A 68,358-nucleotide genomic window follows, 5' to 3' on the forward strand; every position below is an offset into this window, starting at 1 on the left:
TGCTCACATGGATTCTGTGAGGGCACTTTGTGGCCCACCAGAGCTCTGGGGCTTAATTCCTGCTCCCCACCATATTGAACAGTCCCATTCCGGACACGGGCAGCCTCCTACCTCACACTGACGTGGCAGCCCACGTGGAATAGGATCCGGTGTGCCCCTCAGCAGCTGTGTAACCTTGGACAAACTACGTGACCTCTATGAGCCTCAGTTTCACAGTCTGTAAAATGGGATGATATTAGACTTTACTTCTCCAGGCTGACATGTAACAAATGGCCAGAAAACCCAGCGTTGTTGCCATTATCATCATGATGATCATCATTGGGGCCGTAACCAAAAGATTATGAGTTTAAGGCTTTAAAAAACAAAATTTCCAGGTCTGGAGGGCTTTTTAATGATTTGTTCCCCCTAATAACAACTGACGGCTCCTTCTTTCTACCAGGTCTAACTCCTGGTCGGGCACTGTGTGTTATTTATCCTCATGTCCCCAGCATCCGTGCATTGGGTAGGGTCTTCAGTAAGTGCCCGATGGACAAATGAGAAAAAGACAGACCACACAGGGGGCCCAGGCAAGGTGCATAAACAATTTTAAAAGAGATTCTCTGTGCTGCAAGAGGACTCACTAAGAATAATTTTAATAATGGGATTTCTTTAGGAAGCTAATAGAGGAGAAGTGTGGGCAGGGAGAGACGCTTGAAAAGGAAGGTTCCATTTACAGACATGATGACTTCGAACTCCCAAGGAAGCACCCTGGTTTACAAACAAGGCTGACCCTGTCCTGGGGTCAGATGCCCAGGAGGTCTTCTGAGGCTGGGCTGGAGCTCCTGTGGGAGGCGAAGCGGGGGCGTGGATGGGGGCTTAGAGGAGGGGGGAGGCGAGGCCTGGCCCACCACAGTCCTGCCCTGGCCCCTGGGAGCTTCACTCCCTGTGTCCGGCTGGGCGAGGGGTTAATGCTATGGCCAGTGGGGCGGCCTGGCGGGCACGGCGGGTCTGCGGGCCGGCTCAGTGGGGCGGGTGGCGCCGCTCGGCCAGGCCCCCGCGGCCCAGCACCTCCCCGCTGAACTGGTAGGTGAGCTTCTTCTTCACCTTCTTCACCTCGCCTGTCTTGCCGTAGTTGCGCAGGGCGCGGGCCATCTTCTGGTAGGTCATCTTCTTGCGGTTGCCCTTCTGGACGCCCCAGCGGTGTGCCAGCGCCTCCTTGTGCTTGGACGAGAACTGGAAGGTGCCCTTGTCCTTGTCCACCCACCAGATGCTGTCCTTCATGTCCCCGCTCCGGAGCAGGTCGAGCAGGAACTGGTACAGCCGGATCTTCTTCTTGCTGCCTGTGGGCGGGAGGCGGGGTGGTCAGCGCCCCAGCACGGGGGGGCCGATGCCCGCCTCCCCGTGGAGAGCCACCGGGGAGCCAGCGCCTCCATCCCTTGCCTGGGACACACGCTACACTCACACCCACTCACACCCAGCACAGAGCGGTACAGCACTCGTACACACGTGCTCACACACACGCCTAGGTGTACGCGGTCACGGACACCACCACAAAACACATGTGAACACACACATTGGCAAACGGTCTCACACACACACACACACACACACACACACACACCCCACTCAGCTCTGTGGTATAACTGTTGCATCTATTGGCCTTGTCTGGGGTGGGCGTGGGGCACACACGTGGCTGGGGTTGGGCCCCCCTACCTGTTTCTCCGTGCAGGAGGCCAGGCCCTGGCTCTAGGCCATCTGCCTCCCCGTCAGACACCTCCAGCGGGGGGCTCTGCCTCTCGCCCTCCTCCTCATCCGAGCTGGGCTGGGCCGGGGACAGGGACGGGTATGGAAGGCACATGCGGGGTATGTAGGGGACCTGGAAAGGTGAGGGAAAGAGAGTTGAGGTCAGTGAGGGATGTTTAAAGCTCAGGGCTGTGGGACAGGGGTCAGTGGAGTGAGAACATGGAGCGCTGAGGGCGGGGAGGTCAGCAGGGGCCAGAAGGATTTGAAAGAAGGTTGGGGAAATTGGAGTTCAGGCAGGGTCACCACACATAGGTGCAGGTCATGAGGATGGAGGACTGCTGAAATCCTGCCGAGCTGGGGCCCCTGGTTCAGGGCTGAGTGGCCCAGGGGAGGGGCCCCTTTTTCTCCTAAGCACAAAGTGCCGTATGGACTAGCAGTGGCCCTGGGGTGAGAAGTGGGGGTGAGGAGAAGCCTATGAATTAGGTACCAGAGTGAACAACTGGGCAATGAGTGAGTGGAGGGACAGTAGAGGTCAGTGAAGGATGACAGAGGTCAGTGGAAGTTCCCAATCAGGATTAGGGTGGGTGGGGCCGAGGAGGGTCAATAAAGGAGGTCAGTAGGGAGATGAAGGGGCCTGTAGAGGTCCGTGGAGGTCAGTGCTCAGTGTCTTGGAAACCAGCTCCATGGAAGGGCCAGTAAATGGGGGTTACAGCCAGTGCAGGTCAGGAGGGCCTACGACAAGGCCGTTGGAGCCAGGCAGGTCAGTGTGAGGGGGGTGGGAATTATCTGGGCTCTGTCCATTCTGGGGCGAGAGGAGATAAGGGGTGTGGGGTCACGAGGTCAGGCGGAGGGTCAGGAGGAGCCGTTGGGGCTCCGGCCGCCGTTGGCAGTGTGGGACAGGAAGTTGAGTAAGAGCCTGTGTCAGCTTCCTGTGAAGCCCGGGCCTCGCCACAGGCCCAGGGCTCCATCGGGCCGGGTTGGACACACAAACCTGGTGGCCGAGGCCGGCATGGGTGGGCGCCATGGGGGTGTCAAGCACGTGCATCTGCTCCAGTTCCATGTGACGATAGAGCTGCTGCAGCTGGGGGGGCTGCACGCTCTGCAGCTCCGTGAAGTGGTTCTCGGCAAAGCTCTCGAACTCGCTGTGCACATGGTGTGGGTGAAAGTCCCAGTAGTGGTCTGCAGGAGATGACCAGGCAGTAAGAGTTCAGTCCAGGGGCGAGCAGGGCAGGAAAAGGTTAAAGTAATTTAAAAAATAAGAATGCCAGGCCTATGGGGCTATTACCATGGGCCAGTCTGGGCTACAAGTTGACGTTAATCATCTCACCACCCAGCTTGTTATTTGATAACCCCGTTTTATAGATGAGGATCCTGAGGCTTGGAGGGGCTGCTATATAACATGCTCACAGTCAAAGGCCTTGTAAGTGGCAGAGCCGGGACCCAGGCCTGAAGCAAAGCCCGCATTCTCAACAACCTTTCCATTCTGCCTCTCATGTGGCCACAAGGCAGGCTTTTGAATCCTGGCACTGCTATTTACTTCCTATGCGACCTCAGGCACATGCATGGACCTCTCTGGCCTCAGTTGGCTCACCTGTAAAATGGGGATAATAATCAAAAGGATACCAATGAGTTCACATTTGTAAAACTCTTCGCCTCAGAATAGGCCCTCGGGGAAGGTTGGTTCTGCTCTCCTCCCCTTAAGACCTCCCTGTGGCTCCTGAGCTGACTGGCTGCCCACAGTCACATGCACATGGCCTTGTCACATGGCCGTGGTGTGTGACTACAAAGTCACAGGGCTGACATTCCTCACACACCAGAACTAGTCCAGGCTCATGCTGCTGGCCCTTCAAAGCCATGACCTTGGGCCAGCTGCATCTGTGTTCCAGTGAGGTTGCTAGGACCCAAAGCTTTCCTGGAAACTCCCCCATGGGTGTTTTCAGAGTCTGTGGTGGGGTGGATTCAGGTTTGGGGAACAGCCACATGCCACTGAGAGCCCTGTCTTGGGACTCGGGCAAGTCTTCAACATGGTTCCTCTGGGCACCTTTTCCAAGAAAACTGCCACATGTCTAAGGACTTCCTGGGTACAATTTTGGGTCCAAAAGAAGATATGGTGATAAAGTGACAAGAGGGATTTTCTCATGTGACCCAAACAGGGAGTGTATAGGGGGACCTGCAGGGGGACCACCAACAGCCTACATGCGTGTGTGTGTGTGTGTGTGTGTGTGTGTGTCTTCTTTCTTTTTCTCTCTCACACAAGCATATACGCACTCACACATTCCTAAGAAATGACGTGGGTGTTTTTGGCTGTGGACTGGTGATCAGAAGATGTGCTTTCTAATCCTGCCCTGTGGTGGCTTTGCCACGTGACCTTGAACAAGACATTTTATCTCCCTGAGCCTCTGATGCCCCATTCTAAAGGTTGGAGACCCAGCCGGGTAGTTACTGATGTCCTGTCCACATGTGAAATCATTTGAACCCTCAGTCCAGACTCCCACCTCTATGAGACTGCATGGCACAGAGGAGAGAAAGTACATCGTTTGGGAGTCAGGCAGACTGGGTTCAAATCCTGGCTCTGCCATTTACCACTGTGTGACATTGAGCAGATCATTCCACTTCTTTAAGCCTCAGTTTCCTCATCTATAAGGTAGGGCTAAAAATTACACCTATGTCACAGGCTTGTTGTGAGGATTAAATGAGCCTGCAAAGTGCTTGGAATAGAACCTAGCACAAAGCAAGATTCAATAAACACTATTATTATTAATTGTTATTATTAAGAGCCTGGATTAGCACTTGAGCAAACAGCAGACGCTTTAATATATGTGTGTTTCCTCTTCTTTCCCCTGCTCCCGCCACCTTCATCAGTGGTCCATAGAAATAGTTTTAAGGACCCTAGCTGTCACTTTCTCCCAGAGGCTGGAGTTGGGGCCCCAGCATCATACCACGATGGCAGTGTGTGCTTTTACTCACTTCCATATTCCCAGTGCCTAGCTAGACCCAGGAGGCACTCCACAAACATTCCTGAATGAATGAATGAATGAATGAACCCTATTCTCTTAAGAATTCTCACTGACTCTCCTGCATTAAATTACCTGAAACTGAAAGGGAGACAAAACAACACTTTATTTGCATTTTCATCTTCCAGTGAGTTAACAAGATCCAGAAACTCTCCACTTGCTGTGGGAGGGTTGGCCATCCTTTAGCGATGGGCCCTCTGGGATTTGGTGAGCAGACCCGGGTGCCTCTTTTGCTGTAGATCCACCCTGCGGACCCACTCCTAGCCCGTCCCATTTTTGCCTTCCTTTGCTCAGGCAGAAGTACCCAGATCTTCTTAGAATGCTTCGTGGATCCTGCCCACCACGTCCCCGTCCTCACACCCACTCTAGTTTGGGGCTAGGAGGACCCTGAGTGCATGCAGCTCTCCGGGTGTGGGGTGAGGGCCCCTGATTGCCCCTTTGCTCCTGCTCCTCACGACTGCTCTACCTCCACCTGAGACGCATGGGCTCACTCTGGTGGTCCCAGCCTGAGGCCAGCATTTCCCAAAGCAGGTTACAGTAGACTTTCATCAGAGTCACTTGCGGGGCTGGAAAAGCCTGCAAGTTTGGGGGCCCACCAGAGATTCATTGGATCAGAAGCACTGAGAGTGGAGCTGGGAATTGAGGTTCCTTTGCTCACTGAAATTCTGGGACCCTGCCCCAGAGTCCCCTGAAAGCTGCCACGGAGACACTTGAGCTACACAAAAGGCACAATGGAAACCTCACCTTTACCCTTGATTTGGGCACTCAAGCAATTGTGTAATAAACGCGATCTGGTAGGCAGAGATGGTCCACATATGGGGCCCACTGAAGAAACACAACACGTACAAGGAGTCCTTCCTAATGCAAAGGTCAGCACTCTTGGGCTCTCTGGATCTCATTTCTGGATGACTGGTCATGAATGCATTGCTTTACCCCTTTTTGTCCCTTCAATGGGCCACCCAGGCCATCCTGCAATATATGCCCCCTTAGCATGACTCTCTGCTCCTCAAAAGAATATAATGTCATTTGCATATCTGGAGATAGCTCTGGACCCTCCTTTCTATAACCTGTTAGGGACCCAGCACATAGTAGGTCTCAATCAATATTTGATTAAATGACCAGTAAAAGTCAACTTTTAATGTCTTTTTTCTTTTAATGTTACCAGGCACTAAGCTAAGTACTTAATCCACATTATCTCATTTAATCTTCACCTTAGCTTTGACCAGGTGGTCATTGGTAGAGTCAGGATCCAAACCTACCTGTGACTCCAGGGACTGAACTCTTACTGCTCTACCATGCCATCTCTGAGGAACAAGACTGTTAATGGAAGCTTTAAGTAAGCCCCATGGTGACAGAGAGACTTTACTAACTGCTCTTATTCATCTGTCATCCACCCCTCATCCATCATCCATCATCCATCCTTCATCCACTCATCATCTATTATCCATCCTTCATATTCACCCATCCATCCATCCATCATCCAGCCAGCAATGACCCATTCATCTAAATTTCTAATTTCCTCCCTCTAAACCAGCTCCCAGCCTGAGACCCAAGTCCTACCCACACATCCCTATTCTTACTCAGTTTTTTTTGGTGTCACTAATACCTTAATGTCACCAGGACAAAAATAAAATGATATTCAAAACAACCCCTTACACACAAAATTCAAGCCTTCAGTGTTATTCATTTGACCTTATCTCCTCAGAGCAGAAACCCCAACCTGAAGCCAGGGCTCCCCCAGGGGAACAGAAGTAAGATCAAGACAGAGAAGGAAGATGAGGAATTAAGAAAGTAAGAGCTGATAAAAAAAAAAAAAACTTTCTCAGGAAATCACAGACCATTGGATGAGGGCTGCTGAAGACCAGCCTCCTGCAAATTGTTCAGAGACAGAAAATGAGGGCCCAGAGCAGAGAGCTCCAGGTCTCATGGTTCTGATTATTCTCTACCTTATATCCTGGTTTTTAGGGCTTCGGGTATTTCCCTTGTTGCAAAGGTAAATCTGGCAGGACCTGAGTTTTATTCACTCCACAGCACCTAGCAATGTGCCTGGAATATAAAAGATGCCTATATATGTTTATTAGATGGACAAGTCAGTGGGAAATGGATGGAGGGCTTGGTAGGTGGTGGGAAGGATGATTGGAAAGGTGAACAAGTAGATGATTAGATTGATGTGTGAATAATTAGGAGATGGTTAGTGATATGAAAGGATGCAAGAGTGTGTGGAAAGATGGGTTGGGCAGAGAGGAGTCATACTTTGGAGCTATATTTCCTTTACTAATCCCATCATATTGGGTTGTCGGAAAAGTCATGACGCATTTTTGCAACCAAAAACATAGAAAAAATTCATCATGACTTTTCCGACAACCCAATAAATAGAAAATCCTATCAAACCCAGTAGGATGGTTATTATTAAAAAAAACAAAAAAAACAGAAAATGACAGGTGTTGGCGAGGATGTGGAGAAATTGGAACCCTTATGCACTGTTGGTGGGAATGGTAAAATGGTGCAGCCACTATGGGAAACAGTATGCTGGTTCCTCAAAATATTAAAAATAAAATTACTATATGATCCAGAAATTCCATTTCTGAGTATATTCCCAAAGGAACCAAAAGCAGGGACTCAAAAAGATATTTTGCCACCCATGTTCACAATAGTATTATTCACAATAGCCAAAAGCAACCCTGGTGTCCATCGACAGATGAACGGATAAACAAATAGTGCTCGATACATACACTGGAATATTATTCAGCCTTAAAAGGAAGGAAATTCTGCCACATGCCGCCACATGGATGAACCTTGAAGATATTATGCGAAGTGAAATATGCCAGTCACAAAAAGAAATACTGTGATGTATGATTGCACTCATGTGAGGCACCTAACGGAGTGAAATTCACAGAAACGGAAAGAATGGTGATTGCCAGGAGCTGCGGGGAGTGGTTAATGGGGAGTTATCGTTTAATGGGTACAGAGCTTCAGTCTTGCAAGATAGAAGAGCTGTGGAGATGGGCGATGGTGACGGTTCCACAACAGTGTGAGTGTGCTAATGTCACTGAACTGTACACTTAAAAATGGCTAAGATGGTAAATTTTATATTTTGTGTATTTTACCACAATTAAAAACATAATAATAATAAATAGCAAATTCTATGAGCCCTGCCTTCAGAATCTCTCCTGAATCTCTCCACTCCTTTCTGTCTCATTGCCACCACCCTTGTCCAAGCCACTGTCATCTCTTGCCTGGATTATTCCAATTGTTTCCTACTTGTGTTCTCTCTTTCTTCCCAATCTTGCCTCCTCTTCACCTATTCTCCACATAGCAGCCAAAGTAATCTTTTAAAAAGCTTATTAGTGCAACCACTAGATATTGGGAGAAGATACTAAGTGCTTCCAGAGAGTCAAAACAAAACTAAACAAACAGAAAAAAGTAAACAAACAAAAAATAGGTTAGATTAAAAAAAGTGGACATGGAAGGCTATCAGACTTCATAAGAAAAACTCCAGTAACCAGAAGACAATAGAGAAATGCTTTCAAATTTCTAAGGGAAAAAATGATTTTCAACCCAGATTTTTATATACAGCCCAGCTAAGAGCATAGCTTAAAGTAAGAGCACAGATTAAAGACTTGAGGTAAAACAACCACAAAACCTTACCCCCAACACAGCCTTTCTTAGGAGATTGTACTGATAAGAATACTGAATCCTTATATAACATTCACTGTTCTAAGCATTTGACATACTGTCACTCACTACACCAATCCTGTGAAGTAGGTATCATTATGAGAAAGTTGAGGAGGAGAGAGGTAAAATATCTTGCCCAGGGTCACTCCAGATAGTAATGGGGAGATGGGATATGAACCCCAATGGCCTGGTTCCAGAGTGAGGGTTCTTATCTCCTTGCTACACCGCTCCTCAGAAACACAGGGATGAGAAAACACAAGTACTGGAAGTACGCCATGTGGCTCATCGTGAATGATACTCACACGGTCATAATAAAGGAAATTCATATACTGATTTAGCAAAAGTTACTGCACAGAGAAAGATAAATATATGATCTCACTTATATATGCAACCTTTAAAAACAAAAAACCAAAGTCATAGAAAAAGGGATCAAATTTCTGGTTGCCAGAGGCTGGGGTTGGGGGGAGGAGGAATTGGATGAAGGAGGTCAAAAGATACAAACTTAAGTATAAAATAGATAATCAGTCCTGGGGATGTCATGTACAGCATGGTGACTATAAGTAACACTGCTGTATAGCACATTTCAAAGTTGCTAAGAGGGTAGATTCTAAAAGTTCTCATCACAAGGAAAAAAAATTTTTATAACTATATGAAGTGATGGATGTTAACTAAATTCGTGGTAATCATTTCACAATATATATGTGTGTGAGGTCATTATGCTGTTCACCTTAAACTTATACAGCATTGTATATCAATTATATCAATAAAGCTGGAGAACAAGAAAATTTTTACTATATCTTTATCTTGGTATGTGTGGGAAAGTGTGTGTGTGTGTGTGTGTGTGTGTGTGTGTGAATTGTGAATGACTATAGAGTCAAATTCTCATCTTCAATAGTACAAGTGAATAGATAATGTCTCAAATTTAAAAATCAAGCTAGATTCATCTCCATTTAGAATATGGAAGGTACTCAATAAATATTTGTAAATGAATAATGTTCTAGGTCTCTATTTCAAGACTGCATGCATACATTTACATAGCACTGTAATAGAAAGACTGGAAACATAATTTTTAATCTTTCTCTGATATGCTATGTATGTCATGAAAAAATGTTTATAAGTTTAAGTAAAAAATAGCAAATAGCAGAACAGTATGATACCACAATTCCAATTTTTTTTTTTTTAGCTGAGCCTTCCTGCCACATGTTGGCAGCTCAGTGGCAGCTCAGCTCAGGCCAGGAATCGAACCGCTGTTGCTCAGAGCTCAAACTCTTGAGTGAATTCTTAACGAAATGGACCACTCGGTGGGCCCACCATGATTCTGTTTTTGAATGGATAGATTATGCACGTGTGTATGCGTATGTTTGCAAACAAAGAGGATTATACGAGTATATGTAGAATAAAATGTCTGCGAGAATAGACTTAAGGTGCTCTTGGTGGGGCGTGAGATTGGGAAGAAGGAAATGTTTTACTTGATATACTATTGTATTCTTTTTTAATTTTTGCAATGAGTATCTTTTACTTTAGTAATTAAAAATTAAAGATTTAAAATGCATTTAGAGTTTAAACACACACACACACACACACACACACACACACACACACACACACACACACACACACACAGAGGAGGTTATCCAGACCATGCCATTTACCTGCTCAGAGCCCTCCAGTGGCTCCCACTGTGTGTAGGGTAAATCCAAACTCCCGCCATAGCCTTCAGGCCCTGTGTGGTCTGCGGCCCCTTCAGACTCCCAGCTTCGTTTTATCTTCACTCCCCACCCCCATGCTCATGGGCTGCTCTGGCCCTCTGCCCAGGTCACTCCTGCTGTTGTATTTGCTCTCTACCTACGACACCCTGCCCCCACCCGCCTTTGCATGCACATTCCTTCTCTTCACTCAGGTTTCCACTCAACTGCCATCACCTCAGAGGCCCTCCCTGACCAACCAAATTAAAGTAGCCCCACACACAGACATGCCACATTACATTACTCTGCTTTTCATAGGAGTTACGATTACATGTCTGCTTATTTGATTGTTTACTGTGTCTCTCCGTCACTGGACTGTAAGTTCCATGAGAGCAGTGGCTTTGTCTCTCTTGCTCGCCATGGAATCTCCTGTGCCTAGCACAGGGTCTGGTAGCCGGCATATAACCAACCAGAGGCTATGTGGTGGAGGAGCGGACAAGTGGAGTGGACAGTAAGTGTTGGATGGGTGAGTGGGTGGCTGGCTGGTTGACTGTCCGCTGAGTCAGTTGAAAATGACCCAGGTGATCTGTCACAGAGCCCTCTGTGCTTCACCTGGGGGGATGCAGTAAAGCTAACATACCATGTCCTGAAAGTCTACTGGCCCGGTACTCAGTACGTTACCTCAGACGTTATAGGCATTGCCTCATTTAGTTGTCTCACAACTCAATGTGGTATTTTCATGTTCGATGAGGAAACAGGGGCTCAGAAATGTTGTCACTTGCTCTGAGATTACACACCAGTGAGGGATGGAGCCAGGACTAGGCCCAGGCCCGGCCTCCGTGCCTTTTCACTAAGCCCCACTGCCTAAAAATATAGATGCAGGTCACAAGCAGGTGGAAGCATGCGGGGTGTCTCTACTCTTAAGCCTTCAGACAATACCTTCCAACAGGTATTAGGACTGAATGGATGATGCCCAGATCGACCATGATGGGGTGGGAGTGACTGGAAGAAACAGGGGTTGTGACACGTGGGGACACTGAAGGAACTGGGGCTTCCTGATCCAAATGACATCCAATCAGGAGTCATTCCTAGAGACCTAGATATAAGGGATCAGCCTGGGCATTGGGCCAGGAAAGCCTTTCACTAAAGTGCTCACTCCATCAGCCAGCCCCAGGCCTAGCTCATTTCTAGATATATGAACAGCACCCCAATATTACAGGAGGGAAAACTGAGTCTTCACTAGACCCAAAGGAAAAGCACCCAAACCTTTTGGCAATGAGAGAGGGTCAGGCTCAAAGCTATAGGATCCCTAATGCTGGAAGCAGTCCCAGGCAGCCCTGAGCTTGCGGGGACTCAAGCCGTCCTGCTGCCTGGAGCCACCAGGGGGCGCCAGCCCTCAAGCCCAGAGAGCTTGACAGCTCAGGTTCTAACTGCTAGGTGTCTGTGGCGATGGTCTCTGGCTGGTGGAGGCCTGCCTTTGGTCCTGGCTAGGAGAGCTGGGGATAGAGTTAGATGAGGGAGACTTTCTCTCTAAGTTGTCTGGATTTTTCCACAGAGAGGATGCATTTCTTGTAGAATTATATATAAGCTTAAAAGGATGAAAAAGAGGATATTTTGAAGCCTTTCTAGCCCTGGGGTTCTGAAAGAAGCTTGTGTGTTCCCTGATGTGGCCTCACGGTGCATCCACCACCTCCTCCCAAGACATGTCTTCCAGGTATGGTCTTAATAATAGTTGCCAGGTGTGAGTTCCAGGTGACACTGTTCACAAGGCTGGGCATCCAGATGTGAGAGCCCTGATTAAGGATTCGCAGTGTGTGGCACCCCTGGGTGTGGCCATCAGTTTGAGACTGCCATAGATATGCCTGCAGAATGGAGCTACAGGTGTGACTAGCCCCCAGGTGTGGTCTTCAAGTTTGAAACCTTCCCCAGCACACTTTCCCTTCTGAGGCTGCAGATGCCCCAGCGTCTGGCCTGCCCAAGTCTTGGAACCCCTGGAGAATGCCCCAGTGAGGCCCCATTAACTGGGTCACGTCACCTTTGGTTCAGGGCTGTCCCCATCAATAAGCCAAGATCCACTTTGGGCAACCTCTCACAGCCCCCTGCTCAGGTCCCTGGCGCCTAATGCCTCTCTCTCCACCTCTAATTGAGGCTGGGCCTTGGGGTGGGCAGTTAGACACAGACAGAAGGACCCCTCAGCCCAGGCCCCATTCTCACCCTCACTCCAGCAAACTGGGGGCTTCAGCCCCTGCTGAATGAGGGGACCCTTAGAGACTTTCCTTTAGCCCGGCAGTTCTCAAATTGGAGTTATCCTGCCCTCCAAGGGACATTCAGCAATGTGTGGAGACATCTTTGGTTGTCGTGACAGGCGGTTCCACTGGCATCTAGTGGATAGAAGCCAGGGACTCTGCTAAATACCCCAAAATGTACAGGACGAGCCTCCCAACATAGAATTATCTGGTCCCAAGTGTCAGTAGAAGTTGAGAAATGCTGCTAGCCACACACAGCAGAAAGCGGGGCTGCACCAACCGTGCAGGGTAAGGAGGTGACAAGAAGAGAGAGGAAGAAGGAGAAATTAGGTGGTGGGGAGGAGAAAGCATTGAACCTGGAGCAGATAGACCTGGGATCCCTTGACCAGATGTGCGACCTTGTCCAAATTACTTAGCTCCCTAAGCCTCAGTTTCCACATTTGTAAAAAGACCACAAGGATTGGACAAGAAGATAAACGTGGAAGAAACTGACCTTGGCACACCAAAGATGCTCAGTAAAAGGGAGGCTGGGGTGTGGGACGTGGGGGAGCAGGAGTGTGGGGTTTTAGGGTAGTGAATTCACTTCCCCTGGGAACGAGCTTGATCCAATTCTCAGAATTCCAAAGAAGCCCTGGGAGCCATTTCTTCTTTTTTTTCTCTCTCCAGACCTCAGGAGTCCCTCAGGCGCCCAGGCCAGGCCAGGGAAGGGGGGCGGGGGAGGGGGGCTTCTGCTCTGTACTCACCACTGTGGCTTTCTCCATCACTGCTGAGATAGGGGTAATATTCATGCGTTTGGCGTGGGTACAGATCTGCTGTGTCATAGGGAACCAGGTCTTCCGATGGCTGCTAAGAGAAGAGGGTGTCAGAACTTGGACTGTGGCGGGGAGATCCCAGCCAGGTTTGCAGTCCCCCAGAGTGTTGGATCTACACTGCCCTCCCAGACTGGTGACTGCATTGGGCCTACAGCCCTCTCTCTGGTTGGAACTGGGGGTGTCCACAGAGAGTGGGAGCAGGGACCCAGGAGAGCAAGAGCCTTGGCTCCTGCAGAAAGGGGATGACAGATGGGGCCGGCTGAGTGGCTCAGTTGGTTAAGAGCTCGCTCAAGAGTGTGAGCTCTGAGCAACAGCGGTTCGATTCCCGGCCCGAGCTGAGCAGCCACTGAGGTGCCAACATGTGGCAGGATGGCTCAGCTTAAAAAAAAAAAAAAGAAAGAAAGAAAGAAAGAAAGAAGGGGTGACAGAGACCCTGAGGGTCAGCGGTCAAAGGAGGACCAGGGCTGAAGGGAGAGCGCGGCCTCTCTCTACCCACCCCACCCCTCTTCACAGGCGCCGCACACTCACGCTCATACCTGTGTGCCTGAGTCCCAATCTCACGTATTTACCTTCTCACCTTCACACTGATGCCTCTCCAGCCCCCAAATGTACCCACACTCCCCATGACACACTCACACCCACACTCCTTCATGGGAACTCATGCCCACACGTCCACTACACTCGCTCTCACACTCACTCTAAAGGTCACTGACACTCACACAGGCTCGTGGTCACACACACCCATTATACACTCACCCTGTAGGCCCCCACAGAGACTCGCGGATGAACACACGCATCCACATTTGCCTTCGAGCACATTAACCATATTAACACTCACATTCGTACCTATATCCTTCCACGGTCACTCATATTCCACTTGCACACTCATCCTCCCAGCATACATGCTTGTCCTCCTGCCAGTCTCCGCAGCCCCCACCCCAGCCCCCCCATTCTCTCTCATGGCCTGTGCCCAGGCCCCACACACGTTCAAGGCCACCACAATGACCAATGGCCTTCATACTGACGGACTTTATAGCGTTCACCCAGGTAGGCTTTGGGAGCCATGGAATGGCCAGAGCCTTGATCCTTTCACTCTCCCTCATCCATCCTCCTTCTGACACCCTCACTGGGATCCTTCCTTCCTTCCTTCCTTCCTTCCTTCCTTCCTTCCTTCCTTCCTTCCTTCCTTCCTTCCTTCCTTCCTTCCTAACTTTCTTCCTTTCTTCTTCCTCCTTCCCTTCCTCCCCCTACTCCTCACTCCTCCCTGTTCTCCTCCTCCCCTCCTCCCCGTCACTCACTGCCTGGCACAGACCAGGGACATACACACCCCGAGTCTTCCCAGCAGTCATCAGGCCTCTCCCCACCCCACAGTGTGTGCTCAAGGATTGCACAACAGCTACTCTGGCTCTCAGGGCTTAGGTTGGGGGGCCAGGGTTGCCTTGGGAGCCCAACCTCCCAGGAGTACTCAGAGTAGCGCCTGGGCTGGGAGAGGGGCTGAAGGGTTTGGTATGAGAGCCCAAGATGTGCCTCCTGCCCTGCTCTCTCTGGCGTTCAGGGATTGAGAGGTCAAGGGTCAGAGACAGTATGGCCAAACCCTTGGGCCTGTGGCTTTCTTGAGGCAGAGCTGGCTCTTACTGGGACTACCTCTATCACCCCCTGCCTGCCCCCCAACTTCTTGGTCCCAGGCGGGGGAAGGGTGGGCCAGGGCCAGGTCGGGGGACCAGCTGGCTGGTGGTGTCTCTGGCCCAGTGAGGTGACCAGGAGCCCAAGACCGGGTTTCCAGGCAGGGCAGCCCAGCAGCAAGATGTCAGGCCTGGGATGCCTCCCTGGGGCTCGAAGGCCAGGCTGGGGTGGGCAGGGGAAGGGAGTTGACTCCAGGCCGGGGAAGCTGAGCTAGGTGGGCAGGCCCTGCCAAGCCCTTCCCGGCTCCCCCCAGGGCTCCCTGCCCTTGCTGAGTGGAGATGGGGTAAAAAAGAAGGAGAGGAGTCCTCTCAGAGGGGCCCAAGTCTGACACCTGCCTAAGGCTGCAACTGTCACCCAGAGCCAGCCCGCTGCCCTATCCTTCCTGGGACCCCCTAGGTCCCACTTCTTCACCTCTAGCCTCAGCCCCTGCCTTAACTCCAGCCCCACACTCAACCAAGTCTCACCCTACCCTCTTCTCCCTGAGCCCCAGCCCTAGCCCCAACCTTAACTGTAGCCCCAGTCTCTACTCCACTGCTTGCCCCTGCCCAGCCCCTGCCCCCACTTGCCCCAGCCTCTTGGGGACCTGCGAGCCCAAGGCCCAGACCCTTCCATCAACAACCATGTCCTCTGCGCCAGGTCCCAGGCCCATCACAGGGGACCCAGGCTTATAGCAGCCTCAGTCTCCAGGAGCACCCAGGCCATGGGCCGACACCTCGGTCCCATTGACTTTTGCTCTCAAGCCTTTACTGTCCGAAGGACTGGCTTCTCCCCGCGTCAATCTCCCCATCTCCCCCTCCACCATCTCTCAGCCGCCTCCCTCACCATCCTCAGCCCAGCACCCTGCCCCGGAGCTCCGGCTGCCACCCAAGCCCCATCTATAAATAACTGTTCAGGCCCCACCGATCACAGCCCCACCATGGGCCCGGCCCTCTGCCCGCCAGGGCATGCTCTGAGGATCCAGTGGCCCTCTTGCTGGGTCTTAGGCCAGGAGCTCCAGGGAGGAAACACCAACTTCCCACCGATAGCAAGCCAGGAGGGCAGCCAGTGGGCTAGTGGGCTGGTGGGCAGGCGGGCGGGTGTCCAAGGGCCCTGGGTTGGGCTAGTAGAGAAGTCCCAGTACTTACAGGGGGGACGAGGGGAAACCCTTCCATTTTGCACGCCTGTAACATCCAGCCGAGCTCCGAGCTGGTCGGGTCTCCTGCCTCGGTGGGGGCCAGTGCGGAGCCCCTTGAGATGGGGAGCCCCGTCTGGGGCTGGACGGACTCAGGCAGGCGCAGGGCTCAGGCCTGCCCCCTGAGCTACAGGAGCCCTGGGTGAGCCCCCTCCCTTGACATTGAAGGGCCAGCACAAGTTCCTGATTTTATCGAAGGGCCTGCCACTGGAAGATAGTCCGCTTGGGGTCACATCATTTGCATAAATCTCTTGCGTACAGGAAGTCTCTTGCCGGCTGGGGCGGGTGGTACTGCAGGGGCTGGCCTGGGAGGCATAGGGGCCAGGACCCCTGCCCAGAGGAAACTGGGACTGTGAGGGGCGGCCTTGGGGGCTGGGGCAGAGAGGAAGAGTGAGAGGGATGAAGGGTAGCTCCACCACAGGGAGGCCGGGGCTCTGCTGAGTCTCTAACCCCTAACCCCACAAATGCCTACTTCTCTTGAGACCCCCCCCCATGTGGCCAACAGCCACTTACTCGGGGTCACAACTGGTAGGGGAGGCCTCCTAGAGACTCCAGTTTCTGGAGTCAGCATGATCGGCTGAGGGCTCTGACTGCCAGGCCTGGTTCTTCCTGGGCCTGGTGCCCCCCACGCCTCAGTCCTACCCAGCCTGGGGCTGGGCTCCGGGGCAGGGTCTTCAGCACAGTGTGCTTTCCCCACCCCCCACCCCAGTCCCTTCACGTGGCCTTTCCTTCTACCAAAGGAGGGTCCTGGGGTTTTACATCATCCCTCTCAGCTTCCTGAGTGCCACTGCTTCTTCCAAATCCCTGGAGGCTCTATTCCCAGCCCGATTTCTCAGTTTCCCCACCCCTTGCCAATGCCTGAGCATCCATCTAGTCTTTCCAGCTTACAAACCTTTGTTGTCTGTCCATCCATTCATCTGTTTTCCCATCCATTTGTTCATCCATCTATCCACCCATCACATCAGCCATACTTTCATTTATCTATCAGTTTATCCAACTGTTCATTCATTCATTCATTCATTCACCTGTTACTCTATTCATCCGTTCAGTTTGTCAACTTGTCTAATTGTCTGTATGTTCATATATCAATCCATTCATCTGTTATTAAACCATCAGTCTATATTTCCGTCTGTTTATCCACTGTATATCCAACTATCAATCTATTCATCCATTGGTCCATTCAATCCATCTACTCATCCATCCACCCATCTATCCAACCATCTGCTTATCTGTGCATCCTGCCAGCATTGAGTTCCAGACTCTATACTAAGTGCTGGGGGAAATAGAAAAGTATTGGACAAGACCCCTGCCTTCAGAGAGCTCCTGATCTAGTCTGGAGGGCAGAGGGATGAATAGGGACATATTTTGATCCATGGATCTCTGGTGAGTCTGCTCTGCTGGGGAAGAACTTCTTGAGCATTCAGTTTCTTCTGTATAGTCTAACCCTTGCTTTATATCCCCTTCCCACTAAGATTAGCCGGCCTCCTTCCTGTCAGTGGAACCCCAGGCCCCCAACTGTTTCTTCACTGGCAGCAAAGATGGGGGATTCACAGGTCTGGGTTCACCATTAGATCGCTTCCATCTTCATTGATTGTTTGCATCTGCACTTGGGACTCTCCAAGGGGTCCAGGTCACAAGTCCCCAAGACTCCCTAGGAACCTGACCCAGGCCCCTCTCCAACAGGAGAAGAGAGGTGGGCTGACTTGGCATCAATTCCATCTTTGCTCCCCACTTCCCTGTCAAAAAGGCAGAGTCCCAGCTAATTGGATGTGTGTGGGGATGAGTCTGCCCCATGAGAAACAGGTCCTGCTTGATGTCTTCATTCATTCATTCATTCATTCATTCATTCATTCTTGTCTTGGTTTGTTTATATACTTACTTATCTACTACTTCATTTATTTAACCACTGATTTTTTATTGAGGGTCTGCCATGTGCTAGACACAAACATGAATGAGGCATGCCCTGGGCCTCCAGGAGCTCACAGGCCTGCAGAGGGAACAGACATGTAATGAGACAGTATAGTTCTTTGGGCACAAGAGGGAGGTGCTAGGTGCATTGAGGAACAATTAATTTGATCAGGATCACAGGTAGGAAAGCATGCAAGAGAAAGAGCATGTCTGGCTGAGGAACCGGCTAAGCAAAGGCAAGGAGGTGGAAAAGAACAAGGGAAGAGTGACCCGCCATCTTTGTGGCTAGAAGCAAGACAGGACAGGAGAGCAAATAGCCTTGAGTGTCAAGCTGAGAAGCCTGGGTTGCATCCAGGGGCAACTGTGGAGCCTCTGCTGGTTGTAGGCAGGAAGTATGGTGCTCTTCTCCATGGTGCAGGCAGCCAACCAGGTTGGCTATGTGTTCCTGAGGCCTAAGTCTCAAGGGACCCAGGAGACAAAAGAGAGTCCATTGTCCCAAGTCTGGCCAAGCCCAAGGGACCTGAGTAAGGAAGCCCCCAATAGACCCAGGTCCTCAAACCTCTGGAAATGGGCAGAATGACTCTCACTTTCTGTCCATTCAAGAAGTCCTCCCCACCCCCATTCCCAAAGTGTACCAGAGGCCTCTTCCTGAGACCTCACATCCCCAGAGACCTGCTGTTATTCAAAGTCTTTGGAACAGTAGGACCCAAGGTTCTAAGCAATTCCAAGCAGAGCAGGAAGGGTCTGATCATTCACAACCCTGGAGCTAACAGCTCCTTAAAAAGGACGGGCATTATTTTCTGAGTGCCCAGCATTGTGCTGGGTGTTTCTTCCACCCTCATGATCTCACATATATGAAGGCCCAAGAGGTCAGTGGCTCGTCCAAGGTCACACAACTTGTGAGTGGAGAGCTGGGGCACGAAATCTGCCTTCTGGGGCTCTAGGAAGGGCTGGATCCTAGCAAGGAGGGGAGGAAGCTGAAGGAAGAAAGGAGACAGACTGAGAAGCCACGCACAGAGCGGGCAGGAAGGACAGAGATGGGGGAAAGGCAGTGTGGATTGGGAGAGGAAGAGAAAGAGAAACAAAGTAAGAGAAAGAGTCAAAGGAGGGAAGTGAGGCAGCAAGAACCTCAGGCAAGAAGAGAGAACAGGGCAAGGGTGGCAGAAAAGGACAAAGGAGAGGGGAGAGAAGAGACGGGACAGCCGGTGGCGACGGGACCTCAGCGGAGCACACGCCTGGCCTCCTTCTTCTGCAGTGGAGCAAACGGAAAGGGTCCCCGACTTGCCAGAGGTCACCAGGTGCCTCGTGCCTGAGCTGTGGCGCTCATTCTTGTCAGCGAGAAATTGGTTTGAAACCAACAAGCCTTGGGGGCTCCGGGGCATGAAAAGTCAACAAAATTCTTTTTAATTATTTTATTTGTTGATTAGGTAAGAAATGCACATGGTACAAACCTCAAAAGGTACAAAAATGGAAACAGCTGCCCAGTTCCCCTTCCAGAGGTTCCCCCCACTTAACCTGATTCTTGTGTATTTTTCTAGAGATAGTCTAAGCATACACAAACACAGAGGCGTATATATTCTTTTTAAAATTTTACACAGGAGGCAGCATACTAAACACATTGCATTTCCCTTTGGTTTGTTTGTTTTTCTTCTCCCTAAATCCATTCCAAACCCATGCATATAGAGCTGTCTTGTTGTTTTTAACGACTGTATAGCATTCCACTGTTTGGATGGACTGCGATATTTTTAAATCATGAGAGATTCTCATTCATATAAATGAGTGCATGAAACATTTATGTACCATTTAAAGAATAATTATAAAGCTAATACTTATGTAACCACCATCCAAGTTAAGAAATTAAACATTTGAGGCGGCCTGTTGGCTCAGGTGGTTAGAACACAGGCTCTTAAACCAAGGTTGCCGGTTCGATTCCCACAAGGGCCGGTGAGCTGCGCCCTCCACAACTAGATTGAAAACAACGACTTGACTTGGAGCTGATGGGTCCTGGAAAAACACACTGTTCCCCAATAAAGTTGAAAAAAATGAAACATTTCTAGCACTCCAGAAGCATCCCCTATGTTCCCTTACAGACCCCTCTCTCTCTAGAAGTAACACTACCCTAACTTTTTCAGCAATTATCTCCTTGCTTTTCTTTATAGTTTTACCACTAATGTAAACATCCCTACCAGTAAAGTTTTTACCTTAACAGAGTTTAATCTTTTTATAAAGAGAATTGTAGCGTAAGTATTCTTTTGGGTCCTGTTTCTCTATTCCCACTATGTTGTTGTATGCAGCTGTGTCCATTTTCGTTGCTATATAGGATTCCAATTGTTTTAAAAATTTATTTAACCCCTCTCTTACTGATGGACATTTAGGTTGTTTCCAGTCTTTGGCTATTACAAATAATACTACAATCAATAAAATTTGCTAATTTACACATATGCAAACGTTTGCCTAGGATACATTCCCAAAGTTGAAATGCTGGGTCAAAGGGCAGCCCTTTTTTTGTTTTTTTGAGGAAAGCTAGTGTGGAGTGCCCGTTAGAATAGTCGGAAGATTTGAGCTAAACGTTGTTTCCTGGGCTGGATGGACAACAGTGCTGGTTGCATGCTCCTGTGTTTGCTTGTCTCTAAAAAAACACCCTTCAACAGTAAAGAACAAAACACATTTTTCTGTCTGCAATGAAAACCGTTATAGGAGAAAGGCCTACTTCTGTGGAAGTAGATATTTAACGGGAAACGAAAATACTTTAAATCCTCCTTTTTCTACATTTAGCTTTTCAAGGCTAATCTTGATGGTTAAGAGATCGCTACTTTAACGAAAATCACTACAACCAAGTAAATACAAAGCTGAGCCAAAACCCCCTGTGCGCCTACCTCCCTGTAGCCACTATTACATAGTATCAGAAATTACTTATATGGGGATAAAAAGCCTTTTAAATTATAAGTAATATTGAAAATTACATATCTCTATCTTAACTCACTGGAGTTGAGATAACTTATTTAGATTTTATAACGTAGGTGCACAGGAATTTTTGACTCACCTCAAAAGAGATGTATTTTTTTATTGAGATATAATCGACATGCAATATTGTATTAGTCTTAGGTGCACTGCCTTTTAATTTTTGAGATAGATGATAGATAGATAGATAGATAGATAGTTGATAGATAGATAGATAGATAGATAGATAGATGATAGTCACATCGCCCTTGTTAAAAGTTGCACCCATTTACCCTGCTACCAACAGTACTTGACAGTGCTGTTTCCCCACCCCACTGGACAGGTGGGTGGCCCTGTAGGGCTGGGCTCTGCAGAGTGACGGGGAGGCCAGGCAGGCTTCGGGTGGTGAAGGCGGGGCAGCCCTTTGCCTCCACTGGGCTGGGAGGCTGAAGGGGGAGGGCTGGGTGCTATTGCAATTGCAAGGTAAACGGGCAACAGGAAACGTGGGTGCTTTGCCCCCGAAGCTGAGTCCACAAAGGGAACACAACCCCTGAACTTGCAGACCCCTCAACCCAAAAGAGCTCTAGACTGAGGGAGTGTCTCCCCCACCCCCACTTTCCTAGCATGGGGAGTGTCAGGGCAAGTGGTAAAACGCAGGCTCAGACCACGAGCTGGGAAAGTTGACCAAAAAGAGCTGAACCCGTGTACAGAAATGGCCGTCTTGCAACTTCCTCTCATGGTTGAGACACTGGGAGAGGCTCCTTGGGCCCCAGCTTGGGTCGCCTGGGCCCCTCAGAGCTCCCCAAGTGCTGGTCAGAGCACCAGACTAGCTCTTTAGTGCATTAGGACATCAAACAAATATTTACTCAGGGCCTCTATGGGCCAGGCAACCCAAACGGGCAAAGATCCTTGTCTGCCCTCGTGGGGCTTGTCCTGGAGGCAGAGGATGAGCACAGTACATGAGAGCATTTCACTACATGTTAGAAAGTAACAAACACTATAGGAAGAGAGACAGCACGGCTGGGTAAGAGGGGTCACAGGGTGGGCAGAGTGGGTGGGGGCAGTTTGCAGTATTCAAGAGGGTGGTCAGGGCAGGCCTCACTGAGAAACGGACGTGTGGACAAACCCTGGACGCAAGTGAGGGAGTGAGCCAAGGAGAAAGCCGGGAGAAGAGCCACAAGCAAGGGGAGCAGCCAATGCACACGCCAGGCAGGAACATGAACCAATACAGCGATGGGGCCGGTGAGAGCGGAGGGGACAGGTGAGGGGCTGCGTCAGGTGAGGGCCTTGGTGGATGTTATGTGAGGTTTGGTTCTGACTGGTGGGGAAATGGGGGCACCATAGCGGGGTGCCATTCTCTCTTATTCAAATCTGAAATTGGTGCCGTTATCATCCCCGTGATATAGAAGAGGAGACTGAGGCTCAGAAGTGGCCCGTGACTTGCACGGCGTGGCTCAGCCACTTTGGTCCCAGGCCTGCCTGAGACCCCAGCTCATATCCATGGCAAGTGTTCATGGGTGCTTGTGGCCAGGACAAAGGCAAGGGGAAAGGAGCCAGCATGTGTCCAGCCCCCACTGTCCACCTGCAGTAGTAATTGTAGATTATGTCCACCCTCACGTAATCCCGTGAGGCGAGCATTGAATTATCAGGGCCATTTTACAGATGAGGGGAAATGAGGCGCAGGCTGGTGAAGGTATGTGCCCAAGGACACACCGCTGGTGACCGCAGTTCTGAATGGCAATGGCCCTGGGCTTGTGCTTCCACTGTCCCTAGCTCTAGTTTCTCCCATGGGTATTTTCCTACTTAAAAATCTTGCTTAGTTCTCGCGTGTTCCAGGCTGAAGTCCAAACCTCTGAAGCCTGTGCTGGAGCCCCCAACACCCAGAGTCTGGTCAACTTTTTCACCCTCCCCCACTCCAAGTGGGCCAGCCCCACCCCCACCTCCAGCCAGAAGACACTTCTCAACATTCCCAGAACCTCTTTCTCAATCTCCCATGGCCTTTACTCACAGGCCACCCTTTCCACACTCCACAAGACTGAAAGCCTCTCAGTCTTTCAAGGGCTCGCCTCCTCCAGGCTGCCCACTCTCAGATCTCTCCCTTCTTTGTTTACCTCCACCTCTCTTCAGCGCCCCAAATCTCTCATCTATGCCAGCTCCTTTCCCCAGTCCCAATGACGAGACACATAGATCTCCAGAACAGGCCGACCTCCACTGGGCTTTGAATCACGGCCACCCCACCACACCATTGTCTCCTGCTGACCAGGCCTATAGACAGGGAGCTCACCTCCTGGCCACATCACTCAGCCTTCGGCACCTCAAACCCACCGCCACCCACAGCGACTTCCTTCTGCTCACCACGGGCAGCACCCCCCCACACACCCTGTTCATTCGCTGAGGACAAGAGCAGCTTCCCTTCAGGCCCCCTCGTCTGTGGAGCCCCTGACACCACCCTCTTCTATCTAGACACCCCTGGAACCTTCCCCACGATTGGATGTGTGGCCTCTGGGCAAGTTCTAAAAAAACAGAGGCTTGTTTCTTTAGAGGAGCCAACAAAACCCACTTCCCAGCACTGTTCAAAGGACTGAAAAACATTGCGTCAGCCTTTACCTGGTTGGTATACAGTAGGGGTGCAGTTAGTGCATATTTCTCATTGGCTTCCACAAATGTTTACCGAGCCTTATAGAGGGTAGGAGTGTGGCTCTGGAGACCTTGATTTAAATCTTGTCCCTGTTCTTTGTTCACTGTGTGGCTAAGGGCGAGTCGCTTCTTAGGGCCTCAGTGTCCTCATCCGTGAAATGAGGGTAATAATAGGATGCACTTCATGGGATTGTGAGAGTTAGACAAGATATCGTGTGTGATATTTGTGTGTGAGGTGCATGCCCAGCGTCCCCTGCGAGGGGGAAGGCTCGCCCCTGTCCCCAAGGCTCAGGATCTCTGCAGCCCTCAGCCTTTCAGACCTCCCACCAGGCCTCTGACAGTTGCCTTGGAAAAACTGAGAAATTCAGGAAGCTGGCAAAGGAGGAGAGCCCTGGGACGGTCGCCCCTGCCTTCCTTTCCCTTCCTCACACTTTTCTCACCCTGTCTGAGCAACCAGCTCTGGGCAGGAGAAAGCCAGGCTGAGAAAAGGGCTCAGGTCTGGAGTAGGGATCCTATAATGGGATAAAAGAGGGGTCTCTTGAAAAGCAGAAGGAAAAGTAATCGTTACTGAGCTCCCATCATGGGCCCAGTACATTCAATCTTTGCAACAAGGCTATGGGACAGGAATTATCTCCATTTTACAGATGAGAAATGGGGCTCAGAGCAGATACTTACACTGCTCCAGGTCCACAGCAGGAAGGCACAAAATCAGGATTAGATCTAGGCTTATGTTACTCTAGAGCCTGTGCTCTCAGACCAAAGCTGCCCCAGTGCTTGCGCCATGAGCGCGTGGGGCAGGGGTCTTTGTGCACAAGGCCCTGAGGCCACCAGTGAGTGAGAAGCTCACTTCAACTTCCAGGCTGTGGGGCCGAAGGCCAGTCTGAGGCTGCCCAAGGGTCCCAAGCAGGGTCAAGGGCAGCCCAGGGTCCGGGAGCAGAAGGAACAGGCCCAGAAGGAGTTAAATGCATGAGGGGCCTGAGTGAATCAGAGGCTCCGCAGGCTGCAATGGAAATTCCCTGTGCATGGCGTGTGGTCACCCAGAAAAGGGAAACGGTGCTTTTCGGAGCAGGGGACAGCGGGGGCTGGAGCTTGGGAGCAGATGCCTGCTTGGGTGGGGCTGGCGAGGGTGTCGTGACCAAGGAGGCCTAGCTTCCGGGTCTGCTCAGGTCCTAGGTGGGAAAGAGGAGATGAGGAGCTGCCAAGCCAGACCAGGCCTGGTCATGCTACCGTGTGTCCATGGGCCCTGATAGATGGGTAGGAGTTCACCAGGCCCAGAGGAAGGAAGGACACTCAGGCCGTGGGAACTGCTGAAGTCAAGGCACAGGGGTGTGACTCAGAATGGAGAGCCCATCCCCCTGCTTTGGCTGGGGAACTCTTTCCTGTCCTTCAGGGCCCATCCCAAGTGGCACCTCCCACCACGGGAAGCATCATTCCTTCTGGTGTCCCATGGCTTCAGTTTCCCTCTTGGAGCTTTCAGGATTATGCCTTTTCCACAGGACTGTGGGTAGAAACCGTGTCCTAGCTTTAGAGACAGCTTGTACTCATCACAGAGCTGGCACCGAGTAGGTGCTCAGTGTTTATGAAATAATTCCACAGAAGAGGATCTGGAGGTTCAGGGAGGTTAGGTGACAATCAGCCAGGTGACCGCGGCTGAGCGGGCCTCAGGCTGGGGCTTTTGCTTCACCTGGGACTTGGCAGGAGGGAAGGAACGGGGCAGGGCAGTAGGCACCGACTGACCTGGCCAGGAATGGCCATCTGACAACTCCGCTGTCCAAGACCTGCTTCCCCCTCGAGTTTCAGGTCAGCCTTGCTTCTGCCCTTGTGACAATGCTGGGCAACTTTTGTCCTCCCAGTGGGGAGACTGAGGTACAAGCTGAAGCAAGGGGGCAATCAGATGGGGAGAGAAGGGGATTGGGTGTTCAGAAGTCTCCAATCTCAATCCAGACACTTTGCAACTGTGTAGCGTCGGATGCCATGTGGTTTCCCCTCTGAGCCTCAGTATCCTTTATGATGGAGATAATGGGATAGGTCTGTTCTGGGGACAGAAGGAACTGGCTGATATACACTGTAAACCTCTGCAGCAACGAGAGCCAGTTTGCCTATCATTAGTTATTAGTATTAACTGTGTCATCTGGTGTCTCTCCTTGGAGCAGTCTCCTGCCTGCCAGCTCCTAAGCAGGGTGCACTGTGGTTTCAGGCCCAGTGTCTGTCTGTAACAGCTCAGTGGTGCTCCGCGCGAGGGCCTGTGACCCACACCAGACCGATGAGAGGGCTGAAACTCCACTCCAGGAGAGTAGTGGCTGGCACCTCTTACCCAAAACATGCCCCTAAAGTCCCCAGGTGCCCCAAATTCCTCCGCAGCACCCCAGATTCCTTGGTCCCCTGTGAAGGTTGAGGGCGCCCAAAGAAGACACCCTGAGGCAGGGACGGGCAGCATGGCGGCGCTCATTGTTGTTGGAGATTTTCCAAGCACTAAGGGGAACTGAGAACTGTGGGAATGCGCCTTGCGCAGGCCAGGGTGGGCTGGGTCCGGTGGGAGGGGGCTGCTCTAAGGAGCTCAGACTGATGGGGTCCTGGGGGTGAAGAGGAGAAGGGGACCTGCAGGCCGGCAGCTGTGGGGTCGGGGCGTCACTGTGAGGTGCTTTGCAGGTTGTCCAGAGAGAGCTGGCCGGGCAGTGGGAGGTTGGCGAGCTGTGTGGGGAAGGAAAGAGGAAGCCATGCGGAGAGGGGGGATGGGGCTGCTGGGGATGGAGTGGGAGTGGGGGCTGGGGGCCTGGAGCCACTTTGGCCACAGCCACTTCACTTCTCCTGGTTTCGGTTTGTAAATAGCTGCTGGCTCCGTGCAGGCAGGCGGGATGGGCCCTGCCCCTTCTGTGGCCTATGTCCAGGGAGGCCCAGGTCTGAGTAGCTACAGATGCTCAAATCCTGGATTTGAGGACTCCAGGAGGCATTAAGGCTGGCCCGGCCTTTGGACTGGGTGGGCAGGTTCTAGTGGGCCCAGCTCTGGGCAGTCCCAACCTGTGGTCACTGAGGTAATGCAGCTGAGACAGAACTTGATGACTTGGCCACATTGGGCTTATTTATAACTGGGCCTCCGTGGGCACAAGCAGCTGCTCTGCTGCCAACTCAGCACATGGGCTGGCCCAGGGAACCAAGGCAGGGGACAGAATGGTGAAGCCCAGGCTGGCCTGGTGGCCCCTCAGGCTGGGCCTCAGGGTCTTGGGATCCCCAAGGCCTCTCTGGCTGGAACCAGTCCTTGTGCTATCTGTCATGGGCAGCCTTGCGATGTGGTGGGGAGCTACTTGTGGGGCAGGCATCTCAGAACCTCCTGGACTAAGTGGGTGGCTGAACTCAGTCAGTGGACTGACTGGTCAGTCCCCGAGGGCTTAGGTCTCAGCCTTTCTGCAAAAAAACCTCTTCCTCCAGAGGTCAGACACTGTCAGCAAACCCAACAAGAAGCAAAGTCATCTCCCCTCCCCTTCTTGCAATAGCAGCTTAAAAACAAACAAAACACATTCGGGGAAAGGGCAGAGTTGAACCCTAAGGCCTGGCCCTATGGTGGGACTCCAGGCACCTGACAGACGGAAACAGGCTGGGATCCCTTCTGAGGCTCTCGCATCACACCACATGGGCACTCATGTCCTTGGCTGACTGAAGAGCTGGCCCTGCCCCCACTCTCCAAACAGCTTCTTGTCTTCCTTCTGAGGAGGAATGGGGGTGGGGGTGGGGGGGTTGTCAAACTCTTTCCTAAGGTTTGCAGGAATAAAGATGTTCTTAAAATCTTTCTCCCACTTTTGAATTTTTCTGGATCAACCTTGTCACCTACCACTCTCTCTGTCTGTCCCATTAACACCCTGCCTCTCAAACTTGGTCTTGGCCATCCCACCTCCAAGCCCTGTTCCAGTGTGGCCTTCCACCTGGCATGCCCAGTTTGTCCCCTCTCTGTCCGGGCCTATGCCGAGCCCCCCTCTGAGGATCCCAACTTTAGTGCTCACCCCTGTCTCCAAAGCTGAGGCTCTTGGGATACAAAAATCAACAGATGTCAGAATTGGGGCAGAAATGAATGTGGGAGTTTAAATCATGGGTGTCATGATCACTATACAAAAGAGAAAGCCATGGCCTGTTGTGGGTCAGGGATGGCCAAAGGCATTCAGTGAGTGAAGGACAGAGCTGAGGCCAAAGCCACGTGCCCTGACACTGGCCTAGAGCTATCACCCCTGGGGCCTCTGACCTCTTGGGCCACCTGTTCAGCCTTGAGTGACAGCCCTGCCTCGCCTCTTCCTCTTGGCGGAAGCTGTTGGGGCTGGGAAAGATGGGGGCCTAGTGTTTGGGGGGTAACTCAGGCCATCCACCACCCAGCCTAGGGCCTGGGGTGACGGGCCCATTTAGGCCCCTCTGGGCAGAGTCGGGGCGACCAGCCCGGTGCCGCCCGGGCTGCAGCTGCCCCTGTTTCCACATCATCAGTAGCAAGTCCGGCGCCTGAGAAAACAGGAAGCGCCCAGTCACCACAGGAAGCATGTGTGCGCAGCCTCCCCGCCCCCGGCCCATTGCAAAATGCCAACAGCAACAGCGCCCCATTACCACAGGCACCACACAGTGGCGGGCAGAAACGCTCCGGCCGTCAGGCCTGCCAAGAAGCCGGACAAACAGACAGACTCCCGCTCTCACCCTCCTGGGCCAGGTCACAGGGTGATGTCCAGTGGTGGCCTCAAGGAGCCCGCGAGACCCCGGGCTCCTGGCCTCATGCCTTCCTCAGGGTTCTCAGCCCAGTGCCCAGACCGGCCTGAGCCAGGCCTGCTTTGGCCATCGTTAAATCAGAATAGGGGGTCAGGGGTCACAGAGAAACCATTTCTCTGCCCTAGTGGCTGGCATTTGAGAACTCTGTGCCTGGCCTTCAGACCCTGACAGGGCCCAATCCCCAAGCCTCACCGAGGCCGTTGGCCCAGAGCCCCAACACCCTCACGACCCCAGGGAACCATCTGCTGTCAAGTCCACACCTGCCACACCCTCTGCCTAGCCCCAGCCCTTCCCAACAGAGACTTTGCCGTCCCTGGGGTCCTATCCGTACTAGCCTTTCGGAGGCATGGGCCCCTCCTCATCCCGCCCTGCCTGCCCCGACTCACCTCCCGTTTCTGGTCCCCCCAGGCTCAACCCTTGGAAGGAGATGGGAGTCCAGCGAGGTTGAGGCCTGGTGCCTGGGGAGGCCTGTGCTCCTCCAGCCCCGCGGACAGCAAGGAAAAGAGAAGAGAGCAGAGCATTTCATGGCTATAATAAATCAAAGGGGGAAGTCGAGCAGGAGAAATAAGAAACTTCCCTACCCTGGGCACAGGGACCTGCCAGGCAGCAGCCCCCGGTGCCCCGCAAGCCTTTCCTCCTCCCTCCTGCCTCCCTGGCCAGGGCCCAGATCTGGTGCCCTCTCCTCAGGCCTAGGCACTCCACCTGCCTGGAGACACCCCGCCCCAGGCATCCAACAACCGTTCTCACTGTGCACCCAGGGGCTAGGCACTTCTCATCTCTGGGCCTCAGTTTCCTGCTAATGGGCACTGACATCCCCGAGGCACGGGCTGGTGTGCACAGAGAGGACAAGATCCCCGAGACACGGGCTGGTGTGCCTCTCTGGACACGAACCCTCGGGACGAAGGGAGGGATGAAGCGTCCTGAGAATTCCTAGTGGGAGAGCTGGGCTGGGCTGGACAATGGTCTGTGAGAGGAGACAGGAGGGCCCAAGGAAAGAGGCAGGAGCCTGGAACAGGGCAGGGAGGGCCCTCCACTGCGAGAAAGGGCAAGGCCTTGACCTCAACTCTGTCCTTGCACTCTCTCAAACCAGACCAAGGGGTCCACGGTGGGGACACTGGATATGCACAGCTACCGCATGCATCATGGTGTGTACTCCTGGAGTGTCCACTCAGGTAGAGACTTAGAGGGGAAATTTTTTTTTTAAGTGGGGAAAGCAGACATATTAAAAAGAAGGATGCAAATCTGTATGAATTTTTAAGGTAAAAATAAGGGACTCTAGAAACATTTTGGCTAGTTTTGGGGCCACTATAAGCCATGCCCTCAGATGCCCAGCAGACCATTCTCCAGCTCCTCAGCCATTGGGGCACATTGGAGGAGACTCAGATGCCTCTACTTGAATCCCTCCTGAGATGGCGTGCTCAGTCCCTTACTCCAGGGGTGTCTACTCTCACTACGAGCTCACTCGTCAGCTCCAGCCCTGGGTCTCCTGGTGATGTCTCCTGGACCACTGCCAGCCTGGAGCTCGAGGCTCTCAGGAGAGAGCGTCTGGGCCTGGGATCCTTCTGAGCCTCTGAGATCACACTGCTTCACTCACAACCTTGTCAGGCAGATAAGATAAGAAAGTGGCAGTGACTGTTGGAGTCCAGACTACAGAGCCAGACAGGTCCAACAGCTTGCAATGTGTGAAACTGGGCAAGTGATCTCACTTCTCCAAGCCTCAGTTTCCTCATTTGGAAAATGCCTACCTTGAAAATTTGCAAAGAGAGACAAAGGAGATCATGGAATGGGGCCTCAGGGTGTTCCTGTGGCCAGCATCACACAATAGCCAGTCCCGTCTCCTCCTAGAAGCCTCACTTCCTCCCTTCTTTCCCCTCCACCTGCCTGAGTCAGGGTGAGAACCTCTGCTCCCTGTTCTCTGCACCTCCAGGGCCCCTGGCCTCACTCTGACCTGTCCTGATCTGGGAGACTGCTGGAGCTGTGGTTCCCAGCCTTACTCTAAGGCACTTGCTCTTTGGGACAGAGACCTTGGAGGCCCAAACTTCTGCCCTGGTAGGACTCCCCATTTCTGCTAGCACACCACCTGCCCTCACAAGGCACCCCCTTTCATCCTCAGACAGCCACGGCTGTTTTAACAACTGGTGCCATTCACCAGGCACTTTACATATACAGCACCTTGTAATCTTCGTAGCTGCAGGTATTCTTAACCACATTTCACAGATGAAGAAACTGAGGCTCAGAGGGGAGGAGTGACTGGCGCACGGTCAGCCGGCTAGAAAAGTGCAGCTCTGAGATGAGAACTCAGTTCTGACCACCAACCCAGTGGAAAACCTATGCAAACTAGGAGGCAAAGCAGCACCTCTTTGTTTGGAAGAAGACTTCGATCCTTTTGGGGTGTCACTGCTGCCCAGGCCTGCGGTCATGGCTTATTCCCAGTTGCCCTGCTCTCTTTCCATCACCAGAGTCTCCTGCTTCTCCTGATCCAGGCTGTAGGGTGTCAGAGTTGGAAAAATCCCAGCTTCAGGTGCCCTTGAGAGCAGAGAGATGAAAAATCCAGAAAGGTGAGCAGCTCCCTGCCCTGGCCATGCTCACCTAGCAGTGGCGCTTTACTCCCTGCAGAGATGCACCCAAGGGGGCAGCATTCCCTGGTGGTTAGAACCAGGGTGTTGGTGCCAGACATTCATGGATTTGAATCTCAACTCTGGGTCTGATAAACCACCCTGGGTAAGTGACTTCACCCTAAAATGCTGAGAAAAAGACCTCTCCTGGCCTGGAGATTTCACAGAAGGGCAATTTGTTTCTACGGGCTTGGCTTTTCACGCATGGTCTCATTTAAGCCTCATAACAGCTCTGACAAGTAGGTACTATTATTACTCCCATTTCATAGATGAAGAAACAGAGGTAGAGGAGTCTTCTCCAGGTCACACTGCCTTGCAGGGGCTTGAACCCCAATCCCATGTACCTCCAAGTCAGATGCACTTACACTGACCTAGAGAGGTCTCCCTTTTCTTCTGGGTCAGAGGTCCTAAGTGGCACTTTGAGCCAGGACTGGATGGGATTGGGGGCGTTGGCCCTGCCCAGCTGTGGTGCAGCCCCCAAGCGCCTGACTGTCCTTGCTGTTGGGTTGGGCTTGCTGACAGCTGCCTGGGCACCAAAGGGTGGGGACCAGCTGCAGCAGAGCCTCCTCTAGGCAGTTCCCCTGCTGTATTAGGCCATCCTATCCTTTAACCATGGTGGTGTCTGCCCTCTCCTGTAAGAGGAATGTAAGACCTTCCAGGGGGCCTGCCAGGTGAGGCCAGGAAACCAAGAAGCTTCTTGAGCTTGAACTTCTCACTTGCTTGGGTCCCTTCCAAGGCCCTGGGACAGAGGCCTCAGCAAATTTGTACTTGTGATTTTGTCATCTTTTTGTTAAAGAGGACCTCCAAATTGTATAAGCATCAGGCTGCATAAAACTGAGCTCTGTCCCCAGGTTGGGGGCAGTTGGAAGAGTTCTATCCTCTACCCAGCTTGCTTTGTCCTGGCTGGCTCTGTGACTTCAGGCGAGACCCCCACTTTCCCATCTATACAGTGGGAATGAAGGCTGGAGTCAGGGGGTACAGCGCCGGCAATAAGAGGAGCTCAGGGTACCCGCCCTTTACAAAAGCCCCAAATCCACAGAGGCCTTTCATCAGCCCGCACCGGTTCCAGCTCCAACAACCCTGCAGGGTGAGCGAAAGCTCCTTTACCCTCATTTTCCAGCTAGATAACTGAGCTTTGGAACTAAATGAGCAGGTTGATGCCTATCCCCCACTGCTCCCTGAGATCTCGACCCGGGCTGCCGAGTCCCAAGCAGGGAGGAGGGGGCCACCGGGCAGACCTTGACTCTGGGAGTGGGGACAAGGGATGCGGGGGCGGGCTCAGCAGAGGCCGGGAGAGGAGGCTGCATCCCGCACTGTCTCACCGCAGGACCGACCTCGGCCCTTATCTGCACTAGCAGCTTCCTCCCGCCTTACCCAGCCCCGCCGCAGGCCTGGCCCCCGCCCCCGCCTCCGGAGGGCCGGCCCGGAGCGCCCCTCCCCCGCGGCCGCCCGCCCCCAGGGAGCGCCGGCTGCAGCGGGCTGTGCCCAGCCGTGCAGAGAGGGGCCCGGCCCCCAGGTGAGGGGCCGGAAGTGATAAATAACTCCGGCGGGGACGGGGGCGCGATCGCAGTGAGGCCTTCCCTGCTCCAGCATGCTCGCTCCAACCAGGGAAGGACTCCTCCAACCGGGCGCTTCAGCCACAGCTGAGAGGGAGTTTGGGGTCCCTAAAAGCCCCAGGAAGCAGGAATAGCAGTGGGATCGGTCTCCACCCTGGGGACACGAGACCCCTAAAACCACCGCCCCCCCAACACACACACACACACACACACACACACACACACACACACACACACGGTGTAATGCCCATGGGCGTCCCTGGCACAGGTGAGGGAGAGAAGAGAGAAGTGGAGACACCTTAGAGAAAGTGAAAAGCAAGCCACAAAGCGGAGGACACGTCGGCCACTGATGCCCCAACGGATAAGCATCAAAAATACATAAAGAACCTGAAACTAATATTGTATGTCAACTGTAATTGAAAAAATATATATTTAAAACGAGTCCTGACCAAGTTTTTTTAAAAGACCATCAAAAAAACAAGCAAACAAAAAAACTCTTGCAAATCCATAGGGAAAAACAAGTGATCCCTCAGAAAAACAGATAAAAGAAATGACTAGGCCTGTTTCCAGAGGAGGGAACATTTGTCAGATGCATGTCTAAGGGATGCTCAAGCTCACTGATGATGAGGGAAATGCAAATGAAGACCACAATGGGATGCTATTTTACGCAGTTCGCCATTTGCAGAGAAAACCTTAACAAGCCCGGTGGAACCAAGTGTTGGAGAAGAGTGGAGCCACAGGCTCTCCAGTATGTTGCTAGTCAGAGTACAACCATATAACCACGGCGGCCGGTGGTAGGGATGAGGGCACACACAATCTAGCCTTATCTTATAAAGCTGAGGCCCAGCATATCCCCTCTAGGCATAAAATCAAGAGAAACTTTGGCAGGTGCTCCAAGAGACATGCACAAGAACGTTCAAAGCTGCATTGTTCTTAACAGCCAAAATCTGGAAAAAACCCAAGTGCCCATGGACAAGAGAATGGCTAAATAAATTACAGTGGACTCATTCATACAGCAGCACATCATTCAGCAGGGCAAGCAAATGAACCAGTTTCGCACAGTATCATGAATGAATCTTAGTCCCATATTGTTGAGTGAAAAAGCCAGTTCCAGAAGACAAATACCCTTCCTGTGAAGTTCAAAACCTAGCCAAACCAGGTCTCTACAAATATCAACGTTGGCTCCTTCCTTCCGATACTTTTGTTATTAGGGGTGACAGGATTATCCACCCAAAAGATTCATGAGTATACTCAAGACTCAAGAGCAATACTGAGGAGTGTGTATGTGCGGGCGAGAAGATGGCGGCGACAGGGGTAGCAGCGTGAGGAGTCGGACAAGCGTGGAGGCTCATTGAAATGGGTCACCATGGCCCTCCATGGCCCACAGTATATTTTTGGAGATTTTAGCCCTGATGAATTCAATCAGTTCTTTGTGACTCCTCGCTCTTCAGTTGAGCTTCCTCCATACAATGGAACAGTTCTGTGTGGCACACAGGCTCCAGATGAACTACCTGATGGAACTTTTTGCTGTTGTGCAGGTGTCTCCCCTCTAACCCCAAGAGGTTGTTTTATCAAAACAAATGAAGAATTTAGGAGACTAGGCTCCCCCCACCACTGACTTGCACATAACTGGCCTCTCTCTGGGGCTGTGTTTTCCTTCTATAAAAGACTTCCAAGGACAGGAATATCAGAGAATCGAGTTTGGTGTTAATGAAGTTATTGAACCCAATGACACTTTGCAGAGAACTCCCAACTACAGTATTCCAAGCACATTGAACCCTCAGGCCCTTGAATTTATTCTTAGTTGCACAACTTCCAAAAAGACCCCAGATGACATAGATAAAGAAGTGAACTACAGCTCCATTGACTGCCAATACCCAGGCTCTGCCCTTGCTCTGGATGGCAGTTCCAACGCTGAGGCAGAAGGTCTGGAAAATGATGGTGCCTCGGGTGGTCTCGGGCAAAGGGAGCGTAAAAAGAAGAAAAAATGTCCCCCTGGATACTATAGTTACTTGAAAGATGGCAGTGAGGGCGGCATTTCCACGGAAGCCCTGGTCAATGGCCATGCTAACCCAGCAGTCCCGAACAGTGTAGGCACAGAGGATGCCAAGCTGGCGGGCGATGTGCCCCCACTGGGGACACCCAGGACTTGTAGCAGCCCGCAGGACTCCATGGACTTCATCAGTGACGCCGTTCATGGTGGTTCTTTCCCTGGAGCCCTGGACAGCAATGCCAGGACTGCAGGGCAGCCTGAGGGCTGCCAGGGGCCTGAATTGGAACAGTCTTGCCTCCCTGCAGAGGCTGGCAGGGACATCTTGTTGAGGACAGCTGTGGCTCAGCCTTACGTTGGGACTGATACTACTGAAAACCTTGGAGTTGCTAATGGACAGATACTTGAATCCTCAGGTGAGGGCTCAGCTGCCAACGGGGTGGAGTTGCACACTGTGGAAAGCACGGACTTGGACCCAGCTAAAGCTGAGAGCGCGTCCCCTCCTGCCGACGCCCTGGCCTGTGTGGCGGGCGCCGCTCCCATCAGTCAGCCTGCTAAGTTATGGGCCAGTCTTTTCCATGATTCTAAGCCCTCTTCCTCCTCGCCCTTGGCTTCCATGGAAACTAAGTATTCCCCTCCTGCCACATCTCCCCATGTCTCTGAAAAGCAGGCGGAAGTCAAGGAAGGGCTTGTTCCAGTTTCAGAGGATCCCATAGCCATAAAGATTGCAGAGTTACTGGAGAATGTAACCCTAATACATAAACCAGTGTCATTGCAACCCCGTGGGCTGATCAATAAAGGAAAACTGGTGCTACATTAATGCTGTATCCTTCTCAGATGCCATCCCCAGGGCTGGCTGACTACAGTTTTCTCTTCCTCAGACACTGCAGGCACTGGTTGCTTGCCCTCCAATGTATCACCTGATGAAATTCATTCCTCTGTATTCGAAAGTGCAAAGGCCTTGCACATCAACGCCCATGATTGACAGCTTTGTTCGGCTAATGAATGAGTTTACTAACATGCCTGTACCTCCAAAACCCAGACAAGCTCTTGGGGACAAAATTGTGAGGGATATCCGCCCTGGAGCTGCCTTTGAACCCACATATATTTATAGACTCTTGACAGTCATCAAGTCCAGCCTGTCTGAAAAGGGTCGACAAGAAGATGCTGAGGAATACTTAGGCTTCATTCTCAATGGTCTTCACGAGGAAATGTTGAACCTAAAGAAACTTCTCTCACCAAATAATGAAAAACTCACTGTTTCCAACGGACCCAAAAGCCACTCAGTGAACGAGGAAGAGCAGGAAGAACCAGGCAAAGGAAGTGAGGACGAATGGGAGCAAGTGGGCCCCCGAAATAAGACTTCAGTCACTCGCCAGGCGGACTTCGCTCAGACCCCAATCACTGGCATTGTTGGAGGACACATCAGGTCTGTGGTTTACCAGCAGAGTTCAAAAAAATCTGCCACTTTGCAGCCATTTTTCACGTTGCAGTTGGATATCCAGTCTGACAAGATACGTACAGTCCAGGATGCGTTGGAAAGCTTGGTGGAAAGAGAATCTGTCCAAGGTTACACCACAAAAACCAAACAAGAGGTTGAGATCAGTCGAAGAGTGACTGGAAAAACTTCCTCCTGTTCTCGTGCTGCACCTGAAACGATTTGTTTATGAGAAGACTGGTGGATGTCAGAAGCTTATAAAAAATATTGAATATCCTGTGTAGTTGGAAATTAGTAAAGAACTGCTTTCTCCAGGAGTTAAAAATAAGAACTTTAAATGCCACAGAACCTATAGACTCTTTGCAGTGGTATACCATCACGGCAGCAGCGCGACAGGTGGTCATTACACTACAGACATCTTCCAGATCGGTCTGAACGGCTGGCTGCGCATCGATGACCAGACGGTCAAGGTGATTAACCAGTACCAGGTGGTGAAGCCCACTGCTGACCGCACAGCCTACCGCCTGTATTACCGCCGAGTGGACCTGCTGTGACCGCCTGCGTGCCACATGTGCCCAACACCCGCTTCTAGAACACCGACTCTCACTGACTCCCTTCCTCTCTTTAGTAGCTCTTTGGAGAGAAACTCTTTTTTCCCTTTTGCAAAAATGGGCTCAAATGAAAAGGAGATGCCTTGGGGTTTGTGCGGAACATACTTGATGTTGACTTCTAACTTCCAAATCAAAATCACTTAGTGGAAACAGACTGTTGCTTGATTTAAGAAATTATACAAAACCCGATAATTTTGAAATAATGCTGATTCCTGAGTAAGAAGGGGGGACTTGCATTTGATTCCCAGGCTAATTGCTTAGTAGAATAAATCCCGCACCAGCAACAACACTTGTAAATTTGTGAAAATGAATTTTATCTTTCCTTAAAAAAATGAATTTTTTAATCCATCACACTTTCCTTCCCCACCCTTTAGTTTTTGATAAACGATAAAAATGAGCCAGTTATCAGAGGAGAAATAGTGCTTACTTCAAAAGAAAAAAAAAACACACAAAAAAATAAGTTGCTGGTTCCTAACAGGAAAAATACATTTTAATAATCGTGCGATGAGAAACTGCTTACAAACACATTGCAGATCAAATATTTGGAGTCAAGATGTTATTCACATAGATGGGTGATTGCAACTTTATTGCCATTAAAAGATTTCAAATTGCATACATGCTTCTGTGTACACATAATGAAAAATGGTCAAAATAATGAAGATTGATCTTTTCCTTAAGTCTGCTCTGTTTAATTCTGCTGCCTGCTCTTCTATAATTCTGCGTCTCTAATTGTACACAGTTTAGTGATACCTAGGAGTATAAAGTTGTCTCCCATCAATAAAAATCACAAAGTTGGTTTAAAAGGAAAAAAAAAGAAATTACTACCGTATTTCCCCATGTATAAGACACTCCCATGTATAAGACGCACCTTAATTTTGGGGTCTGAAATTTGAAAAAAAAAGTATTACATAAAGTTATTGAACTCAGGTTTTATTCATCATAAAATTCATACAACTCCTCATCACTGTCAAAACTCCCAACCATAGCCAGTCTCGGATTGTTTTCTCAGTTGGAGGAGAACCAAACTTATGTTCAGCAGCACGATTTCCATTCACTTTTACAAACTGGATCACTTTTAACTTGAACTCAGCACTGTATGAAAATCTTTTCTGAGCCATTTCTGGGCAGAATGTGGCAAAACATAACCTACCATAATATACCGGTAACAAGTGCGAAACAATGAGCGCAAAGACAACAAGTGCGAAAAAGTAGTAAATGCAAGTAAAAAAATCCACAACTACTGTATAAGACACACCCAGTTTTTAGACCCTAAGTTTTTCAAAAAAGGGTGCATCTTATACATGGGGAAATACAGTACAACCTGTAAGAAAAGGTAGTTGGCTCCTGTGCAGTATTATAGGTCATTCAAAATGTAATGGGAGGCCAGCCAAGTGGCACGTTGGTTAAGAGCTGGCTTGGGACGCCAGCTCTGAGCAGCAGAACCCCGGTTCGGATCCCACATGGGGCCAGTGACACTGCCCTCTACAGCTAAGATGGTGAACAACAGCTCGACCTGGAGCTGGGCTGCCGTGAGTTACCAGCAATGGCGTAGGCTGCAGTGGGCTGCTGTAAGCTACTGTGAGTGGCTGGCAGCCGGTGTAAGCTGCCAAGAGCCGCCGTGAGTGGCTGTCCAATGGCAGGCGACCAATCTGCCTCACCTGGGAAGAACGCAATGATAACACCAACATGGGCCAGTGAAATGACATCCTCCACAACTAGACTGAAGAACAAAAGGACAGCAACTTGTCTGTTCCCCTTCCCCCCAATTCCGTAGTGCTGTTCCCATCCCCCAATTCCCCAATAAAATATTAAAAAAAAAAAAGAGGGCCCTACAAAGACTCAGATGACAGTGCCTAATATACAGGATTTCACCCCAATTTGCGTTCCTGAGGTTGGAGGCAGGAAAGGGAGACATTAAATTCATTTGGACAGACTTTTATTCAGGGTATAGGCAACTTGCCTTTCTTTCCAGAAGCCCAAAGGAGGTTGGGGGAGGGGGTGGCCGAGAAGGCCTGTGTATACAGGGGACAAGACTAAGGGCCCCAAAGATACACAACACTAAGGGCTTTCAAGCTGGACAGATCCAGAAGGCTTCAGGGAGGAGGCAGCCTTATAAACGGTCTGGATTTCAATCCACAGTGAGGGTGGAAAGGGAAGAACATGCCAGGCCTGCCAGGGGTGGGGTGGAGGTTACAAAACTGTCAGAAAGGCAGAGAGGCTGGACAGAAAGTAGTGAGGCTTGGCTGTCCAGGGGCTGCCCACGAAGAGTTGCTGAGTGGTGGGGGAAGGGGAGGGAGAGGCCCTGTGGAGTTATGGGACATAGTCTGGCCAGGGCTCAGGATTCAGGGGAGAAAGCACCCCAGGAACTCATGAAGGAGCTAAGACTGCCCTGGAAAGACCAACCCGAGGGAGGGTTGGGGTCAGGGGTTCCAGAGAGCCAGGTCCTCTGCAGGAGCAGCGGGCCCTGGGTGAGCGCCTGGCTCTGCAGACTCCCACGGAAAGCCCTGAGAAGGAGAAAGCCACACTCTCGAAGCAGAAGAAGTGTGCCTCCACCCCGCAGCCCAGAACCTCTAGCCCGGCACTGCCAGAGGAAGGGGAAAGTTGTCAGAGCATTGGCAATGCCAGGCCATGCTGGCCTGACAGCCACTGCCTGGTCACAAGGCCGGGGCAGTCCCATCTTCTGGAAACAGAAGATCTTGTTGCTGATTAAGGCCCCCAGTAAAGGTACTGGAGCCGGGAACAACGTGTTAAAGTCAGACCCTGGGCAACCCAGTGAAGCCAGAGAAATGGATCTGCTGCCCTCAATCCCAGATGCCTCCCAGCCAGCCACTCAGAGCCAAGCAGTGCCCAGGCCCACCTGCCCTGCTGAAGTTTGTCTGTCCTTGAGGCCTCCAAACCGATTGATGAATGTGTTGGAAAACACTAATCTGTGCTCAGCAGAGAAAGGAGAGAGGGTGGCCCCCCCCCACCCTGTGTCTCCATGTGTTCTTTTCATTGTTGTAACATTTTCTTAATACCCATGTATCTACACCTATAAATAATACTAATGTCTAGCCCTTAAATAGAACTTCCCATATGCCAGACATAGTTCTAAGTGCTTTATGTATATTCATTTATTTAATCCTCACAACAATCCAATACAGTAACCCGTTTTACAGATGAGGAAACAGGCATAGGGGGTTAAGTCATTTGCCCCAGGAAGTCTGGTACCAGAATCTGGTTGTCTTAACCATCAAGCTAGGAGGTCATTACATATACATATACGTGCAGTTGTGCAGTACATAACGTTTCTGTCAACAAGGGACCATGTATATGAGGTGGTATACCATATAACTTAGGCGTCTAGAGTGCTATACCTTCCAGGTTCATGTAAGGGCACTCTGTGATGTTCACACGACAAAATCACCTAATGGCACATTTCTCAGGACATAGCCCCATCGTTAAGAGGCACATGACTGTACATATGATGTTATATAATTTTTACATAATCGCATAAATGTGATCATATACATTTTAAAGTTTTCCTTTTATATTTTTCCTTCCCTCACCATAGAATTCATTTTATCACCCTAATGTGTGATCTATCTTTTTTACTCACAATTATACATGGATTTACATATACTGATACTTCTCATCACATGTACATACACAAGGTTCCTTTTTGTCACTATTTTAATAGTGGATTATAGTACATAAATATTTCTGCATCTCTCTTTTCTCACTCGTCTACATCTGGAAGGCCGTGGAAGATCTAATTCACTATTTTTAACAGTCACACATTAGTCCACCCACCGTGTCTTTCCACCTGGCCCTCCTGCTCATGGTCAGCTTCTAGAGTCCCATCCCCACCCCTAATGTGCTTGTTTCTTTCATCCATTAGGGAGTCTGATAGTGGAAATTCCTGGACTGGTGAGAGGAAAGGCCAATGAGAAGGCAATAAGTGGCATTTCTGGCTGGGTCTTGCCCATCCCCTGGCTGGTGGCCTGCAGCCCTCAGCCCCCAGAGGAATGCTGACTGTGTTATTGTGAAATCATTTGTATATTGTGAAGTGCTTTGCATGGGATGAAGTGATTTGCATACAGGGTGCCGGGCATTAGACATCCCAGAGCAGCATCCCGGAGTATCTTCCTCCCTTTGCAAAGAAAGCAACCAAGGACTTCCACTTCAGAACTCAGGGAGGGGCACAGGAAGACATCCTGGAAGACCTCCCTAGGTCTGGGGATGAGGCAGACCGGGGGGCTTTCAGAGGAAAGCTGATCCCACCTGGAAGGAGCTGGGAGTCTAAGATGGGCAGACATTGGAGTGTGAGGTGGGACAGAGCTTCGGATGCAGCAGGTGAGAGACAAATGTGCCCTCAGAGCCCCCAGGAGGGGAGAACAACTCAGGACAGAAGAAGGTAGCTATCATGGGAGGCAGATGAGAGTCAGAGGTTTGGAGAACCCCATCCCATCACAATCTCTGCCCAAGTGAGGAGCCACATGCCCCTTCTTGAATATTCTACAGTCCCGGCTGACTCCCAGAGAAGGATGCAAAGTGGAAACGCCAAGCCAGACTCCCACACCCTAGAAGTGAACGGTGCTACCACACGCTCTGGGTTCAGGGACACCCAGGTTTGGATCCTGGCTCTGCCATCTGTGCCATTGTTTCACCCTGGGCGAACGGTTCCCACCTCAATGGGATAGAATGAAGGTTCAATAAGAATGCAAGTAGAATGAATTGTGTATAGGTGTTCAGAAAATTGCAGTTATAATAATAATGGTATTGTTTGCTGCCCTAGTCTAAGAGGTCAGGCCGACTTCCTGCAGATGAGAGGAGCACAGTTTTTGCTCCCTCAGGTTTGGAGTTCAGAGCAGCAGTATCAAGCCACCATGCACTGGACCCCAAAGGGTTACAGGCTCTGGAGACAAAGGCCTGAGGTTCCCAGTGAAAAACCAAAGCATAAAAATAATTCGATGAGTAAGAATAAAATTCCCTCTTCTGAGGTTCCCGGGGCTAGGCCCCTCCCTGCGGCAGGCACTTCCCCTTTCCCTTGTTCATGGAGGAGCCAGACTGGTGTGACTCAGAGCTGGAGCGCCGCAGCCATCGTCCCACCCGGGACCGGCCCGGCCCGGCAGGGGGCTGCGAGTATGGCAGCCGAGCGCGCCCCCGTGCGGAGGCGGAGGGGACTACACCTAGAAAGAAGAAGCGGCGGCAAGCCCCGCAAGCCCAGCCGCTCGCGGTCCTGACAAAGCCACTGCCTCCGCCCAGCCCAGCACGGCTGAGCGCGGTACCCAGGGTCTCCCACTTCCGCCCGCCTCCCGTCCAGGCACTCCCGAGCGGAAGTGAGTCGGCCTCCTGGGTCCCCCATGGCGGCGAAGCGGAAGCGCGCTCCAACAGCCGCTCCCCTCGACCCCGAGGCGCGCGGCGCGTCGGGTTCCGGACAGGTCTCGTGTGACGTGGCCGCGCGCGGGGGGCGGCGCCGGGCCGGGGGCCGGCCTGCCGGGCGGGGCGGGGCGGGGCAGACCCGGGGCGGGGCGCGGCAGACCCGGGGCGGGGCGCGGCAGACCCGGGGCGGTGCGCGGCGCCGCAGCTGGATGGCCGGGGCCGCCAGGAGCATTGCCGCCGCCGCCGTACGGTGAGTGACCGCCCGAGCTCCCCGCCCTCCCCACCGCCCCGGCAGGAGGGACCCGGCGATCCCCTCGACCCCGGCCCGGCTCGTCCTGGGCTGACCTGGGTCTTTCGCCCAGAGCCCGGAGTTAAACTTCCTTGGGCTCTCCTTTTCCCCTGTCGCACACACGTCACTCCCCATCTCTCCCTTGCTCTCCTCCTCCTCGTCTGTCTCTCCCACTATTTCTGGATCGCTCCGTCTTGACTCTCTTGCTTTCTCCCTTCCCTTCCTCTCTGACTCTCTCCGTGCCCCCTTCCCTTCTCTCAAATCTGTGGTCCCCTTACCTCTACGTGACCCGCCTCTGCCTCCAAGCCTGGCCTGGCCCAGTCCTGCCTTTGGTCCCCAGTGGAAACCCGCGGGTTTCATCAGGGTCTCCCGTTCAGGCCTGGAGGTCCTGGACGTGGGCCTCTTTTCTAAGGCCAGAGGCAGTTGCTTTCCCTTCCTCCCACCTCCAGCATCGGGTCAGGAAACTGAGGCAGGCACATCACCGGCTCAAGGTCACAGCCAGCACGAGGCAGGGCAGACCACATTTAAAACTCAATGCCTGAGCTCCCAGATTGAACTTCTCTCTTGGTTGACTCACATCCTCCTCCTCTGATCACTGGCTGGTACATTCCTGCTGCGCAGTGCTCTGGACCTCCTGCAACATACGGAGGGCACTCTTCCATGCCAGGCACGTTCACCTGCGTTAGCAAGCTCATTTCATCTTCACACCCGTGTGAGGGAGGCAGTTCTTCTCTTCATCCTGTAGATGAGGAAACGGAGGCTGAGAGAGGGGGCTTCAGGGACTTGCCCATAGTCAACCAGCTGCAAGTGCAGAGCACAAAGTTCATGGCAGGTCTCCAAAGCCAGTGCTCTGAGCATCAGTGAGGCAGCTCCTAACTGAAGGATCTCTCAGTCCCACCTCCTGTCTGTCTGTGTACCCCAGGGGCAATGGGCTCATGTCCCAGGAAGATGCTCTCCATGGCACTGGCCGATCTCAGCTGCTTGGTTTCCCCACCTGCACCTCCTAATGTCACTCCATCAAGCTAGATAGTTCCGGCCTCAGTCCTTGGGGTGTCCTCACCAGGGTACACTCTGGCGGCAAAACCTCCCCTGGCAGCCAGAGACACCCTGCTGGGCCGGGCCCGCTGGTGGCTGAGGAGAGCCCAGCCAGCGCCTCACCCTGTCATTAGGGAAAGTTTAGCCTCAGGCGGACGTGCTGACACACAGTCTGGAGCTGGCTGAGAAGGAAAAACTGTGTGGTTCTTGGAGTGGGGTGTGGAGAGCACAGCCCCTTTTGCTCGGCACCCACTGTTCGGATCCTCAGAGGCCCTGGGCCCGGCAAGCAGCAGGGCACATGCCATGGCACATGGGGGGTGGGAAAGGTTAAGATGCCACGTTTCATAGTAAGTATGTGGCCACGCGTGGCAGCTCAGGTAAGCGGCCTTTGTGTTTTTCAGCACGTGGCATGCCTGGATGTCCCTGCCCTGGCTGTGGCATGGCGGGCCAAAGGCTCCTCTTTCTCACTGCTGTTGCCCTGGAGCTCCTGGGAGGGGCTGGGGGTTCCCAACAGGCCCTCCGGAACCGGGGGGCTGCAGCGGCCTGTCGCCTAGACAACAAGGAAAGCGAGTCCTGGGGATCCCTGCTGAGCGGGGAGAGGCTGGACACTTGGATCTGCTCCCTCCTGGGCTCCCTCGTGGTGGGACTCAGCGGGGTCTTCCCGTTACTGGTCGTTCCCCTGGAGATGGGGACCACGCTGCACTCGGAAGGTGAGTGGCCCTCCTCTAGGGCCGCCAGCGGCGTGAGAAACATGGAGAGCTGGCTCTCACATTCCAGGGTACAGTGTGTCTGAGGCAGAGGGTGAGAACAGAATACAATTTCTCACCGTGGTCCTGTGAGATCAGAGGGTGCACCATGTTCCCTTGTTCGTTCATTAATGCGTTGCTTTATTCTGAAAGAATAGCAGGCAGCAAACCTTCACCAAGAAGCAGTCTAGGTAGTGGTTAGAAATATGGGTGCCAGCCTGCCTGGGTTCAAATCTTGACTCTGCCACTTACCAGCTGGATGCTACTGGACAAGTTACTTAACTTCACTCTGCATCAAGCTCCCAACCTTACAAATGGGGATAATAAGAGTATCTACCTCATAGGTATTGTTGTGACAATTAAATGAACTCGTATCAGTAAAGCACTTACAAGACTGCCTGGTACAGGGAGAAGGCTATGTGTGTGGGGGGCCCCGTGCTGGGTGTGGGGGTGCAGTGGCCAGCCAAGCACTGCCTCTCCCTTCAGTCTCTGCTCATAGTGTGCAAAAGTGCTCTGAGATCAAAAGCCCCTGGGTCAGGCTTACCCAGGAACACACGACAGGCTGGTCGCAGGCCTGCCTCTGGGGAGGGAGTCTGGGAAGAGGGGCACAGCCGTGGGTGGAGGCTTTTCCTCAGCCACCCTTTCATATGGTCTGTATGTACTGTGTCCACAAATCACATGTTGTAATGAAAAGAACACAAGATCAGATGGGGAGTTGCTAAAAATACAGGTGCCTGTTGCCCCCACCCAAGAGTATGATATAATAGGTCTGGAGCAGGGCCCCAGGAATCTTTGAAATGAGTGCTTCAAGGGCTTGTGCCTCCCTATTCATTCAGCATGTGGTTATGAACACATCCATGCCAGGCCCTGGGCTGAGGGCTGGTGCCACGGCTGTGAATGGAGCCCTCCTGGGGCCCTGCTGTCATGCCTGAGCATCAGCTCAGTCCCTCTCATGGCATCCCTGCGAGGTCATTGTTAGGAAGGACTTGGATTATTAGCTCCATTAGCACAGGCACAGAGAGGTTCTTTGACCAGCCCAAGGTCACACAGCCTAGGAGCAACAGCTTCCTCTGGGATGCTTGCTATCCTGACCCCAAGCTGCCTCTGTCCTCTGAGCCTTAGTTTCTCTATCATACCAAGGGTTTGGACATGACCCTCTTTGGGCACTTCCAACTCTGGATGCTGCAAGCTGGCAAAAGTCTCCAAATCTCTGTCACTCTTCTGAGAGTAACAGTGGCTGAGAAAAAAAAATTCCCATTTAATGAGCACTTCCTATGTGCATGGTCACTTAATTCCCACAAGATCCCTATCAGATAGGTACAATTATCCCCAGTTTATAGAAGGGGAAACTGAGTCCCAGAAGTAATCTGTCCAAGGTCACCAGCTGGCCGGGTGGGGAGCTGGGACCTTAACCAGGAGGCAGTAGTGGTTCCACAGTTGTTAAGGAGGCCGTGGTATATTCCTGCGGAGCACCCTGCCCTTGCTGGGCTTGGGGGACAGGGGACCCAGGAAGGGCAGCAGCCCGTGTCCAGCCTTCCAGAGGCTTGTGTTTTGGTTAGAACAACACAAAGAGCCTAGAAAGCTGGGTGGGGCGGAGGCTGGGCCAGGGGCCCCGGTGGGTCAGCCTCCAGACCCCAAATCTCTGCCTTGTAGCTGGGGCCCGGCGCCTGAAGCAGCTGCTCAGCTTTGCCCTGGGGGGACTCTTGGGCAATGTGTTTCTCCACCTGCTGCCCGAGGCCTGGGCCTACACGTGCAGTGCCAGCCGTGGTGAGTGAGGCTGCAGGCTGGGGGCAGGAGGGTGGGGGATGGAGCTGCTATCCACGCCCAGGGATGGCCTAGGCCCTGCCTGTTCTGCTAGAATGATTGGGAGAGGGGTTCTGGGCATCTGGCAGGAACTTGTCATGGACTCAGTGCCCTGGTCCCTGTGGGAATCCCTGGGGCCCGGCTGCCCCACCAGCCGGTCCTGGTTCCCTTTGCCCTGGCCTAGGTCCCATTCTAAATGGCCTCCCTTCTCTGGGCCTGGCTTTGCCTGGCCTGTCAGTGCTTCCCTCTGCAGGTGGTGAGGGGCAGAGCCTGCAGCAGCAGCAACAACTGGGGCTGTGGGTCATTGCTGGCTTCCTGACCTTTTTGGCTTTGGAGAAGATGTTTCTGGACAGCAAGGAGCAGGAGAGGACCAGCCAGGTGAGCCCCAAACTCCAGGACCCGGATACCTCAGCCTCTGTTGTGTGATGGGGCTGGAGACCCAGGTTCTGAATTGAACCCTGAAAAGGTCTCTTGGCCTTCTCGGAGCTCTGGGAGTCTGGGCCAGCTCGTTTGGGAGGATCTGGGGAGTGAAGGCATCAGCCCCTGCCATGGCATGTTCTCGTAGACTGATAGTGACAGCAGTGCAGGGGAGGTGGACAGGCTGCTGAATTTGGGAGCACCTAGCTGATCGCGCAGCAGAGAAGTCTAGCCAGACAAAAGTGGTGTTCCCTCTCTGTCTCTCCATATCTTGTCCCCTTTCTGTGTCTACTCTGGCCAAGTGGGGGGCATCTAATGTCACCTCTCCCTCCTTCTCCTGGCCCTAGGCCCCCAGCAAAGACCCCGCTGCTGCTGCCGAGCTCAATGGAGGCCACTATCTGGCCCAGCCGGCTGCAGAACCCGGCCTGAGCGCCGTGGTCCGGAGCATCAAAGTGAGTGGCCCGCTCAGGGTCCCCTCCTCCTGCAGCTGCCCCACCCTGAGTGATCGGCCTGGCTCAACCCTGCCTGCCCAGTTCAGCCTGGCTTTCTCTCCCCTCACCCAGGTCAGTGGCTATCTCAACCTCCTGGCCAACACCATAGACAACTTCACTCACGGGCTAGCTGTGGCTGCCAGCTTCCTTGTGAGCAAGAAGGTGAGTGGGGGTTTGGGGCCGGTGGGGCTTAGGCATTTCTGGTGGGAATGATGGTGCCTGTGTTGACCAGTTGGCTCTACCTCCAAAATAGGTCTCCAGCCCATCACTTGTTGTTCCCTGCGTCAGCAACACCCTCATCTGAGCCCCCCGTCCTCCCTGTTGCACTCCTGGACACAGCCTTCTTTTGTCCCGAGCCACGGGTCTGTTCTCCTTGCTGCGAACACTCCTTGTTGGGATCACATGCCTCTGCCAGGCTGCTGAGCTTGGCCCTTGCCTGCTTCTAGATGCTTCTCCCCACCTTCTCCCTCTGCCCTCTGTGCTCTGGCCCCAGTCGTCTGCCTACTCTCGAATGGGCCAAGCCCTTTGCCCCCTCATGGCCCCCACCTACACTGTGCCCTCTGCCTAGAATGTTCTTCCCACTCTTTCATGGCTGGCTTCTCAGCCTTCAGGCCTTGGCTTAAATGCACTTCCTCAAAGAGGCTTTGCCGACCCCGTCTGAATTAGGCCCTCATTACTCATGCTCCATGGAACCCAGTCCCAACGTTCCCCCACAGCACCTGTCACGGGGTACAATCACACGGCTTTTTGTGTGTTTACTCAGTCCTGGCCTCTCCCCTCCAGACGGTTAGCGTCATGAGAGTAGGTTCCTTATCTGTTTGATTGGCTGCCGTATTTCTAGTCGCCAAACAGTGGCCAGCCGGAGCACTCAGAGCAGAGTAAATATGGTAAATGAGGGGGCAAATGGGTGCCCTGGCCCTGGGCACGCCCCCCATAGACTCCCCTTCCTGCAGATCGGTCTCCTGACCACCATGGCTATCCTCCTGCATGAAATCCCCCATGAGGTGAGTGCCAGGGGGTCCCATGGTCAGTACTGGGGGCTGGAGCCTGAGGGAGGGATTGGGGTGGGGCTGCCTGGCAGTGGCAGGCTCAAGGACTGCACTTCAGAGGCCTGGAGCTGCTCAGCCCACCAGGCTACAGCCACCATCTCAGCTGTGTTCCAGTCTCCTCGGGCCTGGGGTCCCAGCCACGGGATGCGGGCTGGGTGGCCCAGAGGCAGGGTGCAGGGGGCTTGGTGTAGGCGTCCATATCTGAGGTGCTCAGGGGGTCTGGCCCCACTGAGCCCCAGAGTGATCATCTGGACCTCACCGCAGGTGGGCGACTTTGCCATTCTGCTCCGGGCCGGCTTTGACCGATGGAGTGCAGCCAAGCTGCAGCTCTCGACGGCACTGGGGGGCCTGCTGGGCGCCTGCTTCGCCATCTGTACGCAGTCCCCCAAGGGAGTAGGTACGGGCATGGTGGGTGGTAGTGACAGGTGGCAGCCAGCAGAGGGGCCCCGGCCAAGGGCACCCCTGCCCACCCCGGGTATCCAGGCCAGGCTCTGCCCCCGGTCCACCCTGGGAGGGGGTGCGGTACACACAGCTCCCCTGGGCTGCCAGCCAGTCAGGCCTTCTCCCACTGCAGAGGAGACTATGGCCTGCATCCTGCCCTTCACCTCTGGCGGCTTTCTCTACATCGCCCTGGTGAACGTGCTGCCCGACCTCTTGGAGGAAGATGACCCATGGTGAGTGACCCACTAGGACTGCCACTCGCAGGGCCCTTCAGGGCTCCAGGGGGAGGAGCTTCTGGCCTCTGCGCGCCCCGCCCTCCTGAGCCCTGCCCCTCTCCCCACAGGCGCTCCCTGCAGCAGGTGCTTCTGCTCTGCATGGGCATCGTGGTGATGGTGCTGTTCTCGCTCTTCGTGGAGTAACGGCCCGACTCCCCACCCCCCGCACAGCAATAAGAGACTGGGATTTACTCTGTGACCACGTGTGAGGCAGAGAGGGCAAGTGCCTGTGCGAGCGAGCGAGCCTCGGACCCAATGAGAGGATGGGGTGTGTGTGTGCGTGCATGGCGTGCACGTGTGACCAGGAGTGTGTGTGACCGACACTGTGATCCCTTGTGCATGGGCCCAGGGCCCAGGGCCCAAGCCTGCTCCCACTGCGAATCACGCTGTGGTCCTGTCTCCCTATCATCTTGCACCTCCCGGAGTGAGCAGTGAGGAAAGAGCAGCATTAGTCCACAGCAGAGGCCTCTCCCCACCAGGACCCCAAGGGGAGTGAGGGCAGCCCAAGGAGCCCCAGGGTGCAGAGCCCCAAAGCCCCCGCTGGGGCCTCATGAGTCCCTGGCTGAGGGAGTAAACCCCCCGCTCATGCACCCAGCCCTGGGCAGCCTAGGGGCTGAGGCTGGGGTGACTGCTCTGCTGTGCCCATCATCCTGATCCTTCCTTTGCCAGCTCTAAGGCCAAAGAAAGGAGAGGCGGCTGCTCGTGTAACCCCCAGCACCGCTCAGCACTGACAGTTCTCGTCCCAGCATGAGGCTGGGAGATGCTAAGACCTTTTCCTCATGGCTACCTACCCTCGGCCAGCTCCTGTTCCCCCGGTAGTGCCAGCAGCTCCTGCCACCTCCAGCTGCCAAACAGCAGCCTGCAGGGCAGCCAGGAGTCCTGGGCCAGAGAGGCCTCCCAGTCCAGCTCAGGGATGCTCATGCCAGCACAGGGTCCAGGCAGATCCTCGGGGGGCAGGAAGAGAGTGAGCCATGGCTGCCTCTCCCTGCTCGGGCCCCTTTTCCTGTCCCACTGTGGGTGGGGGTAAAGTGGGGGTAGTGAAGGCTCCATGTTGTCAGCACTCAGGAATGTGCTCTGGGAGAATGCTGAAGCCATAATCCCCAGCTATTTCCCTTGGCTGGTGCCCAGGTACACAGCTGGCCCACTCCACAGCCAGGCTCCAGCCCTGCTGCTCAACTGTGGAAGGTTTGAGAAGTGGCCATCAAGAGGGTCTGAATGGTATTAGTTTTGCTGTGGTTCGATTTGTAACTGTAAATACTTGTTCTGTAGATAAGATGCAAATAAATATTATACACAAACCCACTGCCTGTTTCGCACACCACCGTCCGTGGGCAGGGCCTTCGCGGGTGCCTGTGCTGTGGCCAGCGTGGCTGCTCCGCGGCTGGTCTCCACTCGTCGCCACCTTCCACCCTTCTGCTTCGTGTATCTGAACAGTTACCCTTGCAGTGCTTCTTGGAATGGGACAGCATTTCATGTTTCCCTGGCTTGTTTTGTTGTTAGCTTTTTATCACAATAAAACAAGCCCGGCACTGTGTCGTGGCAGCCCATGGCACGAAGGGTGGCCGCCTCATTGTACAGCCCTGCAAGCCAGGGCTTTTCCCAGCCTGCCCCTGGATCATTTTATTCAGGAAGGTAGCTCCATCGCAAAGGCATCTCCAGGTTTGGCCTCAGTGAAAAAAGACAGAATCCTTATTCTAAACCACATACCTTCGCCGCGTCTGAATGCGCTGTGTGTAAAGACGGCTTCAGGCACCGGGGGGCGCTGCTTCTCCACAGTGCTATCAGGAAAAAGCAGAGCTGGGAATGGAGTCTCTCCCACTCTCCAAGCCAACCAGGACAACCTCCAGGAGCCTGATAGCCCAGCAGTCTGCACAGCACCGCGGAGGCTGGAACAGGCTGTGAAACCCAAGTCGCTGCACCCTCAGCTGCGAGTGCCTGGCCCTAATCAGTATCTACTCAGCAAAAAGGAATCCGAGTCCCCTGTGAAATACCCAGGGATCTGGGTCTGCACTGATCTGTCAAGGAAGGAACCCCAGGCCGTCTGGCCAGCCCCCACCCTCCCCAGGCAGCCCTGGGGCTCCACAGTTGAGCGTCAGGTGCAGATTCACTCAGGTGCCATGGCCAGATGAATATCCTCACTGGTTAGAAGAGGGAATGGAATGTAGGAATGGGGACGGCTGAGCCCAGGACAGGGAAGACAACCAGAAGCAGGGTGCTGGGGGCACCTGGGGCAGGGGGTGGGAGGCCAATGGGAGTACCGAGAAGAGCCACATGGGGGCGCATCAGGACACTCCCGTAGAAATGTGGCTGTGAAGGTGGGCCTGGAGATGGTGGGACTACAGGGGAGGGGATCTGAGCTGGGAGGGAGCCCAGGCCTCCAGAAAGGCCCAGGCCCATTCAGCTCACTGCGGGAATGTCCCCTTCAGGGAGGGAACAGTGGGAAAAGAGGGTATAGGGGCTTTTGCCAGAGGGCAAATGAGAGCTGGAGATTTCTGAAGGGCTGTTACTTTTTAAAAGGCCATTCAGGGGTCAGCTGAGTGGCACGTTGGTTAGGAGTTGGCTTGGGAGCCAGCTCTGAGCAGCAGGGCCCCAGTTTGGATCCTACATGAGGGCCAGTGACACTGCGCCCTCTACAGCTAAGATGGTGAACAACAGCTCAACCTGGAGCTGGGCTGCCATGAGTCGCCAGCCACGGCGTAGGCTGCAGAGGGGCTGGTCTGCAGCTGGCATGTGCTTTCGTGTGCCACTGTCCAATGGCTGGTGAGCGACTACCTTACCCGGGAAAAGCACAATGATAATACCAACATGAGCCAGTGAAGCAACGTCCTCCAAAGCTAGACTGAAGAGCAAAAGGGCAGTGACTTGTCTGGTCTGTTCCCCTCCCCCAATTCCCCAAAAAATCTTTTTTAAAAAAAAGGCCATTCAGGGGGCCTCTCAAAAGACATGGGGCCTGACATGGAGTGAGGATGGCAAAACGGGGGGGAAAGAACAGAGTGAGCCTAGAAAGGCTCTCACAGTGGATCTTGATCAAGGTTCATTTTGCAGCCAGAGGAAATGGGCCAAAAGAGCTAATGAGGGCATGTGGAGAAAAAGGAGGCTTAGGGGCCAGGAAACTAAGGAGTTTCAAGGGAAAAAGACCCTGAGCGTGGCTTTACAAGGAAGCAAGACCCAGGCCAGAACACCAAAGTGCGAAAAGGCAAAGGCTGGCTCTGTTTAGGCCCTTCAACCTAGAGCTGCAGCGCCACCACCTCTAAGGCTCAGAGGGAGTGGTGGGAGGGGATTTGGAGGGACACGGCGGGAGAGGCCAGAAGACCCCAGACGACAGCTGGAGCACTCGCCCATCCCTCCCACATGGCCTGGCCCTGACATCTGATTTGAGGCCCACAGCTGTCTCAGGTTTCCAGGCAGCAGCACCTAGGGAAGGGGTCCTATGTGTGTACCCCCACTCTTTCGCTCAGAGCCCAGGGAAGGTGAGACACAGGTGGCAGGGACACGAAACCACGTTTTATTAGGAGTTTTGACCAGCAGGAGGCCAGGGCGTGATGCAGTGGGCGAGCCTAGGCATAGTACTGCAGGTTGGCTTTCTTCTTGGCCTGCACCTCCAGGATGCCCTCCATGTAGTCCTCGTGAGTGAGTTCCGTGGCTCCCCTGCGTAGTGCGATCATGCCCTGCATCCAGCACAGACAGGTTCTAGGGGGCCTCCCACACTCCCAGCCCGGCGCCCAGCGGCCACGGCCTTCTCGGCCTCTTCCCCTCAGCAGCCTCCACCGACCAAAGCCCCCTGCCCTGTCCAGGGATGGGGGCAAGGAGGCACGAAGCGCCCGCCCACCTCACCCCGCCACTCACCGCCTCCACACACACAGCCTTGCACTGGGCCCCGTTGAAGTCATCCGTGCAGCGGGCCAGCTCCTCATAGTTCACGTCAGGACTGTGGGGAGGGAGGACCGACAACGCAGAGCTTAGTTAATGGGGAGGGGGCGGGGGAGCAGGGGTGCGCCCACACTGCCCAGCAAGTCGCAACCCCAGCTCGCCCTGTGACTGGCGGCACGTCCCACCCCAGTGCCTTGTTCTCTTCTTGATACAAGACTGGGGGAGGAAGGGAGGCATTTAGACCAGGTTATTCTGTCTCCAGGCTCTAACTAGCCTTCTAGAAATCTGTACCTGTGACCCCAGCGACTAACTCAGCCTGAGGCAGGGGAACAGGAGGATGCTGCCTGCCCCTCTCCTTAGTAATGCAGGCGCTGCATCAGCCCAGCATTGCGACTTACTGGTCTCATGTGCCAAGCACTGTGCTTGACATCGGCACAACCCCACTTGGTCAGTGCCATCATCCCCAAGTCCCACATAGGAAAACTGAGGCTTAGAGAGGTTATGCCGCCTGCTGCAGGTCACAGAGATCTGAACCCAGGTCCATCTGGCTCCTGGCCAGATCCCCCTGGCCATGCTGGACTGTGCTCATCTGCTGGGGAAGAGGAAGCTGAAAAACTGAGGGCCTCTGGCCTGTAAACTTTCCAGTCATGGGGAAGGCAGGGGACAGGTGGATTCTAAGGAACAGAGCCCCCAGAATTAGGGCCTTGGCACGTGGGGAGAAATGGAGGTGGCTGTGCAGAATAATGCTTGTGTGAACAGGATGTGGGCGGGGTAGGCGGAGGCCTACGATGCTCAGACCAAGAGGACAGACAGAGACCGTGTGGCCGCCGCCCCCTCAGGGATCGCACCCTGCTCACGGCGACCTTGCTCACCTGACGTTCATCTTGCGGGAGTGGATCTGCATGATTCTGGCCCGGGCCTCCTCGTTGGGCATCGGGAACTCAATCTTTCGGTCCAGGCGGCCTGAGCGGAGCAAGGCGGGGTCCAAGATGTCCACCCTGTTAGTGGCTGCAATTACCTGAGCAAGGAAAGCAGCAGCAACTTGATGAGGAAGGGGTTCACAGACCGGCCAGTCACGGCCATTACAGGCAGAAAGGCAGCCCAGGGTCCGGGTGAAAGGGCAGGAGGTGTTCAAGACAAACCCCAACTCCAATTTAGCTGCACTAGCCAGGTGACTGAGAAGGTCCCCTGACCGCGAAGCCCCACGTTCCTCATCTGTGAAGTGACAATACTCACCTTTACTTGAGTGTTGGGCTGGAAGCCGTCCAGCTGGTTCAGAAGCTCCAGCATTGTCCTCTGCACCTCCCGGTCCCCGGCCTTCTCACTGTCAAAGCTGGGCACACAAGAGGCCCGAGACACTGGTGAGACCACAGCTCAAGGGGAGCCCTCCCCTCCTCCACCCACCAGAAGCCTAACCCAACCCATCTGGGGCAGGGAAATGCCCCACTCAACTTGGGGTCCCCAGCCCACGGACTGGCACAGGAAAGGTCTTGGTAACTGTGGATTGCAACATTCACACTGAAGAGGCTGCTGGGTTCAGGTATTGAACAGGGGATAGAAGTGAGCAAAACCAGCCACGGCCTGGGCTCGCCCCCTGATGAACATGCCATTGCAAACTGAGCTAGAGCTTACAAATATAAGGGACCCAGCCCAGACTTGAAGCGTAAGGGGGAGCCCAGGCAGGCATCCCTGAGGAAGTGTTCCTCAGCTGAGATCTGAAGGCTGAAAACACTGGCTGGGCAACCAAACACTGGAGAAGAGCGGGAAAGAAAAAGCACATTCCAGAGAGGGAACGGCAGGTGCAAACTCTCTCCCACTACAGAGCCAGAGGGCCCGCAAACTGAGGGGACACTGTGGAGAGAGTCCAGAGGGAGAGGGGACGTAGGGGCAACAATGGATAAGGCTGGAGGCGAGCAGGGGAACAGGGGGCCTTGCAGGCCACGGAAAGCCCCGCATTTACCCTAAGGAGCAACAGGAGGCCCAGAAAGGGTTTTAAGGAGGATCTGTTTGTGTGAGGGACTGTGGGTGCATGTGAGTGACGTGACCAGGTTTTGTAAGGACGATGATGCCAGCTGTGAGAATGTATGCTTGGGGGAAAAGAAAATAAGCAGGGAGGCTATTAGAAGAGAACGTAGGAAGTAGACCCACAAAAGTAGAGACAGGGTGGGATAGTAAGAGTTTAGAACAGTCCTCTTGGTGACACCCAGCACCCTTTTACCGCTTGGTGCCAATGGCATCCAGTTCATCAATGAAGATAATGGACGGAGCTTTCTCCTTGGCCAGGGCGAAGGCGTCCCGGACCAGCTTGGCACCATCCCCGATGAACATCTGCACCAGCTGGGGGCCAGCCAGCTTCAGGAAGGTGGCCTGGGTGGGGTGAGGATGGGGGTGAGAGGCAGGCCAGACACCACGAGAGGCCCCTCTGAGCTCGTAGTGCTCAGCTCCTGTCCATCTCCTCCTCACCCTTCCCAAAGCACTCACCTTGGTCTGTGCAGCACAGGCCCGGGCCAGCAGGGTCTTCCCCGTACCCGGGGGCCCATACATCAGCACCCCCTTTGGAGGTTGGATCCCCAGGTTCTCAAACTTCTCCTTGTGGTTCATTGGCAGGACAATGGCCTCCACCAGCTGCCAGGAAGAAGTCGTAGGTGAGGCGAGTGAAGCCCTGAGGGCTCCTACAGCCCAATCTTTAATGGCTTCAACCCCAATCTGCAACCCTCCTGTTCCCATTCAGGGATGCTGCCCTCTCCTTCCCCCATATCAAGAGACCACAGAATGCTCCCTCCCTCCAAGGCTGACTACGGTCTCTCCAGCAACAGCAAGCAGGATATGCTGGAAAGACCATGAACCTGAGTGCCAGTCCTGGCTCTGGCCCTAACCTTCTATGACCCCAGGCAAGTCATTCAATCTCTCTGGATCTCAGTCTCCTAAACTGTTATACAGCATCCTTCTTGCCTCCCTAGGATGCTATGGGGATAAGAGGTACATTAGGGGGAAGTGCTCTGGTCAATGAAGCAGAGAAACACCAAAGGCTGGTGAGGCTGGTGGTGGCCACCACGCCTCCCTCACCTCCTGAATCTGCTTGTCCAGGCCCCCAATGTCACTGTATTGTTCTGTGGGCCTCTCGTCCACCTCCATGGCCTTCACCCGTGAGTCGTATTCTGTGGGCAGGGTCTCCAGGATCAGATACGAGTCTTTGTTCACACCCTGGGGGCAAAACACAAAGCCTTCAGATTTGTCTCAGCTCAAGGCCTAATTAATTGGCTGGGTGACAGGTGTCTGCAGAGTGAAAGAATAATACGGGACTGGGCAACACAAGATTCAAACAGCAGTTGGACAGGATCTGACTCTCCAGGCTGCTCTGCCAAGATTCAGGACCCACAGTGACCTGGGCCTGGGGCAGGGGTTCAGCTACTCAGCAAAGAGAAACCTCACTAGAAAAGCTCTGCCTGGGCACGGGGACACCACTCACCACCAAATCTCCCGGCTTCAACTTTTCAGCATCTACCAACCCAATCACAGGAAGGAAGTATGTCTGTAGGAAAGATTTCAGATGCAGCCTCAGTTACTGCCCTCAGTAAGGTTCCCTAGTCCTTTCCCCCATCCACCCCTCACCCTCCTCAGCTCTCTTATTGTTTAGTCAGCCTCACCTGTCGTGTAGAGGTTTTGATCACTGCACATTTGCCCTTCCTCTGGGAGTCCAAGTCAATATTGGCACCATCCTCCTCTTGGTCATTAGGATCAACATCCAAAAGCTGGAAAGGGATAAAGCTCAGGTCAAGAAGCCCTGCTCAGCCCACTGAACTCCCCAGAGCCAGGTGCTTCCTGGGCTGAGACAGTCCCAACATTTGCAGGGCCGGCCATCCCTACCTCAATATTGGCACCATCCTCCTCTTGGTCATTAGGATCAACATCCAAAAGCTGGAAAGGGATAAAGCTCAGGTCAAGAAGCCCTGCTCAGCCCACTGAACTCCCCAGAGCCAGGTGCTTCCTGGGCTGAGACAGTCCCAACATTTGCAGGGCCGGCCATCCCTACCTCACTCCTCAGACTAGCTCTGAGCCCAGCAAGTACAACTGATCAGCCAGGGGACCGATAAGATCTCCGTTTAGGTGTTGCTTCTTTGCCCCAAGGAAGAACAACCAGTACAAAAGACGACATGTGAGGCTTCTGAGGTCTTTCCAGGCCCTATATATCCCCCTGAAAATGCACACTAGGAAGGGGGCCCGAGGAGCGGTGGCCCAACACGCAATTTGGGCCTCAAAACTTCCACCCACTGTTCCCCCAATGGTCCCATCACTGGCTGTCTCCAAGCCCCACTGACCCCTCTCTTCCCCTCCACATACACACACACCTCGATGACGTTGGAGACAAGGTACGGCAGGGTCTTGTTCACTTTGATTTTCTCACTGTTCTCTTTGATCTTGTCCTTCATTGCTTGAAGCTCGTGGGTAACTCGTAACACTTCGCTCTTCATAATCTGGGATGAAGGTGAGTGGAAGCAAACGTTCAGCTTTGTCTTTGTCTATCCCAGGGCCTTGTAATTGGTGAGGTCCAGGCTGCCCAGGGGACCCTCCCGCATCTGCTCACTCAGCTCTAGGCTCTCTGAATGCTGAGCCTGACTATGTCCACATCTGCAGAGGTCAAAACAGGAGGCCAGTCTGGAGACCTCCTGGTGAAGTAATTGTAGTAGAGGGGAAAAAGCAGGATTTTGAGTCAAACGAGTATAGATTTTAGGTTCTTTAGGTTTATTAAGGACCAGGTACTTCACAATAAAAACCTCTCTGAGCCTCAGTTTCCTCATCTATAAAATGAGGACTTCTTTAAAGGATTTCCGAGAGGAATACTTAAAGATCTAGCTGGGAAAGGCGTCTGATGATTCCTGCTCGCTGACCAGGCCGTCTCCCAACAGCCTGTCCCTCTTCTAATCTCTCTTAAGGCTTAGTTTTCTTTTCTCTTTCCTGGTCCAAGGAGGAAACCGCGTCTGGGATCAGCAGGGGCCTGCCTTGTATGCCCACCTTAATTTCACTGTCCAGCAGCCGTGTTCGCTGGATAATCTCTTCTGTGGACATCTTGAGCACCTCCTCCCCGATTCCATCTTGCTGTTTAAAAAAAAAAAAAACACTTTAAAACTCAGGCAGGCCAGGTTTCCCGCTTTCTCCAAGCCCACTCACAGCCTCAGTTTCCCCACCCATAAAACTAGAATGAAGCAATGGGGACCCTTGCCCACACCCCAAGGATTCCTACCCTGGGACCGGGCCAGATCTTTGCCCCCAGGCACCTCCTCCCCTCCTGCCAAATGCGTCTCCCCGCTGGCCACGGTTGCAGGACCCCCAGCTCTCCCAGCACTCACCTCGGCCTCATCCCACACAGTCGCCATCTTCTCCTGCCGAGTCACTGTACTCTCAAGTTGCGGCAGCAGATTCATTTCCTAGAGGAAACGGCCGAAGATCGGACTGGGAGCAGTGGCGGGAAATTAATATTGTCTTTCTTAACACGACCTACTGACTAGTGGCAGACCTCTTTCTTCAGGTCCTGACTCTTGACCGATTTAGCGGCCGCATTGCCGCAGCGAATCTGCTTCTCCGATTCAAAAGATGAAGCGCGGGCCACAGGACCCGCCCTCCGGGCTCCTGCCGTCGTTCCCGCCCACGTGCTGTTTTCGCCGGGCGCGAGAAGTGGCTGTGCTAGTGGCCGGCGCTAGCAGCGGGCGGGGTCTGGATGTAACCGGAAGGGGCGGGGAGAAAGGACCGGAGCCGCAAGAGCCCTTGGGAAATGTAGTCCTCGTCTGGCTCGTAGCTGAAAGGGTGCTTTGGAACAGGTGATTTAACCTCAGAGTCTGGTCCAGTTAGTAATTAGGGGATTCGCTCTGCTTCCCAAACCATAAACAACATACGCCGGTCGTGTGCAAAGGGGGGGGAAAAAAAAGAGGGGGGGATGATACCTCAGACTGCGTTTTTATAATTATTATTCATTGAAATACAAGCTGGTCACCTAGGGTTACCTGAGAGCATCATTAACCAGTTTTAAAGAGAGATCACTGCTGCTACTAACTTCTGTGCAGGTGCCACAGAACTGCCCTGTGCGAAAAGAGTTCAATTGACAATCAGCCTCTACAATTAAAAACACTATGCCTCGCATCTGTAATCGTTTCTTTTCATCTCACTGAGTAGGGAAGATCTCTGTGGATCACATGAGACTCTTGCTGCACTTGTGTCCCCTGTTTCTAATCTAGAGGATCTCTACTTAACCCTCTGAGGTGAGGCCCAGGGCACTCCTAACATGAACTTCGTGTAAGCCATGTAACATATTTTAAGTCAAACCATCACAGATAGGCCCTAAATGTGGTGAAAATCTATCCAGTGTTTTTCTTGGAATGCCGTTGAAGGCACTTCATTTGCAGCTGCTTGCGTGGGCTGACAAAGCACCCCCGCAGGTAATAGTATATATTCCATCCTCTCAACAGCCCTGCCCTGTGAACAGACTGAATTATCATTGTCAATGTTAGACAAGGATGTGGAGGAGCAGAGAGGTTAAGTGACTTGCCCAAGGTTGTTCAGTGAGTCAGTGTCAGTACTGGGGCTGCGGAAACCAAATTCACACTTTTCAGAGTTGCCTGACAGGAGTCAAGAAGCCCAGTTGGGGCGGGAGCTGTCCTGTCTGTGCTGATCTCACCATACCTGAGGTAGGTGCATCCTGTTCTGGGGCCTACATTTGGAGATCCCAACAAATAGGAATCTGATTAGAAAGCCTCCAGCCTGGGCCTGTGATAGGTGGTGGCAGCTTCTCCTTGACCAAACTTTAGACAGGCTCCTCTGAGCCCTCTTTCCCACCAGCTCTTGACTTTGGGCCCTGTCCTTAGGTCCTGTCCTCAGCCTGCCTCTCCCAGTTTTAGCAAGAATCCTGCTAAGTCAGGTTATCGAGACCCCCCTGATCAAGTTCCTCATCTCCCACCTTTGATATAGAAATCCTTGGACTGATTTTTTTTTAGATTTTTATTGGGGAATTGGGGGGATGGGAACAGCGCTGGGGAATTGGGGGGATGGGAACAGACAAGTTGCTGTCCTTTTGTTCTTCAGTCTAGTTGTGGAGGACGTTGCTTCACTGGCCCAAGTTGGCACCATCATTGCGCTCTTCCCAGGCGAGGCAGATCAGTCACCGGCTTCTGGACGGCTGCTCACTGCGGCTGCTGGCCTCTCACACTGGCTGCTGGCTCAGTAGCCCATGACAACCCACTGCCACAGGGGCTGCAGCCTACCTACCCCGTCACAGGCGACTCATGGCAGCCCAGCTCCAGGTTGAGCTGTTGTTCAGCATCTTAGCTGTAGAGGGCAGTGTCACTGGCCCTCATATGTGGGATCCGAACCGGGGCCCTCTGGCACCCCAAGCCAGTTCTTAACCATCGCGCCACTCAGCCGGCCCTGGACTGCTTTTAACAAGAATCCTGTTAGGCTAACTTAGCAAGAATCCCCCTTCCTGTAATGTCTCCTCTTAGTAATTGTCTATCCACTGACCCCTCATTGTGCTTGTTGGCTATAAATCCCCAGTGTCTTTGCTGTACTGGGAATTGAGTTCACTTCTATACTGAATTCTCTTTCTCCTATTGCAATTGACACTTCTCGTTACCTCCATGGCCTATCACCCTGGTTCAAACCAGCATCTTGTCTCACCCAGGTTATTGCAGGGTCCACTTCATTAGTTGGCCTGCTTCTACCCTAACATTCCTGTGATGGTTAATTTTATGTGTCAATTTGACTGGGCCATGGGGTGCCCAGATATTTGGTCAAACATTTTTCTGGGTGTTTTTCTGTGAGGATATTTTAGATGAAATTAACATTTAAACTGGTACAGTGAGTAAAGCAGATTGTCCTCCCTAATGTGGGTGGGCTTCATCCAATCAGTTGAAGGCATAAATAGAAGAAAAGGGCTGACCCTCCCCCAAGGAAGAGGGAATTCCTCCTGCCTTACTGCCTTGAGCTAGGACTTTGGTCTTTTCCTGCCTTCAGCCACAAACTGAAACATCAGCTCTTCTTGGTTCTTGAGCCTGCCAGCTTTCAGACTAGAGCTACATCCTCCTGGACGTCAGGCCTTCTGACTCAGACTGGAACTAAACTATCACTATTCCTGGGTTTCCAGCTGGTTGACTCACTCTGCAAATCTTTGGGCCTACCCACTTGCCAATTCCTTATAATAAATTTCTTTACATATCTCTATATCTATATCGTTATCTTTATCTGTATCTGCAGAGGGTGCCAAAAAAATGTATACACATTTTAAGAAAGGAAAACTGTATTAAAATTGTAATAATATATACCGATAACGAAAGATGAATACAAGTCACATTTGACATCAGCAATTACAAGTGGTGCTCAAAGTAGTTACCATCAGCCTCCAGACACTTCTGATTACAGTGAACTACAGCTTGAGCAACATTGACCAAAGTGTCCACTTGTATACATTTTTTTGGTACCCCTGGTATATCTATATCTATATCTATATCTATATCTATATCTATATCTATATCTATATCTATATCATCTATCTATATATCTGTCTCCTATTGTTTCTGTTCCTCTGGAGAACCCTGACTAATATACTTCCTAAAATCCGTTATTTTGAAGAAGATTAAATACATTAAAAAGTTAAAAGAATAGAAAATGAGTACCTGTATACCTTTCACCTAGATTCACCAATTGATCACATTTTGCACATTTGCTTTTGCTCTGTGTGTGTTTTTTCCTGAGCCATTTCAAATTAAGTTGCAATGTAGAATTACTGTTGTACACCTGAAATTAAAATAATATCGTATGCCAATAATACTTTAATTTAAAAAACAACGGTGACGTATGGTTACTAGATTTAGTGTGGTGAGCACATCGTAAAATATATAAATGTTGAATCACTATGTTGTACACCTGAAATTAATATAATATTGCATGCCAACTATTGGGTTGTTGGAAAAGTCATGATGTATTTTTTCTATGTTTTTCGTTGCAAAAATGCGTCATGACTTTTCCGACAACCCAATATAGTTTAAAAAATAAGTTGCAGGCATCATGACACTTCACCTCTAAGTATTTCAGCTTCTGTCTTTTAAGAATAAAGACATTCTTATGTGTAACTATAATACATTACAGTATAATACATTGTCATACCTAAGGAATTTAATGTTGATACAATAATATCTCATATACAGTCCATATTAAATTTTCTTCAATTATCCTGAAAACATCCCTTACATCCTTAAAAAAAAAAAATCAGTATCAAGTCGAGGATCATACAGCATTCAGTTGCTGTATCTCTTTTGTCTCCTTTAATCTAGAACAGTCAGTCTCCCATCCTTTTTTTGGTCTTTGATGACATTGACATTTTTTAAGCATCCAGACCAATTGTCTGGTGTAGTCTGTTTCAACACGACAACCAAAGGAATTCTTTTAAAACCTTGTCAGATCATGTCACTCCTCTGCTCAAAACCCTGCAGCAGCTGCCTGTCTCACTCAGAGTAAGAGTCCTTGCAACCGCCCACAGAGCCCTGTGTGTTCTCACTCCCCTTTGATTTCCGCCAGGACCTGACTCCACCTCCCTGCCTCCCTGCTCACAGCTCCAGGCCTCCTGCTGCTCCAGGACCAGTCCAAGACAGTGCCAGTCTAGGACTCTATTCCCTTTTCCTGGAATGCTCTTACCAGGACATTTGCTTGGTTAACCCCCTTACCTCTTTCAATCCTTTGCTCAAATGCCTCCTTCTCATCCAGGCCCACCTTTACAACCTGTTAATGCTACAGCCTGCCCCTCCCTGCCCCAGCCATTCCCCAGGCTCCTGGTTCCCTTACTTTTTTTTTTTTTTTTAGCTGAGCCATCCTGCCACCTGTTGGCAGCTCAGCGGCAGCTCAGCTCCGGCCGGGATTCCAACTGGTGACTCTGTTGCTCAGAGCTTGCACTCTTGAGCAAGCTCTTAACCAACTGAGCCACTCGGCCAGCCCTACTACTCTTTTTTTTATTATTATTACATATTTTATTTTGGAAAAAAAAAACACTTCAGGGCTGGCCAAGTGGCGCTTTGGTTAAGAGTTGGCTTGGTACGCCAGCTCTAAGCAGCAGGGCCCTGGGTCGGATCCCACATGAGGGCCAGTGACACTCTGCCCTCTACAGCTAAGATGGTGAACAATGGCTCAACCTGGAGCTGGGCTGCTGTGAGTCACCGGCCACGATGTAGACTGCAGTGGGGCTGCAGTGGGCTGCTATAAGCTACCGTGAGGGGCCGGCAGCCGGCGTGAGTTGCCAGGAGCCGCCGTGAGCCGCCGTCCAGTGGCTGGCGACGGATCTGCCTCAGCCAGGAAGAGCTCAATGATAATACCAACATGGGCCAGTGAAGCGACGTCCTCCACAACTAGACTGAAGAACAAAAGGACAGCAATTTGTTCCCCTCCCCCAATTCCCCAATAAAATCTTTAAAAAAAAAAACAGAAAAAAAACCCTTCAAATTAGAGAAAAGTTGAAAATACAATGTAAATAACTTTTCTCCTTGCACCGAGAGTATACTGCTGACCAGCTACCACATCACCTTGAATACTTTGGTGGGAATATCCTACAATCAAGGTCATTGGCCTACTTAACTACAACACAACCTTCAATATCAGGAAGTTAACTTTGATATGTTTCTACCATCTAATCCTCAGACCCCATTCATGTTTCACCAATTGTCCCAATAATGTCCTTTACAGCAAAAGGACCCAGTCCAGAATCAAGACCAGAATCAAGCATTGTATTTAGTTGTGGTGCTTACGTCTCTTTCAATCTGGGATAGTTCCCCAGTCTTTCCTTGGCTTCATGACCTTGACACTTTTGAAGATTGCAGTTACTTTGTAGAATATTTATAAATTTGTGTTTATTTGGTGTTCTTCCTGATTTCACATTTGGGTGGTTCATCTTTGGAAGGAATGTCACAGAGGAGATGCTGAGTTTCTCACTGCATTAATTCAGATAGCAACTGATTTCATTTTGTCCTATTACTGGAGATGTGAACCTTTTTTGCTTGATTAATCTGGTGTCTGCCCATGTTCTCCACTGTGAAATCACTTTTTTTTTTTTTTTTTAGCTGAGCCATCCTGCCACCTGTTGGCAGCTCAGCAGCTGCTCAGCTCGGGTCGGACTCGAACTGCTGTTGCTCAGAGCTCAAACTCTTGAGCGAGCTCTTAACCAACTGAGCCACTCAGCCGGCCCGAAGTCACTCTTTTTTTGAAATTAATAAGTATTTTGTATGGAAATACTTTGGAACAATGTAAATATCCCATTCTTCATCAAAATTTTTATTTATTTATTTATTTATTTATTTATTTATTTATTTATATCAGCATAGATTTTTGTTTTATCCAATAAAATCTGTTGGTATTATTGCTATGGACTAAATGTGTCCCCCCTCAAAATGTATATGTTGAAGCCCTAACCCCCCATGGAATGGTATTTGGAAATGGGAGGTAATTAGAGTTAGATTAGGTCATGAGGGTGGGGCCCTTATGATAGGATTAGGGGTTTATAAGAAGAGGAAGACAGAGCAAGCGCTCTGCTCTGTCCACTCACATGCCCAGTGAAAAGGCCCGTGTGAGGACACAGGGAGAAGGTGGCCATCTGCAACCCGAGGAGAGAGCCCTCACTGACACCAGCCCTGCTGGCACCTTGATCTTGCATTTCCAGTCTCCAGAATGATGAGAGAATACATTTCAGTTGTTTAAGCCACCCAGCCTATAGTATTGGGGCATGGCTGCCTGAGCTAAGATAATCATTGCTAATGGGTCAGTGGGAGGCCATTCAAGCTGGCTCTTGTGTCCAGTTTGAATTATCCCTATCATTCTTTCAGCTTTGTTTGCTGTCTGACCCAAGGTATTTCAGGCTCATCTTGTGCCTTCAGCCTGGTCCAGACCTAGAAGCAGCCGTTTCCCCAAAGAGCCTTGATTCCTTTTAGTGGAACATGGTGTTTAGATGCCAATATCTGGGTGCTGGATGAGCTCATTGCTACTGGCATGTCACTGCTCCTTGGCCAGCACACACACACACACACACACACACACACACACACACACGTAACTATACTGATTTCTCTCTTTAGCTATATATTTTGAAATCCATGAGTTCACACTGACCCCTACAATTCCAATTCAACACCACAAGGTCCCTTCTGGTTGTCTCCCTTTTCTTATTTGTAACTCTCTTCTTCAGTAGTGGCCTGGCTCGCATTACCCCTAACACAGCTACTTATTTGATCAGTCCCCCGATGAAACCAATTTCTCACTGCCACTCCCTTCCACGCACAGGTCCCTCTTCGCCCTATCTTGCTTCTAATGTCCCACCTGCAGGTCCTGTTCATATTACTCAAGCTCTGACACCTCACACCTGACCTTCCGCAACGTGGCTGCCTCCTGACCCTGCTTAGGCCCCAACAACCTATGCCAGGCTGCCCCTTGTTACCCCGCCTGAGCTCTGCACCAGGCCACAAGAAATCACTCTTTTTTCTTGTGGAAGGCCACACCCTCCCACCCCCATAGAATCATCTCCTCACTTTGTTAGGCTCCAGTTCCCCATGATGGGCCTTTTTCTCCCAGGGCGTCCTCACCAGCTTGCTCTGCTCCGACACGCCAGGCCGCCCTGTGCGCAGACGCCGTCCTCAGGCTCCACTCCCAGACCACCCATCTGCATGGATGTCCTCCTCACCTGGCTTGGCTCCAACACCCAGCCCAGGCCTTGCCCTCACGTCAGTCAGCTCCTGTCTCACCTGACTTGGGCTCTGACACTCCAGCCTGAGGCACCCATTCATGTGGTCACCCTTCTCTCTCTGTGTAGGCTCTTCCCACATGGGGGCTTCCCCTGTGCAGACACCTCCTTACACTACTTGGGTTCCAACACCCCACACAAGGACACCCCTGCACTTGGATGCCTGCCTTGTTCTGTCACACCTAATGGTTTTAGGACTGAAGAAAAGGGAAGGGGATGAAGGGGAAGAGGAACGCTGCTCTAGTCTTTATTGTTCCAAAGCACTTACCACTTTTGCGTTAGTCCACTAGATTTTGCCATTAGTTTTGCCATAACAAAATACCAGAGAATGGGTGGCTTAAGCAGAAGAAATTTATTTCCTCACAGTTCTGGTGGCTGGGAAGTCCAAGATCAAGGTGCCAGAAAATTCGGTTTGTGGTGAAGGCTCTCTTCCTGGCTTACAAGATAGCTGCCTTCTTACTGTGTCCTCCACACATTCTTTTCTCTGCGCAGCATGGGGGAAGGGTGGGGNTCCGGTTGCAGATAGCCGTGTCCTGCTGTATCCTCACATGGCCTTTCTACTGCGTGTGAGTGGAAAGAGAGGAAGAAAGCTCTCTGGTGTTTCTTCTTTTCTTATAAGGACACTAAAGGATTAGGGCCTCACCCGTATGACCTCATATAACCTTAAATACCTCCTTAGAGGCCCTATCTCTTAATGCAGTCATGTTGGGGGTTAGGGCTTCAATATATGAACTTTGGGGGACACAATTCAGGTCATAACATCTTTCTATCAGACGTTCTATGTTGCTTGATTACATTTACTGTTTATTGCATCCTCCTACCCACCCCTGCATGTCAGCCGCTCCCTCCTGGCAGGGATCTTTTTCTGTCTCACTGGCATCCCAAGAACCTGGAAGGGCAGCTGGAGGCGCTCGCACACGTGTTTGGAGGGATGCTTGTGTCTGAGGAAGCTCACGGGAGAGCCCCAGCCCCTCAGACCTCGGGCAGGGAAAGTCAGAATCGCTGGGACCAGGTACAACAGTTTATTTTTCTATAAAGAGCAAAGTACAAAGAGGAAGGGGGGGCAGCTGGGCCTTAAGGAGCAGCTGTGGGCAGGCCCTAGGCCCTGGTGGAGGTCCCAGGTGGCCCTGGTAGCTGCCCCAGGAATAAACAGGCATCCAGGACATGGCCGGTCAGGGGTCTCCAGCGTGATGGTGGAGGAGCTGGGGGAGGTGAGGGGGAACCCCAAGACTGCTGACAGAGTCACACAAAGCCAGGCTTCATGGATGAGCGGCGGCAGTTGGGGCAGCTCCGTGTCCCGTTGTTCTGCAGGCACCTTGGGAGGCAAAGGGCTCTGTCCACTCAATGAGCCTCTCTCTCCTCCCCTCCCCTCTGCAGGGGCTGGGAAGGTGTCAAGAGAAGGGGATGACCCCCAGGCTCCTGCTAGCGATACTGCCTGCCTCTCCCACTGGCATGGATGGGGTGAGAGGGGGTGGGGAGAGGGGCGCGCCTGGGCCGGGCATCGGGAAGTGGCGATGGAAGCCTGTACCTGCCACAGCCCTGAGGCAGGACTGGCCCAGGTGTCTGAATCCCGTGACCTTCAAGAGGCGTCTCTGAATCCTCTTTGGGGAGAATACTAGTAAGAATGGACCCTCATCGGGCTGCCAAGAGGATTCGATGAATTAATACATGGGAAGCTCTTCGGACATGCTTGGGACGCAGACATCACTATGTAAGTGTCCGCCGTTACGACCGCTATTGTGATGAAGCCCTAGAGCACCCAGAGGCCTGCACGCCCCTGCCCCCGCCGGCCAGAGCCCTCACCGCAGGTGGAAGATGTGCGAACAGGGCAGGGCCTGAAGCCGGCTGTTCTTCTCCCCTATGGACTCTCCGCACAGGCCACAGTAGAGCTCGGTCTCCTCCACACACTCGTGGAAGCGCACGACGTGGGCTCGCAGCTCCCGCTGCAGCCCCTTGCTGCGGTAGATGCTCTCACTCAGGCAATGCAACTTCAGCTGGCTCAGCTGGGCCAGCAGGGACAGGAGAATGGGCAGAAAGGACAAGACCGGGTCAATGCGGGCGAGCAGCCGTCCCACGTCCCTCCTTGCCCAGCCCGAGAAGCTGTCCCCATCGGGTGGCTGGACAGCAAGTTCACATGGGGGCCAGTCTTGGCTGAATTCTTGCCTTACTGGTGGACCTAAGAAAAACGTCCTTCCCTCTCTGGGCCTTGGTTTTCCCTCATGCAGAATGAGGGGGTGGGTGAGGTCGGTGGTCCTCACCCCTAGAACCTGCTGCATTGACTCCATAATAACCAATTTCCTTCCCTGTTTTCGTTAATTAAATACACACACCAGCTCATGGGCATTTCACATCAGCCCAAGATCCTGGAGTAAACCTGAGTGCCTATAATCCAGCCAAAGTCACATATATTTGGCATTTTAGTTGGACTGTACGGCTGATCCCAGAGAAACGCGCATCTTCTAGGAGACTTTGAGAAACACCGAGCCTGTTGTCAACATTTAAAGGTTTGGATACGATTATTAAATTTAGAGAGGCCATATATCTTTGGAGTTAAGACAGGCCAGTGACCAGGCAGTGGGCCCTCGAATACCCTTCTGAGCCTCGCTTTCCTCATCTGTAAAACGGGGCTCACCGTGCCTACCTTGCAGGGAGACAGCGAGGACTGGAAGCCATGCCTGTAAGAACCCTGAGGTGCCCATCTTTCAGTGAGTAGAGGCCACTGTGGGAGTTTTAATGACCATCAAGAAGCCTCTGAGGAATTCTGATATCCTCTGAGCTACAGAATTCTTACCCTGCCCTTTGCAGCACTCTCTGGATGGAAGAGAAACAGCTGGGGTCTGGGAATGGCTGGGGGCAACTCCTGGCGATCAGGCAGGGTTCAAGGCATGAGCGGGCTCAGTGGGGCCCTCCCCACCCACCCGAGATTTCACCCTGGGCTCTTGATTCCAGACTCAGGAGATAGAATCAGGTCTGACCTTGTTGCCCACCTCCTCAGCCAGGTCCTGGGCTCTCTCGATGGCATCCAGAGCCTGGAAGGTAAGCACAGGCCAGGGCTGTGAAGAGAGCTGTCTGACAGAGGCCTTGGCTCATAAGAAAGGAAGACGTAGGGAGAAGTGGACGTGGGGAGGGTGACAGGGCTGGACAGCCGCCCTGTGTGTGGAGGCAGCAGGAAGAGACTGGGGTACAGTCATAAGACCTGTGTGGGCAAGTTACCTCCTGCCTCAGTTTACTCAGATACAGAAGGGAAGAATATTCCTGTCCTGTGGGGTGTGTTAAAGGGCCCTGAGTTCAAACCCCAGCTCTGCCCCTTAACCAGCTGTATGACTGGGCAAGTCATGGGCCTTCTCTGAGCCTGGAAAGTGACTTGGAATGTCCAAG

The 68,358-nt window shown here is 52.3% G+C and overlaps 5 protein-coding genes across 14 annotated transcripts in view; 2 read left to right on the forward strand and 3 right to left on the reverse strand.

The window, feature by feature from the left end:
* Positions 1–616: 616 nt before the first annotated feature.
* Positions 617–16,242, reverse strand: SPI1 (Spi-1 proto-oncogene). 2 transcript variants are annotated; one of them, XM_019656488.1, is made up of 5 exons: positions 15,962–16,242; positions 13,086–13,188; positions 2,714–2,901; positions 1,693–1,855; positions 617–1,319 (listed from the first exon to the last, which is right to left on the reverse strand). In XM_019656488.1, the coding sequence occupies exons 1-5, from the start codon at positions 16,004–16,006 to the stop codon at positions 1,000–1,002; spliced, it is 819 nt and encodes a 272-aa protein (XP_019512033.1). In that variant the 5' UTR covers positions 16,007–16,242; the 3' UTR covers positions 617–999. The 2 variants fall into 2 exon arrangements, with proteins under 2 accessions (XP_019512033.1, XP_019512034.1); XM_019656489.1 differs by having other exon boundaries at positions 13,086–13,185; positions 15,962–16,241.
* A 17,461-nt stretch (positions 16,243–33,703) lies between these two features.
* On the forward strand, positions 33,704–37,237 carry LOC109390190 (ubiquitin carboxyl-terminal hydrolase 10-like). Its single transcript, XM_019656331.1, is given in 5 exon segments — positions 33,704–33,930; positions 34,079–35,193; positions 35,195–35,215; positions 35,273–36,009; positions 36,011–37,237. Coding segments are annotated over 5 exon segments (2,409 nt in total). The 5' UTR covers positions 33,704–33,767; the 3' UTR covers positions 36,384–37,237.
* Positions 37,238–41,959: 4,722 nt separating this feature from the next.
* SLC39A13 (solute carrier family 39 member 13) lies at positions 41,960–49,653 on the forward strand. Of its 8 annotated transcripts, none has more exons than XM_019656297.1 (10): positions 41,960–42,054; positions 43,530–43,838; positions 45,528–45,641; positions 45,916–46,055; positions 46,442–46,546; positions 46,658–46,747; positions 47,539–47,589; positions 47,899–48,031; positions 48,209–48,308; positions 48,419–49,653. In XM_019656297.1, the coding sequence occupies exons 2-10, from the start codon at positions 43,538–43,540 to the stop codon at positions 48,492–48,494; spliced, it is 1,110 nt and encodes a 369-aa protein (XP_019511842.1). In that variant the 5' UTR covers positions 41,960–42,054; positions 43,530–43,537; the 3' UTR covers positions 48,495–49,653. The 8 variants fall into 8 exon arrangements, with proteins under 8 accessions (XP_019511842.1, XP_019511844.1, XP_019511846.1 ...); XM_019656299.1 differs by having other exon boundaries at positions 45,931–46,055; XM_019656301.1 differs by having other exon boundaries at positions 47,899–48,027; positions 48,419–48,514.
* Positions 49,654–51,832: 2,179 nt separating this feature from the next.
* On the reverse strand, positions 51,833–57,754 carry PSMC3 (proteasome 26S subunit, ATPase 3). Its single transcript, XM_019656310.1, has 13 exons — positions 57,736–57,754; positions 57,569–57,646; positions 57,234–57,317; positions 56,570–56,695; positions 55,868–55,972; positions 55,690–55,752; positions 55,287–55,424; positions 54,702–54,845; positions 54,439–54,587; positions 53,457–53,553; positions 53,093–53,238; positions 52,197–52,278; positions 51,833–52,018 (listed from the first exon to the last, which is right to left on the reverse strand). Exons 2-13 carry the CDS (start codon positions 57,641–57,643, stop codon positions 51,908–51,910), a joined length of 1,320 nt encoding a protein of 439 aa, XP_019511855.1. The 5' UTR covers positions 57,644–57,646; positions 57,736–57,754; the 3' UTR covers positions 51,833–51,907.
* A 7,824-nt stretch (positions 57,755–65,578) lies between these two features.
* The window catches only part of RAPSN (receptor associated protein of the synapse), a 10,239-nt gene continuing 7,459 nt past the window's right edge, over positions 65,579–68,358 (reverse strand). For both annotated transcript variants that reach the window (XM_019656314.1, XM_019656315.1), the window contains exons 6-8: positions 67,956–68,009; positions 66,784–66,983; positions 65,579–66,295 (exon numbers count right to left, since the gene is read on the reverse strand). In XM_019656314.1, the coding sequence (XP_019511859.1) occupies positions 66,223–66,295; positions 66,784–66,983; positions 67,956–68,009 (327 nt within the window). In that variant the 3' untranslated portion in view covers positions 65,579–66,222. The remainder of the gene's footprint in view (positions 66,296–66,783; positions 66,984–67,955; positions 68,010–68,358) is intronic.

Source organism: Hipposideros armiger, unplaced genomic scaffold (genome assembly GCF_001890085.2).
Source record: "Hipposideros armiger isolate ML-2016 unplaced genomic scaffold, ASM189008v1 scaffold_258, whole genome shotgun sequence".
Taxonomy (NCBI): domain Eukaryota; kingdom Metazoa; phylum Chordata; class Mammalia; order Chiroptera; family Hipposideridae; genus Hipposideros; species Hipposideros armiger.

Bases quoted from the DNA above. Each gene is read 5' to 3' on its own strand.
- SPI1 (XM_019656488.1), bottom strand. From the start codon at position 16,006: ATGTTACAGGCGTGCAAAATGGAAGGGTTTCCCCTCGTCCCCCCT. The intron at 1,856-2,713 runs GTTTGTGTGTCC...TCACCTTTCCAG, and splicing joins ATGCCGGCCTCGGCCACCAG to GTCCCCTACATACCCCGCAT. The intron at 1,320-1,692 runs GTAGGGGGGCCC...TCCCGCCCACAG, and splicing joins CCTCCTGCACGGAGAAACAG to GCAGCAAGAAGAAGATCCGG.
- SLC39A13 (XM_019656296.1), top strand. From the start codon at position 43,538: ATGCCTGGATGTCCCTGCCCTGGCTGTGGCATGGCGGGCCAAAGGCTC. The intron at 43,839-45,527 runs GTGAGTGGCCCT...TCTGCCTTGTAG, and splicing joins GACCACGCTGCACTCGGAAG to CTGGGGCCCGGCGCCTGAAG. The intron at 46,748-47,538 runs GTGAGTGGGGGT...CCCTTCCTGCAG, and splicing joins GCTTCCTTGTGAGCAAGAAG to ATCGGTCTCCTGACCACCAT.
- PSMC3 (XM_019656310.1), bottom strand. From the start codon at position 57,643: ATGAATCTGCTGCCGCAACTTGAGAGTACAGTGACTCGGCAGGAGAAG. The intron at 53,239-53,456 runs GTGAGTATTGTC...TTCCTTGCTCAG, and splicing joins AGCCCAACACTCAAGTAAAG to GTAATTGCAGCCACTAACAG. The intron at 52,019-52,196 runs GTGAGTGGCGGG...TGCTGGATGCAG, and splicing joins AGGCTGTGTGTGTGGAGGCG to GGCATGATCGCACTACGCAG.